We start from the raw sequence: 72,089 nt of genomic DNA on the forward strand, positions 1-72,089 counted from the left end.
ACGCCAGTGTAATCAGAATAGATGCTGGGAATAGAAAGAATTCTAAAGATTTCTCCTCCAGTTGGCCCTAGTTGGCTAATCAAGCCCAAACACTTGTCTTGGTACTGCTATGAAAGTTATTAAGGTTACTAATTAGCTAAACTTAACATAGGGATATTTATAATCAAATAAAGCATAAATTGGGGCTTCCCTTGTGGCTCAGCTGGTAAAGAATCTGCCTACAATGTGGGAGACCTGGGTTCAGTCCTTGGGTGGGAAGATCCCCTGGAGAAGGGAAAGGCTATCCACTCCAGTGTTCTGGCCTAGAGAATTCCAGGGACTGTATAGTCCATGGGGTCGCAAAGAGTCGGACACGACTGAGCAACTTTCACTTTTCATCACACTTTCCAAAGCATAAATACCTGAATATTCACAATCCATGTAGATTGGTCCCATTTTGTACAGGTATTTAGTGGCAAGGGCCAATAATACTGATACATAATTCACTACATACCTAGGAGTCTAACACACCTAAAACATTCTAGACACTTGTATGTTTGATATAGGACCCTTCACAGAATTTTACATAATAAAAAGAATAAATAAAATATATCATGACACAATTATCATATGAAGTATTATACAACCCTCAAATAAATTTTTGAATGAAATAATTTCTATATGAAAGCAGGATACTAAATTATGCAGGATGCTAAATTATGTCAACTATCTGAGTCTAATTTTATTAAAATTACAAATGCACATGGACATACTAGAAAGAAATATATTATGTTATAGTGTTCATTAATGTGTGGTAGGTTATTAGTAACTTTTACATATTTTATTTGTAGTATCTTATCAAAATCCTAAGTATTATTATTATTTCTCAATTTGATATTTTTTAGAAACACTGAACATTAATTTATACAATCAGTTTGTCATTTATACATATGGCACTAATTTTATATGTTACTTTGCCAAATTGACCTTTTAGTTCATTGGTTCCCTCATCTTCAAAAATCATTTGACTTATTAAAGGATCTAATATCTCTTTAAAAACAAAAATTCTCAGAATATCTAAATATAGAAGAGTCAAGAAAGCCCTAGGTTTATAATGTATTGCCCTAGAATCACTGCTTGGACTTGGCACTTTGTTATTTTGCACTCTGAACATAATCATGTCTTAAATCATAATAAATGATCTTATTTTTCATCTTATCATTACATGAGTTTTGAACACAGCTAAGAAAGTACAAACAAGAGCACAAACTGTTGGGCAGTTGCTCTCTTAATTTTTCTTTATATTATTTTAAGTAATATTCTCATATAAAAGTCCATATTGTCAAAGCTATGATTTTTCCAGTAGTCACGTACGGATGTGAGAGCTGGAACATAAAGAAAACTAAGCACCAAAGAATTGATTCTTTTGAACTGTGGTACTGGTGAAGACTCTTGAGAGTCCCTTTGATGTCAAGAAGATCAAAGCAATCAATCCTGAAGGAAATCAACCCTGAATATTCATTGGAAGGGCTGATGCTGATGCTGAAGCTCCAATAATTTGGCTACCTGATGCAAAGAGCTGACTCATTGGAAAAGACCTTGAGACTGGGAAAGACTGAGGACAGCAGGAGAGGGGGGCAATAGAGGATGAGATGGTTGGATGGCATCACTGATTCAATGGACATGAACTTGGGCAAACTCCGAGAGATTGTGAGGGACATGGATGCGTGGCATGCTGCAGTCCATGGGGTCACAAAAACTGGGACACAACTTAGTGATTGAACAACAACAAGTAATATTCTTATATAAATGACAACTATATGGAACTGTTTGACTTTCCTTTTCAAAATACTTATGCTCTCATCATTGATTTATATTTTAATATTCTGCATACCAAAGTAAGGTTTGTATATATATTTGTAAGAAAGAGTTTTTAATTGAATTTATTATTTTAAAAATTACATATAGAGAATACACTTATCAAAACTATTTTGTATGATTAGAACAATATTTTAGCCATCTACCTTAAACCAATAACACCATGCATATATTTTCATTTTTTTAAATCAAATTTTCATATAATTCATTCTATAAATAGAAGTATAAATAAATGCTTGCATGTGTGTTAAGTCACCTCAGTCTTGTCCAACTATTTGCGACCCTATGGACCATAGTCTGCCAGGCTCCTCTATCCATGGGATTCTCCAGGCAAGAATACTGAAGGGGTTGCCATGCACTCCTCCAGGGGATCTTCCTGATCCAAGAATAGAACCCATGTCTCTTACTTGTTGAAGCAAATTTGGTAAAATTATTTTGGAAAGCATTTAGGCCTGATATACAAAGGGAATTAAAATGATCTAACTATTTAGATTGGTTCCAAATAGGAAAAGGAGTCCATCAAGGCTAAATATTGTCACCCTGCTTATTTAACTTATATGCAGAGTACATCATGAGAAACTCTGGGCTGGAAGAAACACAAGCTGGAATCAAGATTGCTGGGAGAAATATCAATAACCTCAGATATGCAGATAATACCACCCTTATGGCAGAAAGTGAAGAGGAATTAAAGGGTCTCTTGATGAAAGTGAAAGAGGAGAGTGAAAAAGTTGGCTTAGAGGACTTGGAAAAGATGGCAGAGGAATAGAACGGGAAGACCACTTTCTCCCTCACGAATTCCTCAAAAGAACATTTCAACGCTGAGCAAACTCCACAAAACAACTTCTGTAGGCTGGCAGAGGACATCAGGCAACCAGAAAAGCAGACCATTGTCTTCAAAGACAGGTAGGAAAAAATATAAAAGACGAACAAGGAGACAAAGGAGGTGGGGAGGGGAGGGGAGGTGGGGAGGAGACAAAGGGAAGCCCGTCCCAGGAAGGGAATTTTAAGAAGAGAGGTTTCCAAACACCAGGAAACACTCTCCCTGCCGAGTCTGTGGCGAGCCTTGGAAACACAGAGGGCAACATAACAGGAAGGAAAAATAAATAAATAATTAAAACCAAGAGATTACAAGCCCAACAGTAACTCCCCCAGTGGAAAAGCAGCACAGACGCCTGCATCCGCCATTGGGAAGTGGGGGCAGGGCAGGGACGCGCGGGAGGCGCGGGCTGCAGTGCTTTTTAAGAATAGGGCAGGAACGCCCCACGCGCAACCAGAACGATCTACCTTGGGCTAGCAAACCAGACTGTGGGATAGCTACCACGCGAAAAGCTCGAACATAAGACACCGCCAGGACCGAGCACAGAACAAAGGACGGAATGGGAAAAGCCGACTGCAGACCATCCCCCACCGGGGACAGGCAGCCAGAGCCGTAAGGACTGGAAAGGGGCAATTGCAGACCCGGAGAGACTTTACTTACCTAACTGCAAGCAGGCTTCTTTGCTAAGACTTCTGGGGGTGCTGGACAGTCACCATCTGCCTCACGGGGGGGCGCCAGCGGTCCACCCAGAAAGCTGAGCAGCACCGGCAGAAAAGGTGACAAGCCGCGGCGATCGCGCTCGCCAGACTCCTGAGCTACTCGGACCTGGGAAGGGCACAAAGCGCAGTCCCAGTCGAATTTGTGCGATTCCACACGGCCCACAACATCAGAGAAGGGCCCGATATATTTTTACTATTTTTAAAATCATGTCTTTTTTGTTTCGTTTTTTTGTTTTTTGTTTCTTTTCTTTTCTAACTTTTTTTAAATTGTTAAGTCTTCTATTTCTCCTCTAATTTTTATTTCTATAACCTACTATTACTGTTTAAAAAGAAAAAAAAAAGGACTTTTTTTTTTTTTTAAGGCAAACACCATATATAGGCTTTGGATGGTTGTTGGTGGTTTTTTGTTTGTTTGTTTTGTTGTTGTTTTTTTTAATAATTCTTGTTTTTTTTTTTCTTTCTTCCTTTTTCCTTCTGCTTCTTTTCTTTAATATTGTATTTTTGAAAATCCAAACCTCTACTCTAGATTTTTAATCTTTGCTCTTAGGTTTTTGTTGTCAATTTTGTACATTTAAAAACCCAAACTTCACTACCCAAGTTTACCTGAGAGCGAGATTACTGGCTTGACCACTCTCTCCTCCTCTGGACTCTCCTTTTTCTCCACCAAGTGGCCTCTGTCTCTTTTCTCCCCCATCTCTTCTCTATCCAACTCTGTGAATCTCTGTGTGTTCCAGATGGTGGAGAACACCTAAGGAACTGGTTACTGGCAGGATTTGTCTCTCTCCTTCTCATTCCTCTCTCTTATCCTCCTGGTCACCTCTGTCTTACTTCCTCCCTCTCCTCTTCCCCGTATAACTCCGTAAATACCTCTGAGCGGTCCAGACTATAGAGCGCACATAAGGAAGTGACTACTGGCTAGCTTGCTCTCTCCTCTTTTGATCTCACCGCATCTCATTCCAGTTACCTCTAACTACCCCCTCCATCTTCTCTTCTCCTTGTAACTCAGTGAACCTCTCTGAGTGTCCCTCAATGTGGAGAAACTTTTCATCTTTAACCTAGATGTTTTATCATCGGTGCTGTATAGATGGAGAAGTCTAGAGGCTACTGTAAAAATAAAACTGAAAACCAGAAGCAGGAGGCTTAAATCCAAAGCCTGAAAACATTAGAGAACTCTTGAATTCAGGGAACATTAAGCAATAGGAGCTCATCAAATACCTTCATACCTACACCAAAACCAAGCTCCACCCAAGGGCCAACAAGTTCCAAAACAAGACATACCACTCAAATTCTTCAGCAACACAGGAACACTCCCCTGAGCTTCAATATACAGGCAGCTCAAAATTATTCCAAAACCTTTGATGTCTCATAACCCATTACTGGTCACTCCACTGCACTCCAGAGAGAAGAAACCCAGCTCCACCCACCAGAACTCCAACACAAGCCTCCCTAACCAGGAAACCTTGACAAGCCACTGATAGAACCCCACCCACAGTGAGGAAGCTCCATAATAAAGAGAACTCCACAAATTACCAGAATATAAAAAGGCCACCCCAAACGCAGCAATATAACCAAGATGAAGAGACAGAGGAATACTCAGCAGGTAAAGGAACAGGATAGTTGCTCACCAAACCAAACAAAAGAGGAAGAAGTAGGGAATCTACCTGAGAAGGAATTCTGAATATTGATAGTGAAAATGATCCAAAATCTTGAATTCAAAATGGAACCACAGATAAATAGCCTAGAGACAAGGACTGAGAAGATAAAATAAAGGTTTAACAAGGACCTAGAAGAAATAAAAAAGAGTAAAAATATAATGAATAACGCAATAAATGAGATCAGAAACACTCTGGAGGCAACAAATAGTAGAATAACGGAGGCAGAAGATAGGATTAATGAAATAGAAGATAGAATGGTAGAAATAAATGAATCAGAGAGGAAACAAGAAAAATGAATTAAAAGAAATGAGGACAATCTCAGAGACCTCCAGGACAATATGAAACGCTCCAACATTCGAATTATAGGAGTCCCAGAAGAAGAAGACAGAAAGAAAGATCATGAGAAAAACCTTGAGGAGATAACAGTTGAAAACTTCCCTAAAATGGGGAAGGAAATAATCACCCAAGTCCAAGAAACACAGAGAGTTCCAAATAGGATAAACCCAAGGCAAAACACCCCAAGACACATATTAATCAAATTAACAAAGATCAAACACAAAGAACAAATATTAAAAGCAGCAAGGGAAAAACAACAAATAACACACAAGGGGATTCCCATCAGGATAACAGCTGATCTTTCAATAGAAACTCTTCAGGCCAGGAGGGAATGGCAAGACATACTTAAAGTGATGAAAGACAATAACCTACAGCCCAGATTACTGTACCCAGCAAGGATCTCATTCAAATACGAAGGAGAAATAAAAAGCTTTACAGACAAGCAAAAGCTGAGAGAATTCAGCACCACCAAACCAGCTCTCCAACAAATTCTAAAGGATATTCTCTAGACAGGAAACACGAAAAGGGTGTATAAACCCGAACCCAAAACAATAAAGTAAATGGTAACGGGATCATACTTATAAATAATTACCTTAAACGTAAATGGGTTGAACGCCCCAACCAAAAGACAAAGACTGGCCGAATGGATACAAAAACAAGACCCCTCTATATGCTGCTTACAAGAGACCCACCTCAAAACAAGGGACACATAGAGACTGAAAGTGAAGGGCTGGAAAAAAATATACCACGCAAATAGAGACCAAAAGAAAGCAGGAGTGGCAATACTCATATCTGATAAAATAGACTTTGAAACAAAGGCTGTGAAAAGAGACAAAGAAGGCCACTACATAATGATCAAAGGATCAATCCAAGAAGAAGATATTACAATTATAAATATATATGCACCCAATATAGGAGCACCACAATATGCATGACAAATGCTAACAAGTATGAAAGGGGAAATCAACAATAACACAATAATAGTGGGAGACTTTAATACCCCACTCACACCTATGGACAGACCAACTAAACAGAAAATTAACAGAGAAAACGCAAACTTTAAATGATGCATTAGATCAGTTAGACCTAATTGATATCTATAGGACATTTCATCCCAAAACAATGAATTTCACCTTTTTTTCAAGTGCTCATGGAACCTTCTCCAGGATAGATCACATCCTGGGCCATAAATCTAAACTTGATAAATTCAAAAAAATCGAAATCATTCCAAGCATCTTTTCTGACCATAATGCATTAAGATTAGATCTCAATTACAGGAGAAAAACTATTAAAAATTCCAACATATGGAGGTTGAACAACACACTTCTGAATAACCAACAAATCACAGAAGAAATCAAAAAAGAAATCAAAATATGCATAGAAATGAATGAAAATGAAAACACAACAACCCAAAACCTGTGGGACACTATAAAAGCAGTGCTAAGAGGAAAGTTCATAGCAATACAGGCATACCTCAAGAAACAAGAAAAAAGTCAAATAAATAACCTCACTCTACAACTAAAGCAACTAGAAAAGGAAGAGTTGGAGAACCCCAGAGTTAGTAGAAGGAAAGAAATCTTAAAAATTAGGGCAGAAATAAATGCAAAAGAAACAAAAGAGACCATAGCAAAAATCAACAAAGCCAAAAGCTGGTTCTTTGAAAGGATAAATAAAATTGACAAACCATTAGCCAGACTCATCAAGAAGCAAAGAGAGAAAAATCAAATCAATAAAATTAGAAATGAAAATGGAGAGATCACAACAGACAACACAGAAATACAAAGGATCATAAGAGACTACTATCAGCAGTTGTATGCCAATAAAATGGACAACGTGGAAGAAATGGACAAATTCTTAGAAAAGTACAATTTTCCAAAACTGAACCGGGAAGAAATAGAAAATCTTAACAGACCCATCACAAGCACGGAAATTGAAACTGTAATCAGAAATCTTCCAGCAAACAAAAGCCCAGGTCCAGACGGCTTCACAGCTGAATTCTACCAAAAATTTCAAGAAGAGCTAACACCTATCCTACTCAAACTCTTCCAGAAAATTGCAGAGGAAGGTAAACTTCCAAACTCATTCTATGAGGCCACCATCACCCTAATACCAAAACCTGAAAAAGATGTCACAAAAAAAGAAAACTACAGGCCAATATCACTGATGAACATAGATACAAAAATCCTCAACAAAATTCTAGCAAACAGAATCCAACAACACATTAAAAAGATCATACACCATGACCAAGTGGGCTTTATCCCAGGGATGCAAGGATTCTTCAATATTTGCAAATCAATCAATGTAATTCACCACATTAACAAATTGAAAAATAAAAACCATATGATTATCTCAATAGATGCAGAGAAGGCCTTTGACAAAATTCAACATCCATTTATGATAAAAACTCTCCAGAAAGCAGGAATAGAAGGAACATACCTCAACATAATAAAAGCTATATATGACAAACCCACAGCAAACATTATCCTCAATGGTGAAAAATTGAAAGCACTTCCCCTAAAGTCAGGAACAAGACAAGGGTGCCCACTTTCACCGCTACTATTCAACATAGTTCTGGAAGTTTTGGCCACAGCAATTAGAGAAGAAAAAGAAATAAAAGGAATCCAAATTGGAAAAGAAGAAGTAAAACTCTCACTGTTTGCAGATGACATGATCCTCTACATGGAAAACCCTAAAGACTCCACCAGAAAATTACTAGAGCTCATCAATGAATATAGTAAAGTTGCAAAATATAAAATCAACACACAGAAATCCCTTGCATTCCTATACATGAATAATGAGAAAGTAGAAAAAGAAATTAAGGAAACAATTCCATTCACCATTGCAACGAAAAGAATAAAATACTTAGGAATATATCTACCTAAAGAAACTAAAGACCTATATATAGAAAACTATAAAACACTGATGAAAGAAATCAAAGAGGACACTAATAGATGGAGAAATATACCTTGTTCATGGATCGGAAGAATCAATATAGTGAAAACGAGTATACTACCCAAAGCAATTTACAAATTCAATGCAATCCCTATCAAGCTACCAGCAATATTTTTCACAGAACTAGAACAAATAATTTCAAGATTTGTATGGAAATACAAAAAACCTCGAATAGCCAAAGCAATCTTGAGAAATAAGAATGGAACTGGAGGAATCAACTTGCCTGACTTCAGGCTCTACTACAAAGCCACAGTCATCAAGACAGTATGGTACTGGCACAAAGACAGACATATAGATCAATGGAACAAAATAGAAAGCCCAGAGATAAATCCACACACACATGGACACCTTATCTTTGACAAAGGAGGCAAGAATATACAATGGAGTAAAGACAATCTCTTTAACAAGTGGTGCTGGGAAAACTGGTCAACCACTTGTAAAAGAATGAAACTAGATCACTTTCTAACACCCCACACAAAAATAAACTCAAAATGGATTAAAGATCTAAATGTAAGACCAGAAACTATAAAACTCCTAGAGGAGAACATAGGCAAAACACTCTCTGACATAAATCACAGCAGGATCCTCTATGATCCACCTCCCAGAATTCTGGAAATAAAAGCAAAAATAAACAAATGGGATCTAATCAAAATTAAAAGTTTCTGCACAACAAAGGAAAATATAAGCAAGGTGAAAAGACAGCCTTCTGAATGGGAGAAAATAATAGCAAATGAAGCAACTGACAAACAACTAATCTCAAAAATATACAAGCAACTTATACAGCTCAATTCCAGAAAAATAAACGACCCAATCAAAAAATGGGCCAAAGAACTAAATAGACATTTCTCCAAAGAAGACATACGGATGGCTAACAAACACATGAAAAGATGCTCAACATCACTCATTATTAGAGAAATGCAAATCAAAACCACAATGAGGTACCACTTCACACCAGTCAGAATGGCTGCGATCCAAAACTCTGCAAGCAATAAATGCTGGAGAGGGTGTGGAGAAAAGGGAATCCTCTTACACTGTTGCTGGGAATGCAAACTAGTACAGCCACTATGGAGAACAGTGTGGAGATTCCTTAAAAAATTGCAAATAGAACTACGTTATGACCCAGCAATCCCACTTCTGGGCATACATACCGAGGAAACCAGAATTGAAAGAGACACATGTACCCCAATGTTCATCGCAGCACTGTTTATAATAGCCAGGACATGGAAACAACCTAGATGTCCATCAGCAGATGAATGGATAAGAAAACTGTGGTACATATACACAATGGAGTATTACTCAGCCGTTAAAAAGAATTCATTTGAATTAGTTCTGATGAGATGGATGAAACTGGAGCCGATTATACAGAGTGAAGTAAGCCAGAAAGAAAAACACCAATACAGTATACTAACACATATATATGGAATTTAGAAAGATGGCAATGACGACCCTGTATGCAAGACAGCAAAAAAGACACAGATATGTATAACGGACTTTTGGACTCAGAGGGAGAGGGAGGGGGGGGATGATTTGGGAGAATGGCATTCTAGCATGTATACTATCATGTAAGAATTGAATTGCCAGTCTATGTCTGATGCAGGATACAGCATGCTTGGGGCTGGTGCATGGGGATGACCCAGAGAGATGTTATGGGGACGGAGGTGGGAGGGGGGTTCATGTTTGAGAGCACATGTAAGAATTAAAGATTTTAAAATTAAAAAAATAAAAAACTAATAACATGTAAAAAATAAAAAATAAACTAATTAAAAAAAAAAAAAAGTTGGCTTAAAGCTCAACATTCAGAAAATGAAGATCCTGGCATCTGGTCCCATCACTTCATGATGAATAGATGGGAAAACAGTGGAAACAGTGGATGACCTTATTTTCTAGGTTCCAAAATCACTGCAGATGGTGATTGCAGCCATGAAATTAAAAGATGCTTACTCCTTGGAAGGAAAGTTATGACCAACCTAGATAGCATATTCAAAAGCAGAGACATTGGTTTGTCAACAAATGTCCGTCTAGTCAAGGCTATGGTTTTTCCTGTGGTCATGTATGAATATGAGAGTTGGACTATAAAGCAAACTGAGCACCGAAGAATTGATGCTTTTGAACTGTGGTGTTGGAGAAGACTCTTGAGAGTCCCTTGGACTGCAAGGAGATCCAACCAGTCCATCCTAAAGGAGATCAGTCCTGGGTGTTCATTGGTAGGACTGATACTGAAGCTGAAACTCCAATACTTTGGCCACCTGATGCAAAGAGCTGACTAATTTGAAAACACCCTGATGCTGGGAAAGATGAGGGCAGAAGGAGAAGGGGATCACAGAGGATGAGATGGTTGGATGACACCACTGACTCAATGGACAAGGGTTTGGGTGAACTCAGGGAGTTGGTGATGGACAGGAAGGCCTGGCATACTGTGGTTCATGGGTTGCAAAGAGTTGGACACAACTGAGCAACTGAACTGAACTGAACCAATGAAACTTTTTTCTTCACCATTATCTTATTACAAATGAATATATTTGTGATCACGCTAATTCACTTCAGTTCTGTTTGACTCTGTGACCCCATGGACTGTCACCCATCAAGCTGCTCTGTCCATGGATTTCTCAGGCAAGAATAATGGAGTGCGATGCCATTTCCTCCTCCAGGGGATCTTCCCGACCCAGGGATAGAACCCACATCTCTTATGTCTCCTGTATTGGCAAGTGGGTTCTTTAGCACGAGTGCCACTAGCTTCATCAAAATTCTGGTGCAAGAGTTCCCATGTGTCAAAAGGCAGGCTGGTAGAGTACAATCTTCCCAGAAGAATAAAGGACCGCACAAATAAATGCAACTCCTGATATGGTATGATTTTAAATGATACTACTTTGCAAATGAATTCAGTTCACCATCTGAGTTTGCAAATATGTTTCTTTGCATATTTCTTCAATATCAAGCAGTTTCTTCTTTGTACCACAAAACAAAACAAAGAAAACAAAACAAAACAGAACTAAGTTTACATCATTAGTGGAAAGATTAATACTAAAGTTTTCTTTTTAAAAAAGTGTACATAAAATGTTGAATTACCATGAACACTAAACTAATGAAAGTAAGGGTGACATCTAACAAAATCGTAAGTAGCTGCCATATGTTGTGTTTTCAATGATGAATTCATTGGTGATTTGACTGCAAGTGATAACAAGCAAGCAGTAAAGTGATCAGAGGAGAAAGCAAGCAAAGAGCAAACATGATAAAGTGTAATTAAGTAATTGAGATTTTTCTCTATTGACTTTATATGCTATCAATAATGATCTCAGATTAACATGTGACATTCTTACTATAATGACTCATTAAGAAGAGGAAGGTATTATTGACCTTCTATGGGGGTTTGTCTAGTGGTTTTCCCTGCTTTCTTCAATTTAAGTCTGAATTTGGTAATAAGGAGTTCATGATCTGAGCCACAGTCAGCTCCTGGTCTTGGTTTTGTTGACTGTACAGAGCTTCTCCATCTTTTGCTGCAGAGAATATAATCAATCTGATTTTGGGTTCATGACATTGTACAGAAGACAGGGATCAAGACCATCCCCATGGAAAAGAAATGCAGAAGAGCAAAATGGCTGTCTGGGGAAGCCTTACAAATAGCTGTGAAAAGAAGAGAAGCAAAACGCCAAGGAGAAGAGGAAAGATATAAGCATCTGAATGCAGAGTTCTAAAGAATAGCACGAAGAGATAAGAAAGCCTTCTTCAGCGATCAATGCAAAAAAATAGAGGAAAACAACAGACTGGGAAAGACTAGAGATCTCTTCAAGAAAATTGGAGATATCAAGGGAACATTTCATGCAAAGATGGGCTCGATGAGGCACAGAAATGGTCTGGACCTAACAGAAGCAGAAGATATTAAGAAGAGATGGCAAGAATATACAGAAGAACTGTACAAAAAGGATCTTCACAACCTGGATAATCACGATGGTGTGATCACTCATTTAGAACCAGACATCTTGGAATGTGAAGTCAAGTGGGCCTTAGAAAGCATCACTACGAACAAAGATAGTGGAGGTGATGGAATTCCAGTTGAGCTGTTTCAAATCCTGAAAGATGATGCTATCAAAGTGCTGCACTCAATATGCCAGCAAGTTTGGAAAACTCAGCAGTGGCCACAGGACTGGAAAAGGTCAGTTTTCATTCCAATCCCAAAGAAAGGCAATGCCAAAGAATTCTCAAACTACCACACAGTTGCACTCATCTCACACGCTAGTAAAGTAATGCTCAAAATTCTCCAAGCCAGGCTTTAGCAATACGTGAACCGTGAACTCCCTGATGTTCAAGCTGGTTTTTGAAAAGGCAGAGGAACCAGAGATCAAATTGCCAACATCCACTGGATCACGGAAAAAGCAAGAGAGTTCCAGAAAAACATTTATTTCTGCTTTATTGACTATGACAAAGACTTTGACTGTGTGGATCACAATAAACTGTGGAAAATTCTGAAACAGATGGGAATACCAGACCACCTGACCTGCCTCTTGAGAAATCTGTATGCAGGTCAGGAAGCAACAGTTAGAACTGGACATGGAACAACAGACTGGTTCCAAATAGGAAAAGGAGTATGTCAAATCTGTATATTGTCACCCTGCTTATTTAACTTCTATGCACAGTACATCATGAGAAACTCTGGGCTGGAAGAAACACAAGCTGGAATCAAGATTGCCGGGAGAAATATCAATAACCTCAGATATGCAGATGACACCACCCTTATGGCAGAAAGTGAAGAGGAACTAAAAAGCCTCTTGATGAAAGTAAAAGAGGAGAGTGAAAAAGTTGGCTTAAAGCTCAACATTCAGAAAACGAAGATCACGGCATCCGGTCCCACCACTTCATGGGAAATAGATGGGGAAACAGTGGAAACAGTATCAGACTTTATTTTGGGGGGCTCCAAAATCACTGCAGATGGTGACTGCAGCCATGAAATTAAAAGACGCTTACTCCTTGGAAGAAAAGTTATGACCAACCTAGACACCATATTCAAAAGCAGAGACATTACTTTGCTGACTGAGGTCCGTCTAGTCAAGGCTATGGTTTTTCCTGTGGTCATATATGGATGTAAGAGTTGGACTGTGAAGAAAACTGAGCGCTGAAGAATTGATGCTTTTGAACTGTGGTGTTGGAGAAGACTCTTGAGAGTCCCTTGGACTGCAAGGAGATCCAACCAGTCCATTCTGAAGGAGATCAGCCCTGGGATTTCTTTGGAAGGAATGATGCTAAAGCTGAAGCTCTGGTACTTTGGACACCTCATGCAAAGAGTTGACTCACTGGAAAAGACTTTGATGCTGGCAGGGATTGGGGCCAGGAGAAGAAGGGGACGACCGGGGATGAGATGGCTGGATGGCATCACTGACTCAATGGATGCGAGTCTGAGTTAACTCCCGGAGTTGGTGATGGACAGGGAGGCCTGGCATGCTGCGATTCATGGAGTCCCAAAGAGTCAGACATGACTGAGCGACTAAAATGAACTGAACTGAACTGTGGGGGTTTATTTGTAATGAGTTACTTTATTTTGTTTAAATTTGGGATTCATAAAGGGGTATAACACTCAAACTCACCCTCTGACTCAGTAATCAAAAATTTGTTTTTTGTAAGCATGAGACCTTATAATCTGAATATGAAGTCCCTCCATTAACAGGGCTTCAAATTGTTCTTAGAGTTTTATTAAAGTGTCTCTTCTCTTGTTTTTGCTTGTGATACATCCAAAAAAGTTAATGTTTTCTATTAAAAATTGTTAGTCCAATGAACTTGATTCTTTTTAGGGCTTTTCATTACATTGTTTTGGTTAGTAATCTTATAATTGCTTATGCTTACTTTTAAGTAAGCTTGATAAGTAGTCATTTTATTTACTTTTTAAAAAGTCCTATATTTGTCTACTTTTCACTACTTCCTTTTTATTCTGTAAACCATTGAAATATGGTATCCATTCCTAGCATTCCAATAAAATTGTCCTTGCTAAGATTGGTAATGGGCTTTTTACTTATTAGACCCTCTGGAAACTGTTAAATATTTAACTGATAGCAAGAACAAATATATATTAAAACGTCTTTTGTGCTCAGATTTCCTGGATTTTCTTTGAAACCTAACAATGATCTCTTTAGTTAACTGTTTGATATTGGCTAAATAAGTAGAAATTTTATGGCCTAAATTTAACTCTTTTGTTGGTTTAGATTTGGGGTAAGTAAAAATTGTTTGACTTGTGCAAAGTGAAGAATCAAAACAGATAAGCTCATCAGATGGTGACTGATAAAGCTGTAGCTACAAGTTTAAACCTCAGGAAAAGATGTAGCCAGCAGCAGCCTGGTCACTCCCTTCCTGCTCACTGAAACAGAGCTCTGGAGCACTCCTTCTCTCTCTTTCTTGTCTACCCCTTGTTCCTCAACCCCCCCAAAAAGGGAACTACTATACCACAGGGTCCTGGAACCACATAGCGAAACACTACTTTATTTCCACTTAACTCATATCCACCCACTAGGCATTGGGTTGTGGTTAAGATCATGGGATATATTTTCTGTTTAGTGACTTCCTTTCCCTTCTAGGATAGGGAAGTAGAGGGCATAATAAATTAGACATTGTATTGAACTTAAAGGTCTGTGTAAGTACTCTTTTCCTTGTCATTAGATGCAAAAAATAAGACAGGATCTTATGACCTAAGTGCTATGTGCAAGACTCTGCTCCCAAACCATAATTTCTCATACCTCCTACAGTTGTGACACCACTGATCACTTCCTCATTAAAAGTCTCTCCCTCCTTAGTTTTAGAAATATTATACTTCTGTTATACATGGTGCTCTTTGTCCTTCCCCACTTACAGTTTCACCAGTGTTTAATGAGCTCATTAAACACTGGGGTCTCTTATTTCCATGTTTGACCCACTCCTCATGCTCCAAACTCAATACTGTAAGTCTGTTTCAATATATTCAACTATTGTGCATATTTCAAGTTTCCTCAACAGGTATGTAGGATCCACTGTCTCAGGTTTGATACCCCCAGGCATCTCACACTTGCCTAATCTAACTAGACTTTACTCCTAATCTCATTCTGTGATGTCTATATGTATGCACTGTCATCTATCCAGTTTTTCAAAATGAAGCCATTCTTAAAATAATCCCCTCTTTTTTTCCTCCCCCAAATCTGCTGTCACCAAGCAACATCTATATTTTTACTTTTTCCTATCTCTGGAATGCATCTTCTCCTTTCCGATTCCACTAAACATGATCTCTCTCGTTATTTTGCAGGAAAGTATTTTTGTCACTAAAATGACCTCCTTTCTCTTCCTACTCTACAAATCACTCTGTCACAATTTAGTCCTTCTTAAAGCAAGAAGTGACTTAGTATGTATGCAAAGCAAGAGCTTAATAGTGTCTTTTTCATACTTAAAATTGTATCATACTTCAGTCTCCAAGATCAAACCCAATCTCTTCAGCACAGTGTATGACCTCTAACTTGTGGTTCCTGCCCAACTTTTCCAGAAGTGATTAGTCTGGATGCTGATAGGTACTGTAACAAATTGTAATGACTTTTCTCAATCCAACTTTCTTTATCTTTCCCATCACTGACAAGGAGAAAATTTCTAATCCATGGGCAGCTTTCATTCACACAGTGTTTCAGGGCCACAAAACCTCTGATTTGTAGTTCTGTCATCTCTTAGAGTCTCAGCATAAACCAATGGAAGAGAAACAGTATGGTGAAGGCTCACCTGCTACTTAAGATTCTTAGCTTGGAAGTAATAACATTTGTTTCTTCTCAAACTCTGTTGGCTGAAATTCAGTCATATGGCCACATGTTAGTTGGCCAGTTCTCAGTAACAGTTCTATACCAAGGAAGAAGGAGCACAAACTTTGGTGAACGGTTTACTCTCTGCGTTAACACAGACCATCTTTCCATTCCGTGTCTTGCTCCCTCGTGCACTGCAGCCATACTTAACCCTCATAATCCTGAAACACACTATGTCTCTTGGCATATATTGCTGCCTTTTGCTCATGGCTATCTTCTACTCATCTTTAAAAACATAGCTGAGAAATCTTTTTGTGTAGAAAACCATTACAGAACTCTTATTTTTGGATTAACAACCTCCTTATGTATTCTACATTTTTTTGTTGCAATAGGTTCTTGGAAAATCTTGATAAATGCAATTATGTACATCATAATTTCAAAAATGTCCATTTCTCTTCTCAGTGGGACCTGAAAAATATGAGTATTAAAAATGAAGCCTGACTCATTTAGACCACTTCTTATTAAAAATTTTTGAAAATATTTTTTAGTAAAGTCAAATTTATGATTTTATAAGTAGCTTTTATCATACATCTGGCAATATACAGTTTGTTAAATAGGGGTATTTTGCTTATTTTTAATCATATGTAAAAAACCTGTAGAAGATGGTATAAAAATGATTTCCTTAGTAACTCATTACTTATCTTTCTGAAGAGACACAAGTGAGGCCATATAATTGAGTTCTGCACAAGGAAATGTAGACAGAAATATGTGTGTCAATTTCAAACTTGGCTCATAAAAACCTTTCATAGGTAACAACTTCTCCTTTCTTCTGCAGACTCAATGCCAAAGCCCAGAAAAATCTCAAAAACCATATATGAAATTTCCATGAGCCTGGGTCCTTGAGTGATGCTGTAAAACAGAGCCCCAAGTCCACCAATAGGGAACACTTCCATTTGGCTGTTGTGTCATGAAAAAACAAAACAAAACTATGTCATTGAAATTTTGAGGTTGATAATACCATCAGCATTATCCAAATATATGCCCAGTGTTAATGACTAAAAAATTCATATATGGTGACCTCTTGGAGAATTAAAAATCTTTGTTTACATTAATAACTCAAAATAGAAAATTTTGTCTAATGGTGAGCCTTAGGTACCCATATGTCAAGACCTCCTCATGCTGTTTCCCAGGAAATCTATTATACCAACTTCACCTTGGGGCTGTGGCACTTTCTTGGAGCTACTGGTTACAGCAGCTGGCCTAAACAGGAAAACAAAGAGCAAAAAAGAGGATTTTAGAATATGTTTAAGATTTTCAGTGGTACAGTGCTAAGATTACTTTATATTAATGCTGTGCCGTGCTAAGTTGCTTCAGTCATGTCCAACTCTTTGTGACCCTAAGGACTGCAGCCCACCAGGCTCCTCTGTCCATGGGATTCTTCAGGCAAGAATACTGGAGTGGGTTGCCATGCCCTCCTCCAGAGGATCTTCCTGACCCAGGGATTGAACCCATGTCTCTTAAGTTCTTTACCACTAGCATTGGCATTAGCAGATGGGTTCTTTACCACTAGCGCCATGTGGGAAGCCCACTTTTTATTAATAAATACTCTTAAATAGCTTAAACAGAAAGCAAGAATCATGAAGAGTTACAACCATGGTGTAAAATTATTAAGACATAAACCCCATCCAGGTAGAAGGGGATAGCAATATAGAAACTTGCTCATTTTGAGTAAGAAACCAGTTGAAAAACAAAATTAAATAGTCTTGGTGAATCCACAACCACAGGCCAGACTTCATAAAATAAAACATCTGGAACTATGTAAGTCAGGGTCAGCGCTACAACTCAAAGGGGTCATCAAGTTCTTGGGATCTTCCCACAAGTCCTATATGTATGTGTATGTATGTGTGTATATGTAAGTGTGTATTCTCTGGAGAGAATGATGCTAAAGCTGAAGCTCTAGTACTTTGGCCACCTCATGCGAAGAGTTGACTCATTGGAAAAGACTCTGATGCTGGGAGGGATTGGGGGTAGGAGAAGAAGGGGATGACAGAGGATGAGATGGCTGGATGGCATCACTGACTCGATGGACGTGAGTCTGAGTGAACTCCGGGAAATGGTGATGGACAGGGAGGCCTGGTGTGCTGCGATTCATGGGGTCGCAAGGAGTCGGACACGACTGAGCGACTGAACTGAACTGAACTGATATATGTATTTGTGTATGTATGTACAAGCTTCCCTGGTAGCTCAGCTCAGTTCAGGAGCTTAGTCATATCCAACTCTGTGACTGCACAGACTGTAGAATGCCAGGCTTCCCTGTCCTTCACCAACTCCTGGAGCTTGCTCAAACTCATGTCCATCGAGTCAGTGATGCCATCCAACCATCTCATCTTCTGTCGTCCCCTGTTCCTCCTGCCTTCAGTCTTTCCCAGCATCTGGGTCTTTTCCAATGAGTCAGTTCTTCTCATCAGGTGGCCAAAGTATTGGAGTTTCAGCACCAACATCAGTCCTTCCAATGAATATTCAGGACTGATTTCCTTTAGGATTGACTGGTTTGATCTCCCTGCAGTCCAAGGGACTATCAAGAGTCTTCTGCAACACCATAGATCAAAAGCATTGATTCTTCAGTTCTTGGCGTTCTTTATAGGCCAACTCTCACATCCATACATGACTACTGGAAAAACCATAGCTTACTAGACGGAGCACGTATATATATGTATGTGTGTATATATACATGTAAATATGTGAATACACACAATTATATTTAAAATTAGGTAGGAATGCTTCTATAGAAATCTTCAAGATTTTTCCTCAGCCAAATCTGAGAAATATGCCGACATATGCGCCAATAGCAGGCAAAGGAGACAGGCTAGTGTCACCATGATTGCCCACCAATCAAAATTCATGCTTCAGACTAGGACCTTTGTTCCATGAATGCACTGCTTCCCAGTATCTGACCAAAATAGGATATCTTAACCAAGTGGTTCTTAAAGTGAGGTACATAGGATAACATTATCAACATCACATTTGAATTTACCGGAAAAGCACATTCCAGGCCCCATCCCAAACTATAGATTGACTCAGAAAATTGAAGATAGTGCTTCACAAATTGAGCTTTAACAAGAATTTCAGGTGGTTCTGATGCACATTAAAGTTTGAGAACCACTACTTTACCCTATAAAAGCAGATGCTGAGTTTTGGGTAGGCAACTAACAGTTTATGCTATGCATAGACATTTTCTAATTAAAGATATTTTCTAATTAAAAGTACTTTTCTTTAGAGATCATAATAAAATGAAAGCAAATGTAGTTAAAACAAAAACCAAAGCTATTAAAAGTACAAGAACAACAAGAAAATGTTAATGTACAGAGGGAAACAAAATCTTAACATGTTTGTGAAAATAGGAAGAAGCAGATATAACTATTTTATAATAGGAAGTTAAGTGTGTAAAGAGGGGTGTAAGAGGAAAGAGATCCAACTTAGCACCACAGAATCTCAGTGAGACTGTCCTAAAGACTGAAGACTTCCTGATTTCAAACAAAAGGGTGAATAAAGCTGAAATTATAGATCAAAATGAGAAATGCTTGGAAGTCCATATTCAAGAGGCCGAAGCACCAACCCTCATTCTCTATTGCTGTGGAGAGAAGGTGGCAGTGGTATATACCAACCGTAAGCAAGATGATGGAGACATAAATGGCAACCCACTCCATTATTCTTACCTAGAGATTCCACGGACAGAGCCTGGTGGGCTGCTGTCTACGGAGTCGCATAGAGTCGGACACAACTGAAGCGACTTAGCAGCAGCAGCAGCAAGCAAGATGAAGGAGATTTCTTCTGTTAAGAGAAAACAGAACGTCTAGAGATTCAAGAACAATAGTCATAGAAGAGGGGAGGTTGAAAAATAACATTGTAATGCAATGTACTGGATCTCTACAGTTTTCCTATTACTTCTGCAATAGATAATTAGCAATCAGAGAGCTAAAAGGCAAGGTACATCTCACTTCTTTTTTCCATATTCAGCTTTAATTGTTTAGAAGGTCATGTGTCACTTTGGTAAATGAAAGTGTGAATTGAAAAACAACAATGAATCTTTTATTTTAACAAATATTTTCTTAGTGTGCCTGTTTGCTAGTAAGAGCGCTGTAAACAGTAAACATTCTAAAGTGAGTGAGTGAAAAGTGAAGTCGCTCAGTCGTGTCTGACTCTTTGCGACCCCATGGACTGTAGCCTACCAGGCTCCTCCCTCCATAGGATTCTCCAGGCAAGAGTACTGGAATGGGTTGCCATTTCCTTCTCCAGGGGATCTTCCCGACCCAGGGATCAAACCCTGATCTCCAGCATACCAGGTAGACACTTTAACCTCTGAGCCACCAGGGAAGAGCTCTTCAAAGGAGTTAAACGTCATTTAGTGGAAAGAGAGAGACAGAGAGACAGGAGCAGAGAGCACAGAGCAAAACAGAAAAAGGCTTGTTTAAAGAGAGAAACAATCTCAACTCGTTGCCCAGTGTACTCTTTAGTGCCTTCTGCTTCCTGGCTAGAAAGCCACGGGACTCTAAGGGAAGGAGGTCGGTCAAGGCAACGGTAAAGGAAACTCCGCACCCAGAGTCCGCCCGGAGGCGGCCACTCCCTGTTAATAACTTTGTAAGTTTCCAGCTGATTTCGACCTCCCAGTTACTCGCGGACCTGAACCTCAAAACCCAAGTATTTGGAGCCGCTCTAGGGGCAAGGAAAGTAGCCTACAGACTCTCCTCGCCGCACCGGGGCGTCGGTCCAGCCCCAGGTCTCGCGCAGAGACGCGGAAGCCCTGCTCAAGTGAGGAAGAGGGCGGGAACCCCTTTGTTACCCAGGATTTAAGAAACGAAACTAGAAACCACGGGTTTCGTCATCGACATCGCTCAGAAGCCTCGGTAACTCCAGCCAAGGTTGTGTGTAAGGAGCACACTCGATCGCCAAGCGTTGGAAGCAGAGCACAGGCCCCGCGCCCGGGTTCCCGCAGCTCCTCTCACCGCAGGTAGCGCCGGAGCAGCTGTGCCGACAGGTGGACGAGCACCCGGCGCGGGGCAGCGCGTGTTTCCAGGGTGGGCGGAGGGGCGCTGGGGCACTTGGGAGCGAGGGGCGCGAGGGCAGGCGGGTTGCGATTGCGCTGAGATTGGGGGTAGAGGGTGGGGGCTGGGGGCCTAGAAAAGCGACCGCCGAAGCTCAGCAGGGACTGAGCCCGGGGCCCGGGCGTCCCAGTCCCATCCTGGCCAGTCTCAGAATCTTTCCGAGGTCAAGGTATTTCCTGCCTGAAACCGCCTTGTAGGTTCGAATTAGTTTAGTCCATCTCTTAACGACGCGGAGCGGCGCTGGGTCGTGACCAGAACCTGGACTCAAGGGTTATCTGCCAGCATTTGAGGGAAATCAAAGGGACGATTAATAGAGCCTGCTAGCTGCCTTTGAACAGAAGTATGAATTAGGATTGTGGATGGAGCCAAAACTATGCTAGGCACCCTGAAACACAGGAAGAATTGCCAAGACAGGTGGTTTATCACGTAGAAGGTAAAGTAGGAATCCACCTGCCTGACTTGAACGTGTCTCTACTACCTGATATCTGTGGAATCCTGGGCACTCTCCTCCTACACATTCCTTTCTTGGCTCATATCTGAAATTGGGTAACGATCAAAAGTTACAAGAGTTAGAGTATGATGTATAACTTCAGCACTGCAGAATATGCTCAGTAACGTTAGATTTATTACTTTTAATATCTGACCAAGCCCCTGCTTCTCCAGGCTCACTGTCTGGTTCCCATGTGGTTTATTTAGACAGCTCTTCCAGCAAGTCCTGGCACAGCCACTTCTCAGTTCCAGGAGCAGGCAGGCAGTATTTCTGTTAGTTTAGCAGCCTGAGATGCATGGTTAATGTAGGTGCCACTTGCTTAGTGGGAAGTATCAGGCGACTCAGGATACCCTTCTTCTTCCTGGAACTTTCTTGACAATAGAACTTTCTCTTAATAGCACCCTGGCAAGTATTAGGATTGTAGGACTTTGAACGCTGAACAAGCACAAAGAAATGGGGAAAATAAATGGGGGCTTTGAATGCTGAACCAGCACAAAGAAATGGAAAGGGAAATGAGTAGGTTTCTGCATTTGGATAGAAATATCAGATAAGATGGCTGAATCACAGGTTAGCCAACCTTCACATCTGATTGGTAACTGTTCTTTCTGACTGAAGGGAGTGAAATAATACTGAACACACTGTTGAATCAATCAACAAACACCAATTAAGTGTCTTGTCCTGACAATCCATGTGCTGGCTTTTGAGAGTTTAGAGAGACAGAAAACCTGTAAGAACTGCTCCCTGTCCACCTCTCCATTTTCTTGTCTAATGATCTCTTTCTTTGCTCTGCCACCCACAAGTCTTCATAACCTTGAATGAGCCAAGCTCTCTCACTCCAGCCATAGGATTTCTACCCCTACAGTTCCCCCTGCCTCAGTGCCTCACCCCCGCCCCACCCCAACACACACACACAAACACATACACACCTTCCTAGCCTGGTTGATTTTAAACTGCCTTTGGCACTCAGATCTCACTTTTTGACAACCCACCACCACCATCTAAATTAGTGCCCCCATAACTCTTTTTATAGAGCCATTATTTTTATTCATAACACTAGTATTTGTAATAATATATTGTTAATTGTCCATCATTTTGTCCTAATGATTGTTATAGTGCCTTCAAGCAATATTCCTGGAAAATAGGCACAAACTTTATACTGAGTGAATATTTACAGATGTATGTATACACATATATAATAACACATATTCCTATCCTGGGACTTGGAGAAAAATGTTAACTGGCTTGATTTTAGGCAATTAAGAAGTGGATTTGGATAAGTAATCCAAATCTAGTTAATGTCTAGTTTATAGGCATAGTAGTTTCAGAATCTTTCAAAAATTAGGGATATTTGCTCTTTGAATTGCAGGTTGTACTTTAATATTTCTTGATACAATAAGATAGAAACTTCAGAACCCCAAGAGATGGGTCAAAGGGTTTCCTGGAATATGAATTGTGGGAACATAAATGCATATGACCTGCACTGTTTCTCCTTCTCCCTGGTGAAAGTGAAAGTGAAGTCGCTCAGTCATGTCCAACCCTTCGTGACCCCATGGACTGCAGCCTACCAGGTTCCTCCATCCATGGGATTTTTGAGGCAAGAGTACTGGAGTGGGGTGCCATTGCCTTCCCTGGTAGGAGAGGTTTATGATTAATATCCCAGAGCACCAGTAGAATAGGTCTGATAGAATAAATCTGACAGAGATATGCTTATATATGTATAGTATATGATGCTTTAATTTCCTCAGATGCTCTCATTTAACAGGTTAGGAGTGTGTAGTAATCCAATTATAATTTGAAGTTCTGTATTTGTCCTGAAGCAGTTATGATTCCAGTGGTACAGTATATACTATGATTTCATTAGAGATCTTTTTCTACTACTAAAAGATAAATATGATTTTCTTGGAAGTCTTTCTGTTATTTGTTTCTTACTAGGAGCAGTGGAAGACATTATTTAAAAGTTATATTGAATTAATTAACTAATTAATTCATCCAGGACACACCACCCAGTCATTTCCAAAACTGAGTGATGTTATATCTTGTAATAGACCCATTAAGTTTAAGAAAACCAAAAGACCCTTAAAACAGCAAGGGAGACCAGACAGGGATGAACATGGGGGATGTCTTGAGTCCACAAATACGTTGTTCTACCTGGCACACATACAGGTTCCACTGTTACTTCACATTTTGTACCAGAGCTTATAACATACCGTTTTTCCTGCTTGAGATATTATGAAATTGTGAAAATTCTAAAACCTACAGAAAATTGAGGACACAGGTTTTGTTCTGTCGTTTTACCAATGGATACTCATCCTCACAAAGCTATGTTAAGACTCAAAGTTCCTTTCAGATGGATAGACTTGCCCTCCAGAAACAATGAATTTTTTTTTTTTACTAATTCAGTGATTTTCTCATAAAAATAAATTATTTAATTCTAAAATTAATATCTCCAGGTATTATTTGAGATTTTTCCTTGAACTGAGTTTCCTTCTGGCCTTTTAGGAAAAGGAAGAATGACTGAAACAGTACTTCCTTAAAATTGCTTAGTTGATTAAAGAGCCATATAACATTTTTAAAAAACTAATCATACTTATAAAGTGATCCTATGAGAAACAGTGGTAAAGTAAAAAACTTGAGCTGTTTAGACTAGTGTGTTAATTAAGGGATACTACCGATTTCTACTCCAGAATTTATTAGGTTTTAAATTTTTATATATGTTAAGGAACTCTTAGTACATTTGAAGATAATGAGTATAAATTTTAATATACACTCTTTGATCACAGAAATGAGTGTTGACAAAAGTAATCATGGCTTATTGTATATAAGAATTTAGTCTTCTTTTTTAGTTCATGTGATAGAACATAAAACACTAATATGGCCTTAGAAAACTTTTGGCATACGTTTGTTACTTGTGTTTTATAGTTTATTGTTCACTGTTCTAGAATAACTGCAGAAAAACATAAGATGTTAATTTTTTGTTCTTTTGGCCTGAGGAGGTTCATAGCACTTGGTTTCTGACCAGTTAATGCTAACAGGGGTTATTATTGTTCTAGAAAAAATCCAAAAAGTCAACACTGCAACAAGAAACATATTTTTTTAATTTTTCCAAGGCTAAGAAAACCCATTACTGAACTTCTTGAGTATATATAATAAGAGGTGACTATAATTGGAATATATTTAAGAGCTTTGCTGTATTATTAAAATTTATGCTTATGACAGGCAATGACAAATCAATAATTTGGAAGAGAGGAAGGATGTGGTTTCTTCTCGGGAACACCAGATTTTAATTAAGGATATGGAAGGATCAGTTGGCTTTTACTTATCATTTAGGGTAACACAGTAGTTGGAGTTATTAAAGGGGCAGCAAAGACTGGAGATGGCCTGGAAAGGGCTGAGCTGATTCATATTAGTTTGCAGGTCCCAGATAAAACAGTCAAGTAGCAAGTTTTTGCCTAATGTGTTAATTATAATTAACATGCACACCGGGGTTGGGATTTAAGGTGGAGAAATGGAAAAAGTAGTGACTTAGGTAATAGTGGGAAAGACTAGGATGGGATCAAGTCACTAGAAGACAAAAACAGCTTCTACAACCTCTGGGTGTATATTTTTAGGCTAAAAATCATTTATTGATATACAAACAGGGGGCCAGGCCTTCTCAAATTTGCTGTTCAAGCTGGGCAGAAAATATCCTCAGGCTCTGGGATTCCAGAGATATCTGCAATAGTGTGACCTGATAGCTAACCTTTCTCCTTTCATGGTGAACCACAGCTGGAGCCCAGTACTGTAGCTCAGTCCTGGATTGCATGCTCCCTGTAGGTTGCGTAGATTGCAAGGCTCAAGTTTTTAACTGGAGGGCCTTGGGCTCACAGTGTTTCTTTTCTGTCTTCCTTCCTCTTTGGACCCTCTCCTCCCAAGATTTTTAGAAATCATTCACTATCCTGGACTGACCCACAATTTCTAAAATCCTACTCAGAAACACAGCAGTGGGAAACAGGGTCAAGACCAAAGGGTTCAAATGACCAGATTCTCAATGGTTAGATGACTAGAGGAGTATCTTGTGTGTATATAGTTTCCGGGTATCCTTTTACATATATTTGACCTATGTATTTATATCAGGTCTTCTTTTTCAGCACTGTTTAAATCATGGACAAACAAAGTAAGTAATCTAAGTGTTTATTTTCCTCCTATAATATTAAATCTCGTGTTAATGTATTATTTGTCAAAATGTTTTATTCAGTTTCTGAAAGAATAGAATTTGGTTTGTGTTGTTTATGTTCCAGAACCCTCAGTCTGGGGCAGTGTTTTGACTATAGAGAAGATATACACAAATATCCACTACCACTAACTTTCCCTTTAAAAGTAAAAAAGCCTTAGATAAACCTATGAAATCTTAGGCTTAAAAAAAGTGGAATCTTAGGCTTACTGGAAAATATATAATTTAATATTACACTTCATCTGAATCAGGCTTCCCTTTTCTTTGTACATTTTATATACTAAAAAAAAAAAGACTATTCAAGTCATATTATTCAATAAACAATGGACTTAATATGCCAGGGCATTGTAGTAAAATGCTCTGATACATCCCCAATATATATCTCATAAAATACACATTTGAATAGGTTTAAATAAATATGTCTTTATTTTCTGGCTTTTTTTTCCTCAAGAAAATTCTAAGTAAGATGAGTATTGGCCAAACATGTAATAAAAGACTTTGTCTTTTAAAAAGTCGAAGTTTCTGAAGAGAAAAAAAAATCAAGTGGGAAAAAAAATCCTGTCTTCGGAAGGCTCTCTATTCTCTATCTTTACTTAGATAACCAAAGAGATGTTTATCTCTACCACAATGCCGGCCTTGCTACATATATATCAGATCCTCTTTAGGGCCAGAAACCTTGACTTTCTTTCACAAAGTTTCATGATTTTTCTTAATATACGCTATATTAATTTAATTAACAATACTAAAAACTTTCAAAATGTAAATTCCTATAATATTAAGGTATTTTCTTTGCTATAAGCTTTAAGATGCTTCAAATCACTTAAATAATTGATTGGGTCATGGTCATAATTACCTTTTAACTCTTCAGCTTCATATATACAAATGTATGAATTTGTGTGTATATGTGTACATAAGTAGAATGTATATGTGTGTGTGTATATATATATATATATATACACTGATATAGAGAAATAACAATAAAATAACTTGTTGACAATATGAAAGTCCTATGATTTTTTAAGTTATTCTAAGTCTGCCAGGAGAAATATCAATAACCTGAGATATGCAGATGACACCACCCTTATGGCAGAAAGTGAAGAGGAACTAAAAAGCCTCTTGATGAAAGTGAAAGAGGAGAGTGAAAAGGTTGGCTTAAAGCTCAACATTTAGAAAACAAAGATCATGGCATCCGGTCCCATCACTTCATGGGAAATAGATGGGGAAACAGTAGAAACAGTGTCAGACTTTATTTTTTTGGGCTCCAAAATCACTGCAGATGGTGACTACAGCCATAAATTAAAAGACGCTTACTCCTTGGAAAAAAAGTTATGACCAACCTAGATACCATATTCAAAAGCAGAGACATTACTTTGCCGACTAAGGTCCGTCTAGTCAAGGCTATGGTTTTTCCCGTGGTCATGTATGGATGTGAGAGTTGGACTGTGAAGAAGGCTGAGCGCCGAAGAATTGATGCTTTTGAACTGTGTTGTTGGAGAAGACTCTTGAGAGTCCCTTGGACTGCAAGGAGATCCAACCAGTCCATTCTGAAGGAGATCAGCCCTGGGATTTCTTTGGAAGGAATGATGCTGAAGTTGAAACTCCAGTACTTTGGCCACCTCATATGAAGAGTTGACTCATTGGAAAAGACTCTGATGCTGGGAGGGATTGGGGGCAGGAGGAGAAGGGGACGACAGAGGATGAGATGGTTGGATGGCATCACTGACTCAATGGATGTGAGTCTGAGTGAACTCTGGGAGATGGTGATGGACAGGGAGGCTTGGCGTGCTGCGATTCATGGGGTCACAAAGAGTCGGACACGACTGAGCGACTGAACTGAACTGAAGTTGCATTGCACAAATACATCCATAATTCATTTGCTCTTTGATCTACTTGAGCACTTGCCCATTCACTTATTGTTTTTCTTTTTATAACTTACCCCTGGAATTCCTGAAACTGGGATTGTTGCTCTGATACTGAAACCCCAGAGATTATAGCCTCCTAATTTCTTGACTCTGTGAGCTCCTTGATTTGTGTGTGTATTTACTATTGTTCAAACAGCGATACCTGGTAAGAAGTGCCAAAATGTGACATACCATTTAAGGATGGGTCTCTAAGTCGAACTTGTAGTGTGTTTCCTTGAGATCTGTTGAGTCTTACTCTGTGAGGGGGCTATGGGCAGAGCCTGAGGAGCTAGAGAACTGGAGCTGGCCCACTCACCTGAAGCCAAGACAGAAAAAGAAGAGATGGTTAGGACAGAATGACTTGTGATATTGCAGTGATGTGTGATAATTTGGGGTATGCTGTGGTCCGTATGAGGAAAAGCCCTAACTCAAGTAGAGGATTTTCTGTTACCTGAATTTGCACAGTATCCATTGACTCCATTCAGCTGAAGTTATTATGAAGCCAATAATGGGAAAAAAAGAGGGTAGGAGTGGGGCATGACCAAGTCTTCCTGTGAAATCATATGACTTGAGTGGTCTTCCAAGGTACATAATAGAGAAACATACAGGAAATGTTTCAGATTGAAAGGCTGGTCAACTTTTTCTTCTACATTCATTCTTCAGTTCAGTTCAGTCACTCAGTCGTGTCCGACTCTTTGCAGCCCCATGAATCGCAGCAGGCCAGGCCTCCCTGTCCATCACCAACTCCTGGAGTTCACTCAGACTCACGTCCATCGAGTCAGTGATACCATCCAGCCATCTCATCCTCTGTCGTCCCCTTCTCCTCCTGCCCCCAATCCCTCCCAGCATCAGAGTCTTTTCCAATGAGTCAACTCTTCACATGAGGTAGCCAAAGTACTGGAGTTTCAGCTTTAGCATCATTCCTTCCAATGTCCCCATTATTCAAAAATAAACTATTTTGAATTTACAGTTAATAAGCCATAGGAAAGAAAGGAGAACATTGCATAAATGGAGTGTCTGAAAGTGAAAGTGAAGTCGCTCAGTTGTGCCCAACTCTTTGCGACCCCTTGGACTGTAGCCTACCAGGCTCCTCTCTCCATGGGATTCTTCAGGCAAGAATACTGGCGTGGGTTGCCATTTCCTTCTCCAGGGGATCTTCCCGACCCAGGGATCGAACCCGAGTCTCCCAAATTGCAGGCAGACACTTTAACCGAGTATCTACTAGACCATAAATTCCATAAAGGCAGAGCCAGTGTAGCCATTGAACCTGAGGTGTGACACAGGACATGCTAATAAATACTTATTTTCTGGCCAAGGTGGTTGCTAAAGAGTGACTAGACAAATGCAGATATGAAGAAATGGGAAACTGACAAATTTGTGCATACATTGAGATTATTGAAAGCACACTGATTAGCATATAGCAAAATGTAACATGTTTGTTGTAATTAACTCAGTTATGATTTTTTTCAGTCAAAATCAGTCAAATACTAGGAATTTCCTATGGTATAAACTTAATGGGGTAGTTCCAGAGTAAGTATTAAAAGGATATTTAAATACTGAAGTACATGTATAATTTTAAATATTTAAAACATAATTCTTAAAGCAACAATTATAGATAGCTTTAAAATCACCTATAATCCTTCCATTACCAAACCCACATCCAACTAGTTTCATTTATCTGTTTCTCCAGTCGATATGTGGTTTTAAAACAATCTATATTTTCCTCATAACAAAATAAAATATGGAAGAGAACACTCATCAAACTTTTTTGAGGAATAGAAATTCAGTACCAGTAACTTAGCTGCATATTTTATTCAAAGAGAATTTGAACCAGGATTCTACTGCAAATTACCTTTGATAACAGCCACCACTTTTGTTAAGTGAAGAATCCACACTGTTTCAATACAGCACGAGCGCATGTAAATGAAATTACCTAAGAACTATGCATTTTTCTGATATGTATATTTATTTTTAAGAAGATATATGTTTACCTTTTGTTGAATTACAGATATGCAAATAAATGCTCCACACCTAGGAACAAATTTAACAGGTGAGTATACCCTTGAATATCCATCAGCAGCATTCCCAAGTAAACATTAGCTTAAAGAATAAAAAAAAAAAAATTATCAGTTATGGACATTGCCCAAAGGATGTGTGTGTGTATGTCTGGATGTGTGTGCCTATCTCTGTGTGTATTTTAGTAGTGTCTTTTATTAAAGGGGCAAAAATGAAATTGACAGTGTAGTTCTTGATTTTTTCTTTGATTATATGTTATCATAAAGATCATTAAAACATTTTTTCTATACAGGATATAGTGTTAATAAAACAGTAGTGACTTGACAGCAAATGAAATATAATGTTGCACATAAATTAAAAACCAAAATATACATATTAAGTAACAGATTTTATTCATTCTCCATTTGTTTAGGAGATTTGTCTCTGGGTATTTTTGAGTTATTTATTATCTGGAGTTAATTGTGTTCAGTGATTGTCATGCAAAAGAGATGACTGCTAAAACATGGAAGAAGCTTCACTCAACGGAAACATAGCTACCCGGGATAATTCTCACTTTCATTTTGAAACACAAAAATGTGAAAGCTTTACTTTTATATACATACTCAACTGTGCCTTGCCTTTCTAAGAAAAGTAACTGAGTCATATCACTACATACACCAAGGAATATATTATTTCTTTTGAACCACTGCCTAGAAGACTTCAGAGATTTTCATTTAGACAAACGCAGTCATCAGCATTTCCAGAACTTTACCAGATGGCAGAGTTCATTTGCAAGTAGGCAGGCTACATGTTGAGAGACCAGGACTTAGGATCAAAAGGGATCCAGTTTGGCCACAAGAGTTTATGCATTTTGTATTCTACTCTGAGCAAACATATCTCCTTGGAGCTGAGTGACTTGTTTAGCTGTCTAGCCAGGAACCTCTCAGTGGAGCCTGGATCTCCTCCAGATGTTTGTGTTTAAAAAAATGAGAAGTAGAAAGACTGTCAAGTTTCTAAGATGATAGTTCTCAGAGGTGCATAGGCTTAAGTATTACTTGTTAACTACAACAGTAGTACCAGGGCACCATCCCAGGAAGACTGAAGCAGAAGCTCTGGATGTGGCGCCCTGGGATTAGTAATTTTTTAATTTCCCAGGTGATTCTTATGTGCAGCCAGGGCTGAGAACTGTTACTTGAAAATTTTATATGGTTGGTGTTTAGAGAATTATTAGCACTTGGGGGATATTTTAATCCACCCTTGGCTAAATAACAGTAGATAGTACATAACTAGGTTATAACCAGACTGGCGGGCTTGTGAGAAAAATAGCTCAACTTTATTTCGCAAGTCTAAGGCTCATGTAGTACAGGTCTTTTATGATAATGATGCTAACAACAGTGATGGATTAAAATTGAGAGCTTATCATGCTGACTATGGATTAACTCATTTAATTTTCAGACAATATTAACAGGGTAAATACTATTAATTATCCCAATTATGCAAGTGCAAAAACAGGTATAGAGAGACTGGATCAGGCTTCACGTTTTGGCTTCTATATTTAATCATTGTGTAATGGTTTTAAGCAAGTTGCTATACCTCCAAGCCTCAGTTCTTATGTATAAAATGGGCATAATATTTTTTAATTCAGGTGGTCTGAAGATTAAATGAGACTATGTGTAAAACACCCAGCACAATGCTTTACAATTAATAAATGACAAATATTTGCCATTATATTAGTAATATATTAAATCAATTGGGCTTTAACTAAATGAAATATTATTTCAGGTAATTCCATATGCCTATTTAATCCATTGATTTGGAAAATAACTATTCTCTCAAAGAATCCTGTGAAGATTTAATAATGCTAATAATGTAACCAGTTAATTCACATCTCTCCCTCACTGGCTTCCTATGGTTTAATCTTTTCACTATAGTTAGTGCTGTTTAAAAATAGATATGTTGATGTTACAGACAGTACCTAATGGGTGAGGCTTCCCTAGTGGCTGGCTCAATTGTAAAGATACCACCTGACAATGCAGATGATATGGGTTCAATCTCTGGGTTGAGAAGATCCCCTAAAGAAGGAAATGGCAATCCACTAAGTGTTCCTGCCTGGGAAACCCCACAGACAAAGGTGTTTGGTTGGCTACAGTCCATGGGGTTGCAAAAAAGTTGGACATGACTTAGCAACTGAAAACAACCAACAACTATTAAAATATTGTAGGACATAGAATTTTCTTTGAAGTTATATTCCATTCCTATGGAACAGTTCCTCTGTGGACTATTCATTTAAATTATAAAGTTACAAAGCTTCATATTTGTAATCACAAATTCATGTGGAATAGGATAAATACTTATTGAATTTCTTCCACTACTGTGCTTAATAAATACTTGAGACAATTTTGCCTGCTAGAAGTTTTTACCTTCCTTGATTCTCAAGTTATATTTTCCAGAAAGTTGCTAAATTGTGAAATTTAAATTTGGAATGGAAGTATCATAATTAAACTTTTTTTTTTTTCCTATGTGGAGGGTTTTAGGAATGGAATACACCATGGGTTAAAACTTCAGGCAAACTGTTAACCCAAGGGAGTATCTGGACAGTAGTGGAAGGAATGACATGCCTTTACCTCTTTATGAGGGTTTCTCAACAAAGGCACCATAATATTTTCGGAGGGATAATTCTTTTTTTTTCAGGGCGCTGTTCTGGTGCTTTTAGGCTATTTAGCAACATCCCTGGCTTCTACCCACCTGAGGCTAATTCTACCCTCCAATTGTAACAGCCAGAAAGGTCTTCAGATGTTGTCGAGTATACAACAAAGGGACAAAACTACTGTCAGAACTATACGTATAGGAAATATCACTTGTTAGAATTCTATAATCATTTTTTTCACAAGGTGGTTTGGCCACAGAAATGCTGACTCAGAGCCTCTATTTGGGGCTTTCTACTCAATGCCATCCCTCTTTTTCAAGAAGCCATTTCAGAAGTTTTATGTACCTGACTCTAGATTGTTGTTGACTTTATTTTACTTCCTTAGTTTTCAGGCATATTTTCATCTGAGTTTTGACTGATAAGGGTAAGTCTGTGTGGCAACTCTGTACACAGAGCCTAAACCCCTCAAAATAGGAGTGGACATGAAACCACAGATACCTCATTGAAAAATCACTAAAAGATAAGAATATCTTAGAATCCTAAGAATCTTAAATATCTTAAGATTTAAAAATATCTTAGAAATCCTGTTTCTTCTGAGTAGAAATTGTGGTTTGTAGACAACTGGGGTGATCCTAAAAGACTTGGTTTGCATTTTTCTGTGCAGTTACGAATTATTTCACATGTTCATATTTCAGGACCTCCAGGACATATTGGCTATTCTGACCCCCAGGCTGGCTATCAAGTGCCACCACCTGACTATGCAAGTCCTGGCCCAGTCGGTCTTCCTGTCCAATACCAGCCAGTGACTGGTCACCCAGGAGGGCCCACACAGGTACCATGGATGCCAGCACCACTACCTCCATTAAACTGCCCACCAGGACTGGAATATTTAACTCAGGTAATTCAATACCTAAAACACTCATTAAAAACAAAACAGTGCTCCCAGTTTACTTAATGAGATTAACAATTAACTAATTCACCAAAGTGTGAAACAGTAAACAACTTTACTAACAAATTACTCTAATTCTTCTAGGTCAGGTTTACTTTTACAGCAAAATGCAAATGTCTTAGGAAATTGTGTGTTCTATGATCTTGAATATAATCTGCAGTTACAACCAATAGCAAACCTTTAGTAAGCAATATTTTCCATGCTTTATTCCTAAGTATAATACATGTAGTAACTCATTTAATTCTTTTAAAAAAATTCTGTGATATGTAAGTATTATAATTATCACCATTTTACAGAAGAAGAAACTTAGGTACAGAGAAGTTATATAATTTGGTCAACATCAAAATGCACAGGAAGTAGGAACAGATTTTTACTTCCGGGACCTTGGCTCTGAAAACTGTGCCCTTTAATCCCAACACTGAATAATTTCCCAGGAGTTGGAAAGAAACAGCAGACTCAATTTAGTGTTCGTTTTCCACAAGTGGTACTAAGAAAAGAGTTAATAATCTGTGTATAATATGACCTACCTTTTATAATAATTAGAAAATTACATTTTTATGTTGCTTTTGTTCTTTGGAAGACCGAATTTTATTAATGCTACCAATAAGGAAAAAACATTCCTGGGTTTTAATGTACAGCATAATGGCTTACCTCAGCAATGTGAGGTTTAGTATTTGTTTGGCATTAGAAATCTGGTAAGTTAGTTTTCAGCAAATGAGCTGTCTCTCTTTCACTCTGCACTAATTTAATTTCCCATAATGCACTTGGGCAGCATATAATATAAGAATTTGGTAGTTCCTAAATTCTCTAAGAAATACCCTAAGTATATTATTTTTTAAGAAAAATTAAGCCCTTACAATATATTTGGGGAAGTCATCACCTACTATAAATGATATTAAGCACACTTGAAAAATGTTTTTATTTGTAGTAAAAAGCTCTTTAAATGGATGAAAAGGTCTTAATATTTCTTAGGCCCTTTCTGGAAGGAACATTTTTTTCTAATTTTATAGGGATTCCAGTGTAAGTCAATTTTGCTTGACTTGAATTTGCCCACATTAAAAATAAACACGTTTCAGTAGTTGTTAAAAATATACTAACTTTTATTTTATACCTAGAAGTGATACAAACAGTTATTAACTATTGATAAATGTTGATAACTGATTATATACATTCTTTTAAAACATACAAACACTGATGTTAATTTGTTTGGCTTAATAACATGGTTACAGCTCTTTTTTTTTTTTTTTACTATAATAGATAGATCAGCTATTGATTCATCAGCAAATGGAACTTCTGGAAGGTATGTATTCATTGTATTTATCATATTTCTAGGAAGAGAGGACATTTATGCAGATAAAAGCGTATCATGAAACACAGATATAACACTTTCAGGGATGTTGAAATTAAACCTGGCTTTAAAAATGTCTCTGTGATAATGAAAATCCTGATAAGGATTATCAGCAGCTCAGTTTTTGAAATTAATAGTCAAGTGCTAAAATACCATTAAGCTGGACATCTGTCCTCATGATACAGACCATGACTTGGGAGGAAACCAAACAAAACTTATTTTTGTTCAGTCTTCTCTCTAGAAATCACTTCAGTGATTCTATCACTAACCCACCCTAACCTCTATCTCTTCAACTTTTCTTTCCCCAGTTTGTGATGAGCTTGAGATTGTCAAAGAGTCACAAGCAGTAGTTCAGTTGCCTTACTACATTTCCAAAGTAAATGAACTCTGAATTTGGGTGGATGGGGATGTTTTGGAAAACTTCATTATTGTCCATGGTTTTTCTTGGGAGTTCAGATGAACCCTATAAAACCTTTGTTCCATGGGCTATGAATTATCACCTTGGGCACAGGGCCACTGCACTGAAGGATGCTGACCAGTCAGCCAAAATGCCTGACTTCCTAGAATATCACTGCTGTTCCTATCAGTGGGGCCTGACTCCTACAGTTGTTTCCTTTGGTCCAGGGCTCCTCAGGTGCAAAGTAAACTTAAGAAAGCCAGTAGATGTTTTAGGACTGCTGCCAGGGAAAGAGAACCTGGGTAAATTCATGAACCAATGTATTTTCCTTATAGACAATTCAGTGAAAGCTCGAATATATCTATTAAATCTTTCTTCATATCTCTGCAAAGTTCTTTACCACTGATAGGAATAATAAAGTGAATTGTACTACTATAGTAATATGGTTAATATTTGGTTAGAATATATAATTGCTTATTCTACTTAAATTACTTGTGATGTTCACTGTTAGAAATTTAATGTTCTCTTTTTTGAGGTGGGAGGGGGGCACAGTCCTGCTGCCCAGCTTGTGTGATCTCAGTTCCCTGACCAGGGATTGAACCCAGGCACTTGGCAGTTAGAGCATGAAGTCCTAACAACTAGAGCACCAGGGAATTCTCTGTGGGGAGTTTTATTTATTTTATTTTATTTTTACTGTCTGGTCATGCCTCTCAGCATGGGGGATCTAAGTTACCCAACCAGGGATCAAACCCACACCCCTTGAATTGGAAGCGTAGTCTTAACCACTGGACCACCAGGGAGTCTCATCATGTTCTCATTTTTATTAGTTTGTTTATACTATATTTTCTCTGGAAAGGAGTGTGGTAATTCGAATTTTCAGTTTTTTTAATGATTCATTTTAGAGTTTATTTTTGATATTATAAAAACCAAAAAATCAGACACTGTACATTATATAGCACTCCATTTATAGTTTTCAGATTTATAAGTTTTTCATATATTTAAAAATATATATATATTAGTCATGAAATACAAAGTAAATTTCAAATTTAATAATTATAAATTCTTCAGTTTTTAAAAAGGATATCTAATTTTCTTATTTTTGTCTTAAATTGCAAGTTTATATTTTAACATTATAAATAGTATAGAGAAAAGATTACTCAGTTTATTTTTTAGCACCTGAGACGTGTCCCAGTTCAAAACTTAAGAGATAATGAAGACAAAAACCATAGAATTCTTTTATTTGTTTTCATTTTTTAAGTAACTAGAAAGAAACAGATTGTGTAAGCTCACTTATCTCACTTTACAGATAAACAAGCTGAAGAATTTTGAGATTAGTTTACTTAAGAAGCACTTAGGTAATAGATCCCATTTCATGATTACTTTAACTTTTTTTACATAAAATATTTGACAGATGGATATTGAGGTAAAGGGTGGCTCTTTTAAAGGCAGAGTCAGGGTCTGCCTAAGTCATAGCAAAGACACCTAAGGGAGGTCATGGTGATGAAACTTGTGAAGAACATTTTTATCTAAATCCATCCACACCAATATTAGAGACTGATTTTTGTCCCTCTGTTTTTTCATTGCTCAATATTTTGATGACTTCTAATATCCTATGACTCGTGTTAATGAGGGCTGTGGGCAAGTATGTGCGTGTGTGCTCAGTTGCTCAGTTGTGTGCCACTCTTTGCAACCCCAGGGATGGGAAGAGTGGGATTCCTCTGTCCATGGGATTTTCCCAGCAAGCATACTGCAGTAGGGTGCCATTTCCTGCTCTAGGTGATCTTCCTGACCCAGGGATTGAACCCCCATCTCTTGCCTCTCCTGCATTGGTAGGCACTTTACCTCTGTGCCACCTGTGTGGCACAGAGACACAAGAAGCCCTTGTGTCTCATATAGAAATTCCAAATTTCTCTGTACTCTAATACCCTCTCCTCCATCCCCTTCACTTTTTTCTATATTTAGATCATTTCTAAACACCTTTCCTTTTCTTCCTCCTGTGTTAAATGAAGTACCATCTAAAAATGGTACAGCTAGACACTATAGCATCTTAGGATAGACTGATTATTCTTTTAATGCTGTAGACATAATGAGTCCCTCTTTTTATATTTTTAGTCCTAATAGGTTTTGAAACTAATAACAGATATGAAATTAAGAACAGCCTTGGACAGAGGATTTACTTTGCAGCAGAGGATACTGATTGTTGTACTCGAAATTGCTGTGGGCCTGCTAGGCCTTTTACCATGAAGATTCTTGATAATATGGGTCGAGAAGTCATAACTCTGGAAAGACCACTACGGTGTGCCAGCTGCTGTTTTCCCTGCTGCCTGCAAGAGGTGGGTGAGCAATTAACACGGTAATTTTTACAAATACTTTGCAAAGTAGTTCTGTAGGAATTTTCACCTTATCAGTGAATTTATATAATAAAATGAGATTTAAAGGTGAAGTGGTTCACCAGCTATTAGTTTATCCTTGAGAGTAAATTGTAGGAAGGCAGGCAGGTGGAAAGGAGTGATCAGTTTGGCCGACATTCCTGAGCAGTGTGTCCTCTGGGGTGAGATCAGAGATCTCAGAGACCAGACTTCTTGGTCTTCAGGGAGAGCTGAGAATGTAGGGTGCCTGGTTCAAGGCCCTTACCTGAAATGACCATGAGCGCTTGACCAAAGCCAGATGAGGGCCCCATAGGGAATATCCTCAAATGCCATCCCAGTAGCAAGTGGACAGAAGAGTGAGAAAAAGAATACATATGTTCATCTCATAATTTTAGCCAACCTACAGGGAGCTAAGGAGGGCTTCCCAGGTAACACTAGCCGTAAAGAACCCTCCTGCCAATGGAGGTAGATGTAAGTGACATGGGTTCGGTCCCTGAATTCGGAAGATACCCTGAAGGGAGAGCATAGCAACCCACACCAGTATTCTTGCCTGGAGAATCCCATGGAGAGAGGAACCTGGTGGGCTACAGTCCACAGAGTCACAAAGAGTCTGACACAACTGAAACGACTTAGCACAGGTGGCTTAGTGGTAAAGAATCTGCCTACCAGTGGAAGAGACCCAAGAGATGCAGGTTCAGTCCCTAGGTTGGGAAGATGCCCTGGAGTAGGAAATGGCAACCCACTCCAGTCTTCTTGCCTGAAAAATCCCATGGGCAGAGGAACCTGGTAGACTGCAGTCTAGGGACACACAGAGTCAGGCGTGACTGGGCACGAATGCACACACAGGGAGCTACCCTAGAAGAGGCTCCCTCTGAGAAATTTCAATTCCTATGTTTTTCAGTTCTCCATTTGAAAGAGTAGTATATTTGAGTTCCTGTAATTCCTATTCCAGGATATTGCAAGTTGTGAGTACCTTCAGGCCCATAAAGATCAGGTGTCTCTTCCATAGCACTTGACAGCCCTCTGACAGAGAACGTGGGTCTCGGGCAGGACACCAGGGCACAGAGTGTTTATAGGAAGCTGACCTTTGCCTGTATCTCCACTGGCCTGAGACTAGTGCTGCTTGGGTTCCCCAGTCGTCCTCACGGGTAGCTGTGAGAGCAAGGCAGACAGAACTACAAGCACATGGAAATTTGGTGTCTAATACTGCACTGATTTTGAAAGGATAACTGAAGTTGTTCACACTGAATTATTTTGTTTTCCATGTCAATTAGTTTAGATATAATAATACTCAAGAATAGCTGAGGTAAAACAGAGTTTGATAGAATATGATTTACTATTTATAGAGCATGTTAGCATATAATTGGCCTTAATAAACAGATCTAGGAAGTCCTCAGTTACAGATGAACATGCCGAGATGCTCTCAAGGTTGTGGAGCTGAGGTTCAGCTTCAAGATTCCAGGCCCCATCTTCTTTCCATCCTAGCACTACTGACCTTATTTGAAGATTGCTCCGGTGATCTGGGCTCTGTCCATACATCTAATTTTTAAAGGAGTTTAAAAAATAGCTTTTAATAATTTAGACATTTTTCATAAGTATGAAAATTTAAAAATATACGAGACTGACAGAGCAGTACCTCAGAGTAGATACTGGGCATGCAGCCTCCCTGAGTTGGTGTCTCATCTCTTCCACTTTGCCGCTGAGGAATCTGATACAAGTTAATTTACTTCTCTGTTCCTCCCCTTACTTACTCTATAAATAGGGATAATAGTAACAACCTGGTAAGGACATAGAATGAGTTAATCAAACAGTGTCTGACAAACAATTTATATATTCTTTTGCTTTTATAGATAGAAATCCAGGCTCCTCCTGGTGTCCCAGTAGGTTACGTTACTCAGACCTGGCACCCTTGCCTGCCAAAGCTTACAATTCAAAATGAGAGGCGAGAGGATGTACTAAGAATTTCTGGTCCGTGTATCGTCTGTAGCTGTTGTACAGATATTGATTTTGAGGTAAGACTTGATAATGTTTATAGGTTTTGCTTTCCTAGTTAATAAAATAAGCTGGGAGGATGTTACAAATATATTAAATGAATATTTATGTCCTGAGATTCCAAGAGGGACTCAGTGTGCTCATACATTTATCTTTGGTCAGAGAGATGTTTATTGCTTTGATTAAGTGTTAGTGCTGATTATGCTAAGTGTAAAAAGAGAAGCAGAGATTTGTAGTCAAATAAATATAAACAAAGCATCTAACACTTAAACATGGTGGTTTCTGTATATTATCCCTTTTGAGTGGAACATTAACCTTGTCATTAATGTCTGGTTTCCAAAGCATATCGTCTTTCCTTAGTCTGAAACACAGGCTATCAGTTCTCTAGGCCCTCTTCAGAATCTCTGGCATCTTTGATTTCCACAGAAGGGACAAATTCTAAAACTGAGCAGGGCTGGCCCCCTTATGATGAACCTATAGATTTCTTTTTAGAATAGTTTATCAGTTATTTGTATTAAATTTGTAAGTTAATCAATGTAATAGTAATATAATACAAGTTTATTATTTCTAGAAATTGAAATCATTTTATTATATAAGTTTTTGTTTTTAAGATTTTCTTTTTAGTACTTAGTTAAAAATCATCTAATCCTATTGACTTTCCAGTTGTACATCCGTATATAGTTTTCTGTTCCTTTCCATTAAAAATTTACATATTCTTACATAAATTTTTAGTGAATTTTTAAATTTCTTTCTGTAGGAATCAAAAAAAAAAGGAAATCTTAATATCTTGTAAGTCTAATAGTAGGATTGTGGTGGCTGATAAATTATTTTTTGTATATTTAATTTAAAATTTTTCTTTTAATTAAAAATAATCAAATTAAAAATAAAATGTAAGGTGTTTAGATGACATCTGTTAGCAGATGAAACATGTAAGTGTGCAACAGGGAATTTGTATTAGTCTGTTTTGCCATTGTAGCATAACAAAGAGCCCCTAAAACTCATTGGCTTAAGAAAACAGGAATTTATTCTCATGCTTATGGATCTCAAGGTTAGCTGTGTCTGGAGGATATATACCTAGGCTTAGACAGATGGCCCTGATTTAGGCTGTAAGTTGGCCTCAGGTCTGCTCCAGGTATGTTCACTCTGGAGTTGCATCAACAGCAGCTGCCTGGATCATGCATTTTTAGTGGCTGATCACTAGAGAACAGGATGAAGGCCAAGATCTCTGCTGGTGTCACATCCACTAACCCTCCATTGGTTAAACAAGGAACATGGCCAAGTCTTAATTTCAGTGTACAGGGAAGTATACTGGATTTCAGAGGGAGAACACTGAAATGACTATTTGATGAACAGTAATCCAGGCTATCACAGCATTCATGCTGCTAAGTCACTTCAGTCGTGTCTGACTCTGTGTGACCCCATAGACGGCAGCCCATCAGACTCCCCCATCCCTGGGATTCTCCAGGCAAGAACACTGGAGTGGGTTGCCATTTCCTTCTCCAATTCATGAAAGTGAAAAGTGAAAGTGAAGTCCCTCAGTCGTGTCCAACCCTTAGCATGGACTGCAGCCTATCAGGCTCCTCCATCCATGGGATTTTCCAGGCAAGAGTACTGGAGTGGGGTGCCATTGCCTTCTCCAACATCATTCATAGTAGAAGTTTATTTCAGGTTTTTAAAGAACTTAACTATCTGCATTCAAATAAATGAGTCAACTGTTTTTAATCTCCCCACATTTACGTAGCTGGTTTCAACCTAAGATAGGGCTTCAAATGTTGTTACCAGCATGTGTGGTACCCTGTGTACATTTGAAAAGGACACATCTCTTCCTGTTCTGATACAGCCCTGCCTGTAAATACCCTGGTGAGTGTGGGCTACATTCAGCCCCCAAATGCCCACTTTGTGAGGTTCATTCCACTGGCTACAAGCTGTTGTGTTCTTATCATGGGCCTGAGCTTTACTCAGATAGAAACATAAAATTAGAAAAACTTTACTTTGGAGTCCTTCTGTTTCATACATCCTTCCTCTTTTATTGTTCAGTCCCATTCTGTTGTCCAGTCTTATCCCAAGCCTTGACCTGGGGCATCCCATCAAATTACTTATTGGTTAGTTTACTTCACTCAAAACTGCCAGTCCTCTTTTCCAGCCTCTTGGCATTTTATGTTTTCCTGAGTCCTTCCATCCCCTTTAAACACTCAACCTATGTCAACTTTCTGTACTAATCTTAAGCTAAAGTCAGATTAGAGTTTCATTTACTACCCGCTCCCCCGACCAGATGGCTTCTAGAAATTTCATTCAAAGAATCATTTCACAGTTGTATCTTTTCCTGCTTGAATTTTATTTTGGATAGACTCAACTAATTTATTACTGTATATCTTAATGGAGAATAGAAAATGTTAACTATTTCAGCTAAACTACTTTCATATTAGTTCTCTGTAGCAAATAAAGTTTTTAAAATGAATCTATAAGTAAACATAGGAATCTACCTGCATCTACTGTGTGATATAATGTTCACAGTTATGATGGCATATATATAATTTTAATATTGGTTTCATTTTACTTCTAGTTGGAAAGTAGCTTTATTAGTTTGCTAAAAGTTTTTGTCCTTTTTCTTTTTTCAATTTAGGTTAAATCTCTTGATGAGAAGCATGTGGTTGGCAAGATTTCCAAGCACTGGACTGGCCTTTTAAAAGAGTTATTTACAGATGCTGATAACTTTGGCATCCAGTTCCCATTAGACCTTGATGTGAAAATGAAAGCTGTGATGCTTGGCGCATGTTTCCTCATTGTAAGTTTACTCCTGCTAATCTAGGGTACAGATGGTTTCTCTAGTTTTATTCTGAAATAATTTTTTAAATTTTATATATTTAAACGACCTTAAATTTGTAGGTTTTATTGAAAGTGGTCCTATTTAATCTTAGCTCTGAAATTCCGTTTTCTTCTGCTACTCTTGGTTCACAGGTGACTAGCTTCTCTCTGGAGGGTCTGTGTAGTTTCACACTGTACCAGAAGGATGTTATATGTTAAGGAGAAGTTCTGGTTTTAGTGGTTAAAAAAAAAAGCCACCACCACCACCAATAACAACAACAAAAAAAAAATTGGTACTTTGGAGAAGAGTTTGAATCTTCTAGTGTGTTTAAATGAAATAAGTCTCAGTGAAACAAGGACATTTTTTTCCTTATTCATTATTAAACCATCTAATACAGAAATACAAACTGCAGTAAGAGTGTACATTTGATCAAGTCTTGGATGGAACTATCAATTGAGAGGAAATATATGGAATACAGCATTGATTCTGAACTTGTCTTCACATTAAATTAGCTAGGAAGTTTTTAGTAGTAAGCCATACCCCAGTTTAACTAAATCAGAAGCACACCATTAAAAGTTTGTGTAGCTCCCTAGATGATTCCTTATGTGGCCAATGTCAAGGTCTCTGGGGACAGAGCAGTGGTTTTTCACCTTAGCTGCACAGTAGAAACACCTGGGTAGCTTTTGCACTCCCTATGTCAAGGCTGTACCCAGATCCAGTAAACTAAATCTGGAGATGGAACCAAGCCATCAAGTGTTCAAGCTGTCGTATGATTGCAATGCAAGCGAGGTTTGGAGCCACTAGATTATCTTAAACACTGACATGCAGAGGCAATCAGAAAAAAAAAAAAAAAAAAACACTAAAAAGTGAGAGAACATACAGGAAAAGATTCAGTTACTTCAACAAATAAATATCAGGAAGATAAAAATAAAAAGAGAAACACCAGCTTAATATCGTTTGTAGACTCTGTTTGGATACTGGTTTAAACAAACCAATATAAAAAGACATTTACAAGACCTTCATGCATTTGTGAACACAGGCTCTTTGATGATATTAATGAATTATTAAGGTTTTTAAAATGATGTTATTATGGTTATACAAAAACAAAACAGTCCATATTTTTTAAGGGTGTATACTGAAGTATTTCAGTATGAAATGATATGGTTGTTTATCACAGATTTGCTTTTAAATAAGGGAGATGAAGCCAGGGGAACATAAGGGATAGATTAATTGGTGAACCAAGCTGGGTGAGTAGTCACTGGGACTTTATTATGCTATTCTATCTAATTTGGGATAGGCAATGTTTTCTATATAACATTTTAAAGATAACCACAATTCTGTTTAAAAATTGTGCTTTCAACAAATGTTTATTTCACCTGAGAAGAAAACTGTAATCTTAATCTTAGGGAACTGTTTAACCAACGGTTTACACACCATAACCAAAGATATGATGTGTATAGGGCAGAGAGAATAGTTTGGGATGTCTGGTTAGATGAGATATGGGACTGGAGGGTGTTGGTGGGGTTATGAAGTGAAAGTCCCTCAGTCATGTCCAACTCTTTGTAACCCCATGGACTATACAGTCCATGGAATTCTCCAGCCCAGAATACTGGAGTGGGGTTATTAAGAAGTGAATATTGGGTAGATTGGGCAACTTCTTATAGACCTTGGAAAGATACTAAAAATTGTTTAGTTAACTGGTTAGTTTTAAGCTACGTATAAATAAAAATAATTATAAATCCAAATGTTAGAACAATAAATCCTGATGGCCAACTGTATTAGTGCCACTACAAGTGAATGGTTATAAAGATTCAGTCATTTCTTTATAAAGGGATAAAGGAAAATGACAGATGTGAGAGAGCTAAAATCCATACAATGTAGAAGTCATAAAGATGAAGATTTGGTTAGAAACTGATGGAGTAAGACAAACTGAGGAATAGAGAGACAGGCTTGGAAGAGAAGTCATAAAATTGGGCCCCCAAATTCTAAGATGTTATTCTAAGTCTAAGATGGCTGCCATTCTCCTGAAACAATCTAAAGATTGTACATGGAGCTCCATGTACCGTCACAACACAAGGTATGTTACTAGAGAAGGAGTTCAGAAAGTTGAAGAAGAAAGATTGAAAGAGGAACATTCTAAGAAGCATGAAAAAAAGTGAAACTTACAGAAATCACCTGAGAATTACATAAGTTCATGCAGGTATCAATAAGTTAACAGAATTGTAGGATTTAATTACCATTAAACTGGAAAGTTGAAGCTATCAATTTTTCCTAGATCTACGTATTACAGTTGATTTTTCTTGTATGTTATTGTGTTTCATCAGATCCCTTAGTATTTATGCATCTGAGACCTGATCTCTGCTTGGTGCTGAAAACTCATTTCTGTATTTTGTTTTTCTCTAGGACTTCATGTTCTTTGAAATGACTACTAAATAGAGAGCAGGAGTGTGGTAGTACATTTATGAAAGTCTCAGAAAATCTGAAGTCCGTATATTGATTGGGACTATGTAAAAGAAAAACTGGGTGGATTTTTTCTTTATGTAAATGATTTATTACAGCATGTGTAAATTATATTAGGATACCTGAAGCTTCAGGCATATGATTTTACTTTTCAAATTAAAGAGTTTGTTTTCTATATCACTTACTTATAAATGTTTTTATACATTTTCTTTTTCACTGTGCATTTTGGAGAAAGGATATAGAAATTTTTACATTTAAACATAACTTCCTATGATGAATTACTTGAAACTAGAGTTTCTGCTTTGTTTTCAATCTGTACAGCAAAATTAATTAAAGTCTTTTTAAAGTACTACTAATATAAACATACATTATTTTATTAAGTCTAGCTATTTCCTATGTAACAACTGTTATTTTGCCAAAATGGTATATTCAAAAAAGTTCAAAATGAACATAATTTTCAGTGTTTATTTTTATAATTATGCTTAAATAATACTCAATATTCATATTGTCAATTGTATTTTTTGTTCAGAAAATCACACTATATTTAACTTCTATAATCTGCAACTATTAATATTTTTATATTGACAAGACTATAAATTACCAAATTTTAATGATTTTTCATGATTAAAAGAATGATTGTGTACCAAAGAAGGACACACTTAAAGATTCACTCACTCTAAAACTGGGATACTATAATATTTTGAAGTAATTATATATGGAATAATTAGCTTCTGTTCTATATTCTTTCATTCTGTCTGAGTATAAATGTTTATAATGGTCTATATTAGATTATTTTTGCCAATAATTAAATAACTAAAATAAAACATTGCTGATATAGTTCTTTGAATGTTTGATTTTTGTTTTTAAATAAACTGTGAACAGTCAATTCACATGATATTCTGAACTTTACACATTTACTTCACTTTCCCTTTCAAATCTTTAAAGAGCTAAAGCGTATGATAATCTTTGGTAAAATATGTATATGCCTGTGCTGGAAACTGAGTTTTCTTCCTGTCAGAAAGTTAGTGCAATTTTTATACACTATTTTGTAGAGAAAACTGAATCAAGTGAGAGATATCCAACCCACCATTTACCTCATGGAAAGGAAAAGTGTGTTTAGGAAATAAAGAGCTTAGGGGAGATTTTCTTTTATCCACAGAAGAATCCAGCACCACTAGCTCCTAAGGATGCCAGAGGAGCTGGAGGAGTAGTCATAGCTAGACCACCTTTCACTAGCCTAAATAATTCACCAGTTGTCACATCCAATGATGAGGTATAACCAGGCACTAACATTCAGTTTATAGTTGGTACAGACAGCATGCCAGATATAGTGAGGTATTTGCACAGCTGGATTCTAGTGGCATTAGTTATGCCAGTTAGAGAAGGGAGGCTTTCCAAGCTAGCTGTGATGCCAGAGTCAACCCAAAATGAGGCTAAAAGGACTAACATTATCCCTGTCTTGTTTTCACTTTCCCCTTCCTCCTCCCAATGTCCCCTACTCCTCCTCCTCCTTGGGACAGAACTCAAGATCTCTGGGTAAGCAAAGTAAAACTATAACTTACCTGAACAGTTCCTTCCTTCTTCAACTACACAAAGAAGATCTGAGCAGAAACCCACACGTTATTGTAGAACCCATTTAATTTTAAATACTAGAAGAATAAGGTGAGGTAAGGTAAGTTGAAGTCGCTCAGTCGTGTCCGACTCTTTGCGACCCCGTAGACTGTAGCCTACCAGGCTCCTCCGTCCATGGAATTCTCTAGGCAAGAATACTGGAGTGGGTTGCCATTTCCTTCTCCAGGGATCTTCCCAACCCAGGGATCAAACCCAGGTCTCCCACACTGGAGGCAGATGCTTTAACCTCTAAGCCACCAGAATATGCTCTCATTAAATATTTAGAAAGAGAAGACTCATCATACGTGGAAAGCTGCAAATTTATAAAAAACACTAGGACTTGCAACAAATGTCTTCATTGGTAATCTCAATGAGATTTGAAGGAATGTTACATATTTATTTCTGGAACAGACAGGAGAGAAAAAGGAACATTCTGATGAGGAAAAGTTTTAATAAAGTTGAAAAATATGATAACCACCTTTAAAGTATGATGGAGACACTGGAACAATAGATTGCATTTGGTAGAAAGATAACATGATACAATAAAAGATATTTTAAAGAATAATCCCAGAAGTCAGATTAACACAAAGTACAGAGAGAAAAGGTAATTCCTGAAGAACACATAAATCCATGTCAAGTCACACACAACATAAATTCCAGAAGCAGAAATTAAATGGAACGAGGAGAATGTTTCCAATCAAAACAGACTGCTGTCTCTAAGGAAATGGATTTATCATATACAAGAAAAATTAATGAAAATGACCTATTTGTTTGTGACTTTTGAAGAACAATTTCATCACATACAAAATTCTGGGTTATTGGTTTTTTCTCTCAGTAAATATTTCATTCCACTCTCTTCTTGCTTACATGGTTTCCAAACAGAAGTCAGATATTATTCTGATCTTTGTTTTTCTATAGGTATGGTGTTTTTTTCCTGGCTCCTTTCGCAATCTTTTTTAATCTTTGATTTTATGTAGTTTAAAAATAATATGCTAGGGTAGGGTTTTTGGTTTTTTTTTCCCTCCTCATTTTTTCCCTGCCTCATGTTTGCTAAGCTCTCTGAACCTGTGGGTAGATGTCTGACAATATGAGAAAATTCTGTTATTGTTTCAAACATTTCTTCTGTTTGTTCATCTCTTTGTCTTTCTTCTGGTATTCATATTACATTTCAGTTCAGTCGCTCAGTCGTGTCCGACTCTTTGTGACCCCATGAATTGCAGCACGCCAGGCCTCCCTGTCTATCTCCAACTCCCGGAGTTCACCCAAACTCACGTCCATAGAGTCAGTGATGCCATCCAGCCATCTCATCCTCTGTTCCCTTCTCCTCCTGCCCCCAATCCCTCCCAGCATGAGTCTTTTCCAGTGAGTCAACTCTTCGCATGAGGTAGCCAAAGTACTGGAGTTTCAGCTTTAGCATCATTCCTTTTATGTTACACTTTTGTGTCTTTCCCACAGTCCCTGAATTCTGTTTTTTGTTGGGTTTTTTTTTTCAGTCTTTGATCTACCTGCTTTTCAGTTTTGAAGCTTCCTATTGAGACATCCTCAGATTATATCTTGAGCTGTATCTAGCCTAGTAATAAGCTCATCAAAGACATTCTTCATTTCTGTCACAATGTTTTTGATCTACAGAATTTCCTTTTGGTTCTTTCTTAAGGTTTCTATCACTTTGTTACCTTCCCCTTCTATGTTTGCACGCTGTCTACTTTATCCGTTAGAGACCTTAGCATTTTAATCGTGGTTGTTTTAAATTCCTAGTGGTAATTCCAACACCTCCTTCCATATCTATTTTTGATGCTTGTCTCTTCAAATGAGTTTTTTGACTTTTGGTATGCATTGTAATTTATCCTGATAGCTGGGCATGCTATATGAGATAAAAAGAATATTGTAAATAGGGTTTTTTGTACTCTCATGGTGACGTGTGGGAGAATGGAAAGTGTTCTGTACTCTGATGATTACATCTCAGTCTTTTACTGAGCTTTCCGCTGTGGACTGGAAACTTCACACATGTGTTTTTTTCAGTATTTTTTTTCTCCCTTCTTTGATGGATCAGGAAGGCTATCAGTGAGCTGGAGTTGGGTATTTCCCTTCTATCACATGAAAGGCTAGAGCTGAATGGAAATCAGTATTTCCTTGCCACCAGGTCATTTAGGCCATGGTTGACTACTTTTTCCTGAGGGCAGAACTTGTTAAGAACAGAAAGCTCTGGTGTCTTTCAAAATGAACCTTTTCCCCTCCCCCTGTAGGAAGCACAAGGGCATTTAATTGTTTTAATTTACTGTGAGAATCTGATTGAGCTCCTGAGGGAACCTGTCACAAAATTGTGTCCCATCCATCTTCCCCGCACCCACCAATGACAGGGTTCTCGTGGAGTTTTTAAATCCCTGACTTGTCCACACTGAGTGTCTGTGCACCAATACATTCTCCTTCTATGGCACTGGTTCCTGTAGGTCTTAGCTCCAATAAGCCCTGACTCCCTGTGTTCACCTGTCTCTTCAGTCTTGGGGCAGCAGTTGGCCTTGTGACCTCACTTCTGTTACTAGATCCTAGAGTTAACTTTTCAGTCAGTTCAGCTTTTTATTTTCTAGGATAGAAGGGTGACTTCCAAGCACCTTCATGCAAAACCAGAAGTCGTGAAAGTGAAAATCTCTCAGTTGCATCAGACTCTTTGCGACAACATGAACTGTAGCCTGCCAAGCTCCTCTGTCCAGAGAATTCTCCAGGCCAGAATACTGGAGTGGATAACCATTCCCTTCTACAGGGTATCTTCCCAAGCCAGGAATCCCAGGTCTCCTGCATTGCAGGCGGATTCTTTATTGTCTGTGACACGAGGAAAGCCCAAGAATACCAGAGTGGGTAGCCTATCCTTTCTCCAGTGGATCTTCCTGACCCAGGAATCGAACCACTGTCTCATATATTGCAGGCAGATTGTTTCCCAGCTGAGCTACTAGGGAAGGTGGAAGTGGCCCTTTAATTTTTTAACGTCAAAATTGTTGCTATAATCAAATTCTTCTCTAGCTTGCATTTAGGCTGTTATTTTTCCTTTTCATGCCATAAAATAAAATGGTAGTTTTATTATGAATGTGAGCACATTTTACCCTATATTTATCTATCTTCTGCTTGTGATTCATCTTCTGAACTGGAGTGTGTGCTCCTTCTGGGTAAGCTCTGCCTCAAAATCATTTTCTTATCTGTCCCCAATAATGACAGAAATGCTGTCCATTGCATATAGTTAATGTCAATAAATACTTCTTTTCATGTTGTGGAACAAATGAAAATTTTAAACAGATACATGTAACATCTCAGATGACTAAAAATCCTCAAAATTTCAAAACTGAGAATATATTAACATTTCATGTAAAAGGAAAACAGGAGTTTATTTCATGATAGACCCAAGAAACCTCCAAAATAGCTAGAGTTTTTTAAGATGAACTGACAGAAATACAATATCCATAATGAGAGTGGTAGCTCTGGCACTGTATGTGTCAATGATACTCATCCTGGGGGTTATAAATACTACAATAACAGAATCCAAGCTCTTAGAACACTGGCAAAACAGGACCTCTGAGAAACAGGATTAAAGGAAGAGTGTGAAAACCATGCTCTATGAAGAATGACTATATAGCCTCAAGAGAAGACGTGGGTGCTGAACTAAGGAAGTGGAATATCTTTATTCTTATATATGTGCTAAGCCACTTCAGTGTTAAGTCATTTCAGTGTTAAGTCGCTTCAATCGTGTCTGATTCTTTGTGACCCTATGGACTGTAGCCCGCCAGGCTCCTCTGTCCATGGGTTCTCCAGGAAAGAATACTGGAGTGCGTTGCCATGCCCTCCTCCAGGGGATCTTCCCAACCAAGGGATCAAACCCACATCTCCCATGGCTCCTTGCACTGCAGGCAGATTCTTTACCACTGAGCCACATGGTAAGCATAAATTTAGTCTTAATTGTTCCATAATACCACAGATTTCTTAGCTATAAAACTGATGCCATAATTGTATAATTCTCATAGAGTTGTTATAAGAGTTAAGTCACTACATGTTAAGCTCTTAAAATATGTTCTGGCACACTGTAAACACTATAAAAATGCTAGATAATATTATCATTATTATTCCTCCAAAGGGTTGAACAAGGACCAATGATGACACATAGACAGATTTTTCTTTGTATAAGAAAGAGCTTCAGCATAAACAGAATTTTACAACCTCTCAAAATACTGAGATAGTTCATCTTTCAGCCTAAAGGCTTCTAGGTCAGAAACAGAGACAGTTTCAGTCGTGGAAAGAAGTCAAACTGCACAACCTCCCATACTCTATGTAATCATAAATGACAAGTGTCTTGGAAAGTCAGGAGTGAGGAGTCTGCAAGATGGTCAAGAGCATTCCAAGCTGCTCTCCTGGCACTAAGCTGCAATTACTTACACTTTCAGTCAGCAATGTCTTCATGTTGGTGAGTATATTTTCATGATGAAATGTATGGCCATATGTACAGAACACTAAAATTTGGAATCTTTAGACATAAAGAAAAATATAAGTATGAGTTTAGGAGAAAAAGTCAGGCATTGGCAAAGCGTCCACTTCACGACTCCAAAATGCTGCTGCTGTTGCTGCTGCTAAGTCGCTTCAGTCATGTCCGATTCTGTGCGACCCCAGAAACGGCATCCCACCAGGCTCCCTCATCCCTGGGATTCTCTAGGCAAGAACACTGGAGTGGGTTGCCATTTCCTTCTCCAATGCATGAAAGTAAATAGTGAAAGTGAAGTCGCTCAGTCGTATCCAACTTCTAGCGACCCCATGGACTGCAGCCTACCAGGCTCCTCCATCCATGGGATTTTCCAGGCAAGAGTACTGGAGTGGGTTGCCATTGCCTTCTCCGGACTCTAAAATACATATTTTTTAAAAATAGAGGGTAGTCAGTTTAGTCACTCAGTCATGTCTGACTCTTTGTGGCCCCATGGACTTCAGCACACCAGGCTTCCCTGTCCCTTTACCAACTCCCAGAGTTTACTCAAACTCATGTCCATTGAGTCGTTGATGCCATCCAACCTTCTCATCCTCTGTCATCCCCTTCTTCTCCCACCTTCAATCTTTCCCAGCACCAGAAGAAAGATTTGGTCAAGATATTGCCCTCAGTAATCTTGACCCAGACTTGCCAGTGAGTGTCCTGGAGTCTCTGGCAGAGGCATGGGTCTGCGGAGACATTGGTCAGAGGTGGCCTGGTGCAGGGTCAGGGGAACTGAGTGCAGCAATGCCTGCATGGTACCTTTTGAAAGAGGTCACCACTATCTTCATTACCTCCACCATAGTTTGGCCTCAGGTCAAACAATAGGGAGGGAACACATCCCCACCCATCAACAGAAAATTGGATTAAAGATTTACTGAGCATGGCCTCGCCTATCAGAACAAGACCCAAATTCCCCCTCAGACAGTCTCTCCCATCAGGAAGCTTCCATAAGCCTCCTATCCTTATCCATCAGAGGACAGACAAAATGAAAATCACAGTCACGTAAAACTAATCAAACTGATCATATGGACCACAGTTCAGTTCAGTTCAGTTCAGTTCAGTTCAGTCGCTCAGTCAGCCTTGTCTAATTCAATGAAACCATGAGCTATAAGTGTAGGGCCACCCAAGACAGTCGGGTCATACTGGAAAGCTCTGCAAAATGGTCCACTGGAGATGGGAATGGCAAACCAATTCACTATTCTTGCCTTGAGAACCTCATGAACAGTATGAAAAGGCAAAAACAGAGGGTAAGCAAAGGTATTAATTGGAGAATATACCTTTGAAGGCATAATGTCCCCAATGAGCGTGGCATGCGCTGATCATCGATAGGAAATAGCCAATTAGAGCACCTGCCAGTGTTTTGTTTCCACCGAGGAAAATCCACAAAGTCATGTAGAGCACTGTTTATGTACTATTGTGCATCATTCGTATATGAGAAGGCAATGGCACCCCACTCCAGTACTCTTGCCTGGAAAATCCCATGGACGGAGGAGCCTGGTGGGCTGCAGTCCATGGGGTCACTAAGAGTCAGGCATGACTGAGCGAATTCACTTTCACTTTTGACTTTCATGCATTGGAGAAGGAAATGGCAACCCACTCCAGTGTTCTTGCCCGGAAAATCTGAGGGACGGGGGAGCCTGGTAGGCTCCCGTCTCTAGGGTAGCACAGAGTCGGACACGACTGAAGCGACTTAGCAGCTGCATGTGTGCCTATGTATTGTAGTTACTAAGAACTATGAAAGAACATGTTCTTTTTCCATATTACTCATTCTATAGTTACAAAGGATGACCTGAGAGACACTAGGATTTGATTCAGTACTAAGAGGTTCAGCCCTAATTTTTCATAAGGAAATAGTTTATATCATAGGCTTAATATTTACACACTAAAGTCATTAATTCCACTTAGGTAGCTCAGTCAGTAAAGAATCTGCCTGCAACGCAGGAGACCCAGGTTTGATTCCTGAGTGGGAAAGATTCTCTGGAGAAGGAAATGGCAACACACTCCAGTATTCTTGCTTGGAGAATCACATGGATATGAGTTTGAGCAAACTCAGGGAGATAGTAAAGGACAGGGAAGCCTGGTAGGCTACAGTCTATAGGGTCTCAAAGAGTTGGGCACAACTGATATGACTTAGGATGCATGTACAGTCATTATAGACATTCTACTTGTGTGTCCCAGTCACTAGATTCTGCACTACTTTCAGAGAAGAACAGAGAGTCCCTTTCCATTTTTATTCCCTAAGGCAATGGCACCCCACTCCAGTACTCTTGCCTGGAAAATCCCATAGACGGAGGAGCCTGGTGGGCTGCAGTCCATGGGGTTGCGAAGAGTCGGACACGACTGAGCTACTTCACTTTGACTTTTCACTTTCACGCATTGGAGAAGGAAATCGCAACCTACTCCAGTATTCTTGCCTAGAGAATCCCAGGGACGGGGGAGCCTGGTGGGCTGCCATCTATGCGATCGCACAGAGTCAGACATGACTGAAGCGACTTAGCAGCAGCAGCAGTGCAAAGCACAGTTCCTGATGGGATAAAAGAAGTCTGATAAATAGCTTCCGAATGAAAGTCAATCTTACTCAGAAATATGCACCAAATTTTCATTATATTCACTCCCTACAATATAAATCGAACAGTTCCCACAGACAGACTTATTATTGGATTATGTAATAGTGGAGAAATATATATATATATATATATTAGTTAAGTCACTAAGTCATGTCTGACTCTGCAACCCCATAAACTGTAGCACATCAGGCTTCCCTGTCCTTCACTATCTCCCTGAGTTTGCTCAAACTCATGTCCATCGAGTCAGTGATGCCATCCAACCATCTCACCCCCTGATGTCCCTTTCTCTTCCTGCCTTCAATCTTTCCCAGTATCAGGGTCTTTTCCAATGAGTCAGTTTTTTGCATCAGGTGGCCAAAGTACTGGAGTTTCAGCTTCAGCACCAGTCTTTCCAATGAATATTCAAAGTTGGTTTTGTTTAGGATTGACTGGTTTGATATCCTTGCTGTCCAAGGGACTCTCAAGAGTCTTCTCCAGCACCACAGTTCAAAAGCATCAATTCTTTGGTCCTCAGTCTTTTTTATGGTCCAATTCTCACCTGCATATATATGTATATATTCACATAATGTAATATATGACTATTAGAAAAACCACAGCTTTGATTATAAAGACCTTAGTCAGCAAAGTGATGTCTCTGTTTTTTAATACACTGTCTAGTGTGTTATAGTTTTTCTTACAAGGAGCAAGCATCTTTTATTTTTTTTCACGTTTTTTTTTTTAATTTTTATTTTTACTTTATTTTACTTTACAATACTGTATTGATTTTGCCATACACTGACATGAATCCACCACAGGTGTACTTGCGTTCCCAAACATAAACCCCCTTCCCACCTCCCTCCCCATAACATCTCTCTGGGTCATCCCCATGCACCAGCCCCAAGCATCCTGTATCCTGCATCGGACATAGACTGGCGATTCATTTCTTACATGACATTATACATGTTTCAATGCCATTCTCCCAAATCATCCCACCCTCTCCCTCTCCCTCTGAGTCCAAAAGTCCGCTCTACACATCTGTGTCTCTTTGCTGTCTCGCATACAGGGTCATCATTACCATCTTTCTAAATTCCATATATATGTGTTAGTATACTGTATTGGTGTTTTCTTTCTGGCTTACTTCACTCTGTATAATCGGCTCCAGTTTCATCCGTCTCATTAGAACTGATTCAGATGTATTCTTTTTAATGGCTGAGTAATACTCCATTGTGTATATGTACCTCAGCTTTCTTATCCATTCATCTGCTGATGGACATCTAGGTTGTTTCCATGTCCTGGCTATTATAAACAGTGCTGTGATGAACATTAGGGTACATGTGTCTCTTTCTATTCTGGTTTCCTCGGTGTGTATGCCCAGCAGTGGGATTGCTGGGTCATAAGGCAGTTCTATTTGTAATTTTTTAAGAAATCTCCACACTGTTCTCCATAGTGGCTGTACTAGTTTGCATTCCCACCAACAGTGTAAGAGGGTTCCCTTTTCTCCACACCCTCTCCAGCATTTATTGCCTGTAGACTTTTGGATTGCAGCCATTCTGACTGGTGTGAAGTGGTACCTCATTGTGGTTTTGATTTGCACTTCTCTGATAATGAGTGATGTTGAGCATCTTTTTATGTGTTTGTTAGCCATTCATATGTCTTCTTTGGAGAAATGTCTATTTAGTTCTTTGGCCCATTTTTTGATTGGGTTGTTTATTTTTCTGGAATTGAGCTGCATGAGTTGCTTGTATATTTTTGAGATTAGTTGTTTGTCAGTTGCTTCATTTGCTGTTATTTTCTCCCATTCAGAAGGCTGTCTTTTCACCTTGCTTATAGTTTCCTTTGTTGTGCAGAAGCTTTTAATTTTAATTAGATCCCATTTGTTTATTTTTGCTTTTATTTCCAGAATTCTGGGAGGTGGATCATAGAGGATCCTACTGTGATTTATGTCAGAGAGTGTTTTGCCTATGTTCTCCTCTAGGAGTTTTATAGTTTCTGGGTCTTTTAATTTCATGGCTACAGTCACCATTCACAGTGATTTTGAAGCCCAATAAAATGAAATCTGACACGATTTCCATGTTTTCCCCATCTATTTGTCATGAAGTGATGCAACTGAATACCACAGTCTTCATTTTTTGAATGTTGAGTTTTAAGCCAGCTTTTTCATTCTCCTGTATCACATTTGTCAAGAGGCTCTTTAGTTCTTCTTTGCTTTAGGCCATTAAAGTGGTATCATCTGCATATATGAGGTTGTTGATATTTCTCTCAGTAATCTTGATTCCAGCTTGTGAGTCATCTAGTTTAGCACTTCACATAATGTCCTCTGCATAGCAGTTAAATAAGAAGGTGACAATATACAGCCTTGACATACTCCTTTCCCAATTTGGAACCAGTTGTTATCATGTCTGGTTTTAACTGTTGCTTCTTGGCCTGCATAAAAGTTCTCAGGAGGCAGGTAAGGTGGTCTGCTATTCCCATCTCTTTAAGAATTTTCCACAGTTTGCTGTGACCACATAGTCAAAGTCTTCAGTGTAGTCAACAAAGCAGACGTAGATGTTTTTCTGGAATTCTCTTGCCTTTTCTATGATCCAACAGACGTTGGCAATTTGATCTCTGGTTCCTCTGCCTTTTCTAAATCCAGCTTGTGCCTCTGGAAGTTCTTGGTTAAGTGCTGCTGAAGCCTAGCTTGAAGGATTTTGAGCATTACTTTGCTAGTATATGAAAGGAGTGCAATTGTCTAGTAGTTTGAATATTCTTTGGTATTGCCTTTCTTTGAAATTGCCATGAAAACTGACCTTCTCCATATAGATGGAATAGATATCAGTTCAGTCAGTTCAGTTCAGTCAGGGTAAGTGCTCCCTCAATTCACAGATTCTAGATTTGCTCACAGTATACATCGTAGCGCATTTTCTTAGCAAAACTCTATTAGTCTTTGCCCTGCTTCATTCCTATTTCAAGGCCAAATTTGCCTGTTACCCCAGGTGTTTCTTGACTTCCTACTTTTGCATTCCAGTCCCCTATAATGAAAAGGACATCTTTTTTGGGTGTTGGTTCTAAAAGGTCTTGTAGGTCTTCATAGAACCATTCAACTTCAGCTTCTTCAGTGTTACTGGTTGGGGCATACACTTGGATTACTGTGATATTGAATGGCTTGCCTTGGAAATGAACAGAGATCATTCTGTCATTTTTGAGATTGCATCCAAGTACTGAATTTCAGACTTTTGTTGACCATGATGGCTACTCCATTTCTTCTAAGGGATTCCTGCCTGCAGTAGAAGATAAAATGGTCATCTGAGTTAAATTCACCCATTCCAGTCTATTTTAGTTCACTGATTCCTAGAATGTGGACGTTCACTCTTGCAATTTCTTGTTTGACCACTTCCAATTTGCCTTGATTCATGGACCTGGCATTCCAGATTCCTATGCAATATTGCTCTTTATAGCATTGGACCTTGCTTCTATCACCAGTCACATCCACAACTGGGTGTTGTTTTTGCTTTGGCTCCATCCCTTCATTCTTTCTGGAGTTATTTCTAAACTGATCTCCAGTAGCGTGTTGGGCACCTAATGACCTGGGGAGATCCTCTTTCAGTATCCTATCATTTTGCCTTTTCATACTGTTCATGGGGTTCAAGCTCAACATTCAGAAAATGAAGATCATGGCATCTGGTCCCATCACTTCATGAGAAATAGACGGGGAAACAGTGGAAACAGTATCAGACTTTATTTTTTTGGGCTCCAAAATCACTGCAGATGGTGACTGCAGCCATGAAATTAAAAGACGCTTACTCCTTGGAAGAAAAGTTATGACCCACCTAGATAGCATATTTAAAAGCAGAGACATTACTTTGCCAACAAACGTCCATCTAGTTAAGGCTATGGTTTTTCCAGTGGTCATGTATGGATGTGAGAGTTGGACTCTGAAGAAGTCCAACTTGATGCTTTTGAACTGTGGTGTTGGAGAAGACTCTTGAGACTCCTTTGGGCTGCAAGGAAATCCAATCAGTCTATTCTGAAGGAGATCAGCCCTGGGTGTTCTTTGGAAGGACTGATGCTAAAGCTGAAACTCCAGTACTTTGCCCACATCATGCGAAGAGTTGACTCATTGGGAAAGACTCTGATGCTGGGAAGGATTGGGGGCAGGAGGAGAAGAGGACGACAGAGGATGAGATGGCTGGGTGGCATCACTTACTCGATGGACGTGAGTCTGGGTGAACTCCGAGAGCTGATGATGGAGAGGGAGGACTGGCATGCTGCAATTCATGGGGTCGCAAAGAGTCGGACACGACTGAGCGATGAGCTGAACTGATACATCCTAGACAAGCCAGCTTACAGTATAAATCTTAGACAAGGCAGCTCTATCACCATTAGTTCCTTAGCCAGGAGATCTGTAATTAGTACATTTACCTGAACTTTTGACCATGTCAGATTTTTTCTTGAGGGCCAAAATGGCAAAATGAGACACTAAATTACAGAACTGCTACTTACATTTTTCCATCCCAGACTTATTAGGGACTCACAGATAAATATTAGCACCTTTGATCTTGGAGAATTATTTAAAAAAAAAATTATCAGCCAAACTCTCAGAATAGTTGTTTGGGGATTTTTTTTAATTATTGAATTTTATTAAAACATTTTATTTTTTTATTATCTTGTATTCTATATTTTAATTAAATAATCCTCAAATAATTATTCAAGCAGCCCTGCATTTATTTTCTAGAGCCTTGAAAAAGCTTTTTATATGCTGAAGACCAGTGGAAGTGGTTTTATTCTTACTTACAAGTCTGATTTTTCTAATATGTGAACCAAAGCACCTCACAAATTATCCATTTTTCAGTTTCTAATTTTTCAAAAAGATTGATTTTAATTGCATTAGACTCTTCTCTAGATTAAGAATCCAACAAATCCAAAAAATCCAGTAGTGTGAGACAAATGATGATATTTCTAATTTCATTATATTTAGTTAAGATAGGTCCTCTGAATTCTTATCAAACTGAGTTAGTAAGGGAAATAGTCATAACAATAATAGTCATGGTAACTGTAGCCATAGCAGAAAAAGTAATTTATTGTCACTTCCAAATCTATAAATGTGATTATCTCTTACATTCCAGTTAGTGGTATCAAACACTGGAGTCTGAGATGAGCCTTTTAAAGTGGGTGAGATGGGATAGCTGAAGAATGTCTCCTAAATTTATGTTACAGTTAGTGGGAAAACTTTTTAAAAAATAAAATGGACCATCACTTCTATGAAGACTTGTAGACAACTTGTGAGAGAGCACTCAAAATATTATTTTGCAAAGAGTGATTCAACTTATTATATTAGGAGACAATGCTTCTATTTTGAGTGATCACTCCATATTCCAATTCACTGAGCCGAATTTTATGGTTATCCTAAACCTCAGTTCTTCTCTAATGAGTGGATTCTAAGTTTTCACAAATTCTAATTCAAAATAGTACTGTCCATAACACAATACACTGACTGCTTTTGGTGTCATTTGGGGTTACAGAAGACTTGTATCTATTTCTTATCTATGATGCCAAATTTAAGCCCTGAAAAAAGCAGCAGCATGTTTCTAAATCTCAAAGCTTAAACTAAAGATTTTTTATAGGCACGGCAGATGGTAAAGTTTAACTTGAATGACCCTGAGAACCTGAGAACCTCCTAAAGCAAGAGTGGAAAGTGAAAGTGAAGTCGCTCAGTCGTGTCCAACTCTTTGCGACCCCATGGACTGTAGTCTATCTGGCTCCTCTGTCCATGGGATTTTCCAGGCAAGAGTGCTGGAGTGGATTGCCATTTCCTTCTCCAGGGGATCTTCTTGACCCAGGAATTGAACCTGGGTCTCCCGCATTGCAGGCAGACGCTTTACCATCTGAGCCACCAGGGAAGCCTTGCAAGAGTAAGCCTTGTAAAACTTCCAGTACAAGATTGATAGGGAAATCAGGACTGGCCCATGTGTAAATGCCAGGGGAATAACTGGTGCTACCTCCATCAGGAGTAGTGAATAGAGTAATAGGGCTGAGAACCAAGGATCTGACACAATTCACTACTTTCAACATCAGATTATATTCAGGAATGACAATCAAAAGAATAACTAGTATGTCATGGGCCCAGAGGGATCAGAATAAATGTTAGGGTAGTTAGAACTCTCAAGAGTGAGATCTACTTTCTTCACACTGGTAACAGCTATCTACCAAAATTCAGATTTTGGATAAGATTGTAAAGTATGTCTTCTGATGGGTGATCTCCCTTCCCTTCTGGAACTGGGGAAGTGGAGTTGTTGCAGAAAGGGAGAACCCTTCCAGGGCCCAAAAGTGTGCTCTTGTCTAACACTCAGAAATTGATTGTAGGAGGAGACACATGTGCTGACAAAGCAAGAGATTTTATTGGGAAGGTGTGCCTGGGTGGAGAGCAGTAGAGTAAGGGAACCTAGAACTGCTTTGCCAGCCTTGGCTTTTATGGTGATGGGATTAGTTTCTGGGTTGTCTTTAGCCAATCATTCTGACTCAGAGTCCTTCCTGGTGGTGCAGCCTTGTCCAGACGGATGCCAGCAGGGGTTCTGGGAAGTGGTTGGACATGTGGTGTCACTTTTTGACCTTTCTTGAACTCTCCCAGTTGGTGGTGGCTTATTAGCTCTGTGTTCCTTACCAGGACATCCTGTCATAAAACAACTGATGCAAATGGTTACTATGGTACCTGGCCAGAGTGAGTAGTTTCAGTCAGTGTGCTTCCCCTGACAGAGGTGTTAGGAAAATAAAATAGAAGTAGTTTGTTCAGGCTTCAGAGGCAAAAGAGCACAGCAGACCTCTGACCTTGCTTCTGACCTTCCTGGACTGTCCTGACTATTGCAGTGAGTGTCAGCCACATCTGATGTAAGTTTGGAGAAGAGAAACAGGATAGATAGATAGGGAGGGGATTTGGGAATTTGTTAAGTCCCTGGAGCAGGTCTGGCCAATCACTCCCTGGACTTAGCAACATTCCAAGATTTGCAGAACAAAGCAAACAGCATTGTAAAAAATTAACATAGGAGTTTTGCTCCCAGACTTATAATGATACCTGTTTGTGACTTGGGGATTATAAACAGAGGGGGCCAGACACAGCAGTCCAAAGTCTCACCCACACAGTAGATGCACTGCCTGAGACCTTTTCCCAATTGGAACTCCAGACTGTCACAGGATACTTCCCAGCACTGTTTAAGTCTGAATGTCGGAAAATTCAATTTGGTGATATATATACCCGTAGGCACAGGAGAAGGCAATGGCAACCCACTCCAGTACTCTTGCCTGGAAAATCTCATGGACGGAGGAACCTGGGTGGCTGCAGTCCATGGGGTCGCACAGAGTCGGACACGACTGAAGCAATTTAGCAGCAGCAGCAGCAGCATACTGGTGGGCTGCAGTCCATGGGGTCGCTAGGAGTCAGACTTGACTGAGCGACTTCACTTTCACTTTTCACTTTCATGCCTTGGAAAAGGAAATGGCAACCCACTCCAATGTTCTTGCCTGGAGAATCCCAGCGATGGGGGAGCCTGGTAGGAGGCTGTCTATGGGGTCGCACAGAGTCGGACATGACTGAAGTGACTTAGCAGCAGCAGCAGCAGTACTATTGCTCTCCTCTGTTGTTTCTATTTCATTTTCCTTTTAATGTTAGTATATATTGAAAGTAGACTAGATAGTTCTGTAATATTTGTATTGTTTATTTGTGTATAAAGAGTGGCTTATTTTGTTAACAAATCCTTTGAACCTGGGAAAAAAGAGAAAACATCTGGTGAAACAGGAGGGTACAATGAATTAGGCATTATATCTAACCAGAAGGTATGTATGAGCACTGTATCTTGTCACTGAGTACAAACAAAAGGACACAGTCTTGTGACCTGAGTAGGACCTGGCCACCATAGCCACAACTTCTTTTACTTCCTGCATCTTATGCCTCATTTGATCACCTCTCATTCAAAGTCACTCCGACCTTAGTTTCAGAACCATCACACATCTGTTTTACAAATCTTCTCTTGTCCTTCTTTTCAATCCTCTTTAGGCAAAAGATGAAGAATCAATACTCCTTGCTTAACAGTTGTCTCTTCTTTGATGCCCCACTAGCATCTCAAATAGCATCTCTGCTTATTAAAAAGCAGAAATGTTACTTTGCCAACAAAGGTCTGTCTAGTCAAAGCTATGGTTTTTCCAGTATTCATGTATGGATGTGAGAGTTGGACTATAAAGAAAATCGAGTGCGGAAGAATTGATGCTTTTGAACTGTGGTGTTGGAGAAGACTCTTGAGAGTCCCTTGGACTGCAAAGAGATCAAATCAGTCCATCCTAAAGGAAATCAGTTTGGAATAACCATTGGAAGGATTGATGCTGAAGCTGAAACTCCAATACTTTGGCCACCTGATGTGAAGAACTGACTCATCTGAAAAGACCCTGATGCTGGGAAAGATTGAAGGTGGGAGGAGAAGGGGAGGACAGAGGATGAGATGGTTGCATGGCATCACTGACTCAATAGGCATGAGTTTGAATAAGCACCAGGAGTTGGTGATGGACAGGGAAACCTGGTGTGCTGTAGACCATGAGATCACAAAGAGTCAGACACGACTGAGTGACTGAACTGAACTGGGCATCTCAAATTCATTAATCTAACTGGAATTTACCCCAAATCACATCCTGTGATCCCTCCTTATATTTGTGAGCTGCCACCCATACAACTGCTTCCCTGGTGGCTCAGAAGGTAAAGAATCCACCTACAATGTAGGAGACCTGGGTTCAAACCCTGGGTTGGGAAGATCCCCTGTGACACTGTTATCTGGAGAAGGAAATGGCAACCCACTCCAGTATTCTTTCCTGGAGAATACCATGGACAGAGGAGCCTGGCGGGTCCATGGGGTAGCAACAGTTGGACATGACTAAGCGACTAAACCAACACCACTCATACAGCTGCTCAGTTGAAAACCTTCTTAAAATAATCCTCTTCCCTTTCCCTCTCCCAAACCTTTTTATTCACCAAACATCACTTTGCTTCTATTCCTGTTTCTCCCCCTCCACTTCCTCCCTGTTCATCTCTGAAACCCCTCCCCTTCTGGTTTTACTAAACAATATTTATATTTTTAGGATTACATGATTTCATGTCTGGAATTGTCACTACCTGATCTCTCAGCTTCTATTTGACAAATCATCCTTCATCCTGTCACTAATTTAGTTTTTCTAAAGCAAGAGTTGTTCTCACACTAAAAGTGTATCATTCTTCAACCCATCCTCCAAAATAAAACCCCTCTCCAGTACAGTGTATGACCTTTTATAAATGCTACCTGCCTGACTTTTCCAAGACTGATTATGTTGAACAGTGGTGGGTGGCTACAGTAAGAAAATTTCAAAGGCTTCTCCTAATAGCATTGTATGTCTCTACTACAAACTCTCAAGGTGAGGTTTCTGATCTGTGGGTAGCTTTTATTGACATGGCTTCAGGACCACAATAACCTTTGGTTTTGTTTTCTCTTTCTCTACATCTCATCACCTTTTGCATTAAGCCAACAGTGGGGAGATAGCATGGTGAAGGCTCATCTACTTCTTTAATATAATTTATTTATTTATTTTTGGCTGTGCTGGGTCTTTGTGGTTATGTTCAGGCTTTCTCTAGTTGTGGGCTTCCCATTGTGAGGGACTCTATTGTTGCAGAGCACACACTCTAGGGCCCGAGGGCTTCAGTAGTTGAGGCTCACGGGCAGGCTCAGTGATTGTGGCACACAAGTTTAGCTGTCCTGCGGCAAGTGAAATCTTCCTGGACCAGGATCAATCCCACGTCCCCTGCGTTGGCAGGCAGATTCTTAATAACTAGACCTCCAGGGAAGTCCTTCATCTACTTCATAAGAACCCCGGACTGGAGGTTATATATTTGATGCATCTCACATCAGTTGCCAGAAATGCAATCACATGTCTCATCTAGACACAAGACACTATAGTTGTAAGCTAGACATCAAATTCTCAACAACAATTCTATACCATGGAAGAAGGAACACAAATGATGCTAGTTACCATGCAATTTCTATTTGACCAACAGAATGTGAAGAGCAATGATGTGTGTGTCAGTTCCAGGACTGGCCCATAAAACCCTTCCATATGCAACTCTCTTCTCCTTTCTCCTCTCTGCAGACTCATTGTTAAAGCCCAGAAAACTTTGGAAATCACATACTAAACATGCTAGTGCTTCCATTAACCTGGGTCCCAAATAATGCTGGCAAGCAGAGCCCCAGTGCACCAGAAGGTAATATTTCCATTTGGTTTTTATGTCATGAAATAACAACAAGAATAAAAAGCCTGTGCTATGCTATAAAAGCTTTATGTGTGCTAATGCTACCAGTATTACTCCTAGACTTATAGCCCAACCTTGATGATTAAAGAATTAGTGTTAGTAATCTAAGTGAAAATTAAAATACCCTGCTAAGCCAATTTCATCAAAACAGAAAACTGGGCCCTACTTCAGGTAAACCTGAGGCACCCAGCTCTCAGGACTTTTCCTGTTGCTTCTCGTGAAGCCCTATTATGCCAGTTCTACCTCAGGACCAAGGGACTCTTGGAGCTACTAACTATAGCAGCTGGCCAAGAAAAAATATGAAAAACAAAGACATAAGAGCAAAACAGAGAATTTTAGAAGGAATATGTTTAAGATCCTCAGTGATGCAATGATTTGACTAAAAAGAACCTAAATAACTTAAACAAAGAGCCAAATCAGGAGAATTACAACCATAGTACAAAATTTTAAAAAGACTCAAACCCCATCATTCACACAGGAGAACAAAGAAATCTACTTTGACTATGAAATCAGGTGAAGAACAAAAATAAATTTCCTCTAAGGGTTCCTAATCACACGCCAGCCTGCATGTAACAAGTCATGGGGAACCATATGTCAGGGGTGTCATCAAGTTCTTGTGCTCTTTCCACAATCCAGTCCTACCATCCACAAGACTTTTCACAATGTCTTAAGATGCTGTCACAATTTCTTTAAAGTCCTCAAGAAGATTTTCCCTTAACCAAGTCTGGGCAATATGCCCATAGGTACACCAAATACAGTATAAAAGAAGGCTGTTGTCTACAATGGTTGTATACTAATAAAAATTCATCTTTAGGGTTGGGATCCTTGTTTCATAAACATATTGCTCTTCAATGCCTGACCAAAACAACATTGCTTCATAGTACAGCATCATCATACTGCATAAAAATGCTGTGAAATGAGAGCTCCTGTCACCCAAATTTCATATGTTGAAGTCCCCCCACCAATGTGATAGTATTTGAAGATGGAGCCTTTGGGAGATACCTAGGTTTAGGTGAGGTCATGAGGTGGGCGGTGTTTGATGGGCTTAGAAAACTTATAAGAGGAAGAGAGACAAGAGCTAGTTCTCTCTGTCCTGTGAGCAAACAGTGAGAAGCCTGCTATCTGCAAGCAGGAAGCAGTCCTTTATCAGGAACCAAATCTGCTGACACTCTGATCATGGACTTCCCAGCTTCTAAAACTGTAGGGAAGAAAAAGAAGTCTGTTGTTAAAGCCACCCAGTCTACGGAATTCTGTTACAGCAGATAAGCTGAATAAAACTGATGTTAAAATCAAAGATAAATTTCAGAGCCCATCAAGAAGAAAAAGCGAAGAGAAGATCCCCACTAAAATGTGTTCACAAAATGTTACCACCTTGTAAAATCTAAGAGCATGATCCATGAAGCCCCAAGCATGAAGAGGGAAGAGTACAGAGGAAACTTGACCCTCTTGATGTGTTTCCAGGTAAGAGAATATATCTATATTTATCTATAGATAAGTGTGTGAGTATATATATATATATGAATATATTTATGAATTAAACATTAATTTCACACAAACTATATAAAAAGGAAAAGAATACTAAAAGGAAAGAAAAATACTTCATAATGGTGAATGTTCAATTCATTAGGAATATACAACATTCAGGTTTTTCCTAATCACATAACTTCAGAATGAATGGGAAAAAAAATCAAAGCATAAAAACAAAGAAATTCATAATTATAGTTGATATTTTAAAATCCTTTTGAATTAATGATAGAACAAAATAAAATGCCCATATAATTACCAAATTAAGTCAATTATAAAACAGAGCACTGTATACCCACAACTGAAGACTAACACTATTTTTCAAATAATTATAAAGTAAGTACAAAAATTGGGTGTGTACCAAAGGGCTAAAATACAAGTCTCAAAACATTTCAAAAATTGAAACTATTCCTAGCATGTTCTTATATTACAAATAATAATAAAACAACTAAAACTAGAATTCCCACCCCTTGGAAATTAGGAAATAAATGGGTGTCAAGGAGGAAGCCATAATAAATATCCTGGGGTACAATCGTTTTTTTAAAATCAAGGCACAGAACCCAGAAGTCAAAAAAAAAATTAAAATTATTAGAAACAAAAACTTACTAAACATGAAAGCAAGTTTAAATAAGTTATAAACCAGAGACCTACTGGGCAAAAGAACTGTATCTTATTTAATAGGTGAGGGATTCAACTTTATGATATTATAAAAGAACACCAATAAATCAGCAAGGAAAAAATACTAACACTCCAGAAAAACAGGTATTAATGTCAGATAAATCACATAATAAAATGGCCAATGACCAGTAATCATGTTAAAAATTACTCAGCTCTATTAACAATTACAAACAAAAACAAGAAAAATATTAAAAACTGCCAATCAGAGAAGCAAACAATTGAAATTACAGAACTGGAGCAATGTAAATAAACAAGCACTCTCATACTTGATTGGTAGAAGAACAGGATGTTTTTCTGTAACTTGTATAGAAAGATATATACAAAGATGATAACAAAATTTGTAATTGTGAAAAACTGAAAATAAAGGACACCTAGATTATTAGATCAATGATTCAACTCTGTATTAAAGGCCTGGAGATTTCCAAGATGCATCATCAGGGAACAGGCTGTATAAAAATAATTCTGTTTATTTAAAATAATAATCAAAAGCACCATGTAGATGTGTATACATATGTATACATACATTTGCATGTATTGCATTTACTTAGTGCTTACTCTATGGCAGGCACCATTTTAAACCTTTACATATTTATCTTTCTTAATCTTCATAGAAATCCTATGGATATCATTACTAGATGATCAAGTAACTTTCACAAAGTCACAGAGACTGTAAGTGAATAAGAAGGGCTTCAAACCAAAGCGCCTTGATCTTCTCCCTTCATTTTCAATCTTCTCAGATTCTCTCTCTATGCACCTTCCCTCCAATACTCTTCTCTCTTCCCACCTGCCTCTCTTAGTTAAATCTTCAAATGTCTGTTAACTACAGTTAACAGTGGAATAAGAAGAAAAACAGAGTGGAGACGGTAAAATTTCAGCCTATTGCTTGGAAGATCGTGTTACTTTTGTACATAACATTTGATAAAGAAAAAAAAAATCAGTGAGCACCCTGCAGTTCAATTTAACCAGTATGCATTTATGAATGGTTTGTGTGCCAGAAAATCCAACAGTCCACACACCTAGTAGCTTTGACTCTTCAATCATTTTAAAACATCATTTGGTAGAGAAAGAGGCAGAGAGCATGCGCTATAGAGAAAAATGAGACTGACCCATCCTCGTTTATACTTTTTACCGCTGCCAGGATTCTGGCTTAAAAACAACAGGCACCTAAGAGACGGAGGTCAAGGCCAGAGCCAAGGACGTTCCCTTCAGCGGGTTACTCCCCTGTTAACGACTTCCAAGTTCCAGCTGGTGGCCGCGTCCTAGTTCCTAGCGAACCTGAACCTCAGAACCAACGTTTTTGGAACCTCTCCAGAGGCAAGAAAGGGAGTGGCAACCTCTTTGCTCCTTGAGCCTCACCAGGGCAGCGGTCTCATCTCCAAGTCTCCTGCCCTCCAGCATCAACGTGGGGCTGCAGGGCAGGAGAACCATCTCAAGCACCCAGGACCCGGACCTCACTCAGCTCACTGTATCTGTACTGCCCAGGACCGCTGCACAGGCAAGGTGGCGCACGCGCAGGAGTGCTGTGGCTTGTGGGGGATCGGGGAAGGCAAGAGGCGGAGCTTGGTTTCACACGGTCGGGACCCAGGGTCCCCGTGGCCTCGGGAAACGACCGCAGAAGCAGAGTGGGGACTTGGCGAGCGGCCTAGCTGACCTAGTCCTATTCCTAGATCTTCCTATGCCAAATGGTCTCCTGCCTGAAACCAAGTTTTAGGCTGAATTTCGCCTAATCCATCTCTTTATAGCGCAGAGGAGCACTGGATCATGGGCAGAACCTCGGCTCAGGGGTATCGCTCAGTTGTGTCTGACTCTTTGTGACCCCATGGACTGCAGCCTACCAGGCTCCTCCGTCCATGGGATTTTCCAGGCAAGAGTACTGGAGTGGGTTGCCATTTCCTTCTCCAGGGATCTTCCCAACCCAGGGATCGAACCCTTCTCCTGCATTGTAGGCAGACTCTTTACCGTCTGAGCCACCAGGGAAGCCCAGCATTTGGGCATATTAGAAGGGATGGTTAATCGAGCACGCTAGCCGTTGTTGAACAGTAAGTATGAATGAGGGCTGTGGCTAGGGCCAAAACTATGCTAGGCACTCTAGAACACCAGAAAATTGCGAAGACAAGTGATTTATCACATAGAGGCTAAAACCAGTAGCTCAGGAGTCCACCTACCTGACTTGAATCTGCCTCTCCTGCTTAGTATCTGTGGACTCCCAGGCAGTTCTTCGCTGTACATCCCTTCCTCTAGCATCTCTGAATTTGGATAATGGTCAAGTTACAAGAGTCAGAGTATGCTGTGTTTTAGTGTAACTTTGTTAGGGTCTGGCACTGCAGAATGGGTTCAATAAAAGTTAGATTTGTAACTTTTAATATCTGATGAAGTCCCTGCTTCTCCAGGCTCACTGTCTGGTTCCCATCTGGTTTACTTAGACAGCTATTCCAGCAAGTCCTGGCATGGCCACTTCCCAGTTTCAGGAACAAGAAGGCAGTATTTCTCCTAGTTTAGCAATTTGAGATACATGTGACACTAAGCAGGTGTCACTTGCTAAGTTGGAAGTGTCAGGAGATTCAGGGTCCCCTTGTTCTTCCTGGAACTTTCTTGACAATAGAACTTTCTTTTAATACCATCCTGAAAAGCATGACAGTTATAGGGCTTTGACTACTGAACAAACACAAGGAAATGAAAAATAAACAGGAAATGAGTGGACTTTTCCAACTGGATAGGAGTGGCACATAAAACAGCTGAGTCACAGATTATCAGCCTTCACATTGGTAAAGAAGCTCTTCTTTCCGAAAGAGTGAAATGATACTGTATACACTGTTGACTGAATAGGCACCAATTAAATGTCTTGTTCTTAGAGAACTTACAGGCAGGAAACCTATAGGAACTTCCCTGTCCATTTCTCCATCCTCTTGTCTAGTGATTTCTTTGCTCTGTGACTCACAGATCTTCATTCCCTTGAATGAGCCAAGCTCCCTGTCTCTTACCTCAGGACTGCCACCTATATGGTTCCCGCTGCCTCTAATGCCCCACCTCATCTCATACCATCCCCACCCCCGCTCCCTGCCAATACCTCCTTGCTAAGTCACTTCAGTCATGTCCGACTCTGTGTGACCCCATAGATGGCAGCCCACCAGGCTCCCCCGTCCCTGGGATTCTCCAGGCAAGAACACTGGAGTCGGTCGCCATTTCCTTCTCCAATGCATGAAAGTGAAAAGTGAAAGTGAAGTCGCTCAGTCGTATCCAACTCTTAGTGACCCCATGGACTTCAGCCTACCAGGCTCCTCCATCCATGGGATTTTCCAGGCAAGAGTACTGGAGTGGGGTGCCATACCTCCTTGGCCTGGTTGAATTTAGACTTCCTTCAGCTTTCAGATCAGACTTTCTTGAAAACCCTACCACCATCATCTTCTAAAATGGTGCCTCAATCTGTCTTATAGAACCATCGTTTTAAATTAGAGCACTTGGAGTAATTATAATATGGTACTTAATTTTGTTTAATTGTCCAATTCTCCATTTTTGCTCTACTGCTTGGTATGGAATATTGCATGTTCATGATATTTAAATGAAGAGGAGGGTCATCTTGGGAACATCAGATTTTAGTTAAAGATATTAGGGATTCATTGACTGCCTTTTAATTGAAATATATTTGACAAATAATATTATGTTAGTTTCTAGTGTACAGCATAGTGAAGTTGACAATCTTGAAAGTTCATGAGAAAAATGGCTGTTTTTTTTTTTTAAAGTCCAAGGCCACATATAGCTCATGTCTTAGGAGGAAAGTTATGCTAACAATATTATAGCTTAAAATTGAGAATTTACTGTGTTTTAGGCATTGTTCTAAGTGCCTAATGTAGATTAACTCACTTAATTCTCAGTCATCTAGAGTAAATACTATTAATTATCTCCATTATTCAGGTGGAAAAAAGGCAAGAAAGACTGGATCAGTCATCAGGTTCTGGCTTCTATATCTAATAGTTGTGTGGTGATCTTAAACAAGTTATAACACACACCTCCAGCCTCAGTTTTCTTATCCATAAAGTGGGAAAAATACATGTTCCATAGAATATTCAGTCTCACTGGCTTTCCATTACTTTTAAAATGGAAGCCAAAATGCTTAATTTGGTCACCAGGTCCTACGAGGCTTCCCTGTCTTCTCTTCTGTTCAGGTAGATTGGTCTCTTTTCAGATTTTTAAAGGCTCTGTGTTTGTTATTATCCCAGGGCTTCTTTCTGAAATGTTCATTCCCTGCCACTGGCCTACGCAACAAGTTTACATGCCTTAGATCTCTTGATGGTCCTCAAGGAGGCTGTCCCAACTCCCTTCCTTCCTCTCTGTCCTCTTTCAAACACTGCCCTTTGGCACATGTAGTCATAAAACCCGTGTCCCTCCCTTTAAAGGATTTGTTTCTGATTCTAGTTAGTCATTTCATCACACTGGTGTTCTATCTCTTTATGCTAAGGGTAAGTTTAAAGTTTAAAGTTTAAATTTTCCCATCAGGCAGTTAGGACAGAGATTGCATTTGCACTTCTCATTTTAAATCCCAGGGCTTAGTTTGGGAGTGTTCCTTCCTCTGCAACTATTTGAAATAGTTTCAGAAGTATATGTGTGTGCATGCTAAGTCACTTCAGTCATGTCCGACTCTGAGACCCCATGGACTGTAGCCTACCAGGCTCCTCTATCCATGGGATTCTACAGGCAAGAATAATGGAGTGGGTTGCCATTTCCTCCACCAGGGATCTTCCCAACCCAAGCATTGAACTTGCATCTCTTACTTCTCTTTGGCAGGTGGATTCTTTACCATTAGTGCCACCTGGGAACCCCGGATAGACTTTCATCTTCTCTAAATATTTAATAGAATTTACCTGTGAAGCTTACCTGCTGGCTCAGTTGGTAAAGAATTCACCTGCAATGCAGGTGAATGGTTTGATTCCTGGGTTGGGAGGATCTGCTGGAGAAGGGATAGGCTGCCCACTCCAGTATTCTTGGGCTTCCCTTGTAGCTCAGGTGGTAAAGAATCTGTATGCAATGTGGAAGACTTGGGTTTGATCTCTGGGTTGGGAAGATCCCCTGGAGAAAGGAAAGTCTACCCACTCCATTATTCTGGCCTAGAGAATTCTATGAACGGTATAGTCCATGGGGTCACAAAGAGTTGGACATGACTGAGCGAGTTTCACTTTCACTCACCGGTGAAGCCATCTGGTCCTAGACTTTCGTTTGTTGAGAATTTTTAATCACAGTTTCAATTCCCACAGTTGTGATTGGTCTTTTCATATTTTCTGTTTCTTCCTGGTTTAGTCTTGGAAGATTGTACCTTTCTAAGAATTTTTCTATATCTCCCAGGATGTCCATTTTACTGGCAGATAGTTGCTTATAGTAGTCACTTAAGATACTTTGTATTTTTGTGGTGTCCATTGTAATGTCTCCTTTTTCATTCTAACTTTATTGGTTTGAAACCTTTTTTCTTGATGAGTGTGGCTAAAGGTTTATTATTTTGTTTATCTTTTCAAAGAACTAGTTTTTAGTTTCATTGATCTTTTCTATTGTTTTCTTCTTTTCTATTTCATTTATTTCTGCTCTGATTTTTATGATTTCTTTCCTTCTACTACCTTTGAGTTTTATTGTTTTTCTTTCTCTAGTTGCTTTTCAGTATAAGGACAGGTTGTTTATTTGACACTTTGCTTGTTCCTTGAGGTAGGATTGTATTGCTATAAACTTCCCTCTTAGAACTGCTTTTGCTGCATCTCTTAGGTTTTGGAACGTTGTGTTTTCATTTTAATTTGTCTTGGTATTTTATAAATTTCTCCTTTGATTTCTTCACTGATTCATTGTTTTTTTTTTTGTTTTTTTTTGTTGTTGTTGTGATTCATTGGTTTTTAATAGCCTATTGTTTAATCTCCACATGTTTATGGTTTTTGAATGTTTTTCTTGTAGTTGACTTTTATAGCATTGTGGTCAGAAAAGATGCTTGATGTGATTTAAATTTTCGTACATTATTGAAGCTTAAAACCCATAACCTATGGTCAATTAATCTATGACAAAGAAGGCAGGAATGAATATACAATAGAGAAAAAGTCTTCTCAATAAATAGTGCTGAGAAAACATGTAAAAAAACAAAATTAGAACATTCTGTACCACCATACACAGAAATAAAAATGGATTAAAAACCTAAATGTAAGCCTAAATACTATAAAACTCAGAAAACATAG

At 38.9% G+C, this 72,089-nt stretch overlaps 1 protein-coding gene across 3 annotated transcripts; it reads left to right on the plus strand.

Annotated features, from left to right (window-relative positions):
• LOC102175526 (phospholipid scramblase 2) lies at nt 20,619-45,573 on the plus strand. Of its 3 annotated transcripts, XM_005675471.3 has the most exons (9): nt 20,623-21,104; nt 25,789-25,814; nt 29,781-29,822; nt 33,110-33,312; nt 34,621-34,663; nt 37,221-37,441; nt 39,328-39,489; nt 42,093-42,254; nt 44,679-45,573. In XM_005675471.3, exons 2-9 carry the CDS (start codon nt 25,802-25,804, stop codon nt 44,709-44,711), a joined length of 879 nt encoding a protein of 292 aa, XP_005675528.2. In that variant the 5' UTR covers nt 20,623-21,104; nt 25,789-25,801; the 3' UTR covers nt 44,712-45,573. The 3 variants fall into 3 exon arrangements, with proteins under 3 accessions (XP_013821336.1, XP_005675528.2, XP_017904656.1); XM_013965882.2 differs by lacking the exon at nt 39,328-39,489 and having other exon boundaries at nt 20,619-21,104; XM_018049167.1 differs by lacking the exons at nt 25,789-25,814; nt 29,781-29,822 and having other exon boundaries at nt 20,624-21,104.

The sequence above is a fragment of the Capra hircus genome, chromosome 1 (genome assembly GCF_001704415.2).
Source record: "Capra hircus breed San Clemente chromosome 1, ASM170441v1, whole genome shotgun sequence".
Classification (NCBI taxonomy): Eukaryota; Metazoa; Chordata; class Mammalia; order Artiodactyla; family Bovidae; genus Capra; species Capra hircus.

Excerpts from the sequence above, each read along its gene's own strand:
- LOC102175526 (XM_005675471.3), top strand. Across the intron at positions 34,664-37,220 it reads GCAAATGGAACTTCTGGAAG|TCCTAATAGGTTTTGAAACT; the intron begins GTATGTATTCAT and ends TTATATTTTTAG. Across the intron at positions 37,442-39,327 it reads TTCCCTGCTGCCTGCAAGAG|ATAGAAATCCAGGCTCCTCC; the intron begins GTGGGTGAGCAA and ends TTGCTTTTATAG.